General features: G+C 57.9%; 9 protein-coding genes across 16 annotated transcripts in view; 5 read left to right on the top strand and 4 right to left on the bottom strand.

Moving 5' to 3' along the window:
• The window catches only part of AGFG2 (ArfGAP with FG repeats 2), a 22,052-nt gene extending 20,464 nt beyond the window's left edge, over window positions 1-1,588 (top strand). Inside the window, exons 12-13 of one of the 2 annotated variants that reach the window (XM_021680081.2) lie at window positions 6-91; window positions 402-1,588. In XM_021680081.2, the coding sequence (XP_021535756.1) occupies window positions 6-91; window positions 402-461 (146 nt within the window). In that variant the 3' untranslated portion in view covers window positions 462-1,588. The remainder of the gene's footprint in view (window positions 1-5; window positions 92-401) is intronic. The other variant, XM_044915160.1, reaches the window with a different exon arrangement.
• A 4,132-nt stretch (window positions 1,589-5,720) lies between these two features.
• On the top strand, window positions 5,721-7,142 carry LOC110571849 (insulin receptor substrate 1-like; the record flags this gene model as incomplete). Its single annotated transcript, XM_021680031.1, has 2 exons — window positions 5,721-6,135; window positions 6,346-7,142. Coding segments are annotated over exons 1-2 (1,212 nt in total), but the record flags the coding sequence as incomplete, so codon positions are not given.
• A 1,325-nt stretch (window positions 7,143-8,467) lies between these two features.
• SAP25 (Sin3A associated protein 25) lies at window positions 8,468-10,018 on the bottom strand. Its single transcript, XM_021680029.1, has 6 exons — window positions 9,837-10,018; window positions 9,562-9,662; window positions 9,346-9,452; window positions 9,095-9,248; window positions 8,838-8,935; window positions 8,468-8,755 (listed from the first exon to the last, which is right to left on the bottom strand). The coding sequence occupies exons 1-6, from the start codon at window positions 9,980-9,982 to the stop codon at window positions 8,468-8,470; spliced, it is 894 nt and encodes a 297-aa protein (XP_021535704.1). The 5' UTR covers window positions 9,983-10,018.
• Window positions 10,019-10,531: 513 nt separating this feature from the next.
• Window positions 10,532-21,333, bottom strand: LRCH4 (leucine rich repeats and calponin homology domain containing 4). Of its 4 annotated transcripts, none has more exons than XM_021680078.2 (18): window positions 21,073-21,333; window positions 17,419-17,563; window positions 17,154-17,280; window positions 16,884-16,989; window positions 14,963-15,099; window positions 14,702-14,817; window positions 14,461-14,560; window positions 14,128-14,218; window positions 13,961-14,037; window positions 13,781-13,842; window positions 13,548-13,670; window positions 13,355-13,417; window positions 13,159-13,262; window positions 12,945-13,028; window positions 12,671-12,756; window positions 12,358-12,495; window positions 12,181-12,258; window positions 10,532-10,858 (listed from the first exon to the last, which is right to left on the bottom strand). In XM_021680078.2, exons 1-18 carry the CDS (start codon window positions 21,290-21,292, stop codon window positions 10,754-10,756), a joined length of 1,962 nt encoding a protein of 653 aa, XP_021535753.1. In that variant the 5' UTR covers window positions 21,293-21,333; the 3' UTR covers window positions 10,532-10,753. The 4 variants fall into 4 exon arrangements, with proteins under 4 accessions (XP_021535753.1, XP_021535750.1, XP_021535751.1 ...); XM_021680075.2 differs by lacking the exon at window positions 10,532-10,858 and adding an exon at window positions 11,235-11,863; XM_021680076.2 differs by lacking the exon at window positions 10,532-10,858 and adding an exon at window positions 11,241-11,863 and having other exon boundaries at window positions 13,781-13,836.
• Window positions 21,334-21,815: 482 nt separating this feature from the next.
• On the top strand, window positions 21,816-31,125 carry FBXO24 (F-box protein 24). Its single transcript, XM_021680073.1, is given in 11 exon segments — window positions 21,816-21,854; window positions 24,047-24,145; window positions 24,242-24,425; window positions 25,378-25,616; window positions 25,867-26,101; window positions 26,922-27,080; window positions 27,349-27,470; window positions 27,749-27,880; window positions 30,257-30,427; window positions 30,762-30,920; window positions 30,922-31,125. Coding segments are annotated over 11 exon segments (1,743 nt in total).
• A 1,249-nt stretch (window positions 31,126-32,374) lies between these two features.
• PCOLCE (procollagen C-endopeptidase enhancer) lies at window positions 32,375-37,568 on the top strand. Its single transcript, XM_021680072.2, is given in 10 exon segments — window positions 32,375-32,546; window positions 33,391-33,466; window positions 33,468-33,500; window positions 33,932-34,190; window positions 35,097-35,221; window positions 35,730-35,866; window positions 36,172-36,401; window positions 36,655-36,732; window positions 36,852-37,022; window positions 37,154-37,568. Coding segments are annotated over 10 exon segments (1,368 nt in total). The 5' UTR covers window positions 32,375-32,454; the 3' UTR covers window positions 37,321-37,568.
• A 2,288-nt stretch (window positions 37,569-39,856) lies between these two features.
• Window positions 39,857-42,823, top strand: MOSPD3 (motile sperm domain containing 3). Of its 4 annotated transcripts, none has more exons than XM_044915159.1 (6): window positions 39,857-39,959; window positions 40,454-40,717; window positions 40,944-41,019; window positions 41,234-41,463; window positions 42,228-42,392; window positions 42,494-42,823. In XM_044915159.1, the coding sequence occupies exons 2-6, from the start codon at window positions 40,516-40,518 to the stop codon at window positions 42,523-42,525; spliced, it is 705 nt and encodes a 234-aa protein (XP_044771094.1). In that variant the 5' UTR covers window positions 39,857-39,959; window positions 40,454-40,515; the 3' UTR covers window positions 42,526-42,823. The 4 variants fall into 4 exon arrangements, with proteins under 4 accessions (XP_044771094.1, XP_021535745.1, XP_021535744.1 ...); XM_021680070.1 differs by having other exon boundaries at window positions 39,892-40,114; XM_021680069.1 differs by having other exon boundaries at window positions 39,893-39,975.
• A 1,683-nt stretch (window positions 42,824-44,506) lies between these two features.
• Window positions 44,507-59,204, bottom strand: TFR2 (transferrin receptor 2). Its single transcript, XM_021680068.1, has 18 exons — window positions 58,918-59,204; window positions 58,427-58,676; window positions 58,139-58,325; window positions 53,535-53,675; window positions 53,349-53,460; window positions 53,120-53,242; window positions 52,607-52,723; window positions 52,335-52,474; window positions 51,892-52,055; window positions 50,960-51,079; window positions 50,351-50,433; window positions 50,211-50,274; window positions 50,046-50,113; window positions 49,886-49,962; window positions 49,713-49,797; window positions 49,397-49,624; window positions 48,951-49,091; window positions 44,507-46,097 (listed from the first exon to the last, which is right to left on the bottom strand). The coding sequence occupies exons 1-18, from the start codon at window positions 58,948-58,950 to the stop codon at window positions 45,813-45,815; spliced, it is 2,418 nt and encodes an 805-aa protein (XP_021535743.1). The 5' UTR covers window positions 58,951-59,204; the 3' UTR covers window positions 44,507-45,812.
• A 1,357-nt stretch (window positions 59,205-60,561) lies between these two features.
• Window positions 60,562-65,174, bottom strand: part of ACTL6B (actin like 6B) — an 11,907-nt gene continuing 7,294 nt past the window's right edge. The window contains exons 7-14 of the mRNA XM_021680067.1: window positions 65,135-65,174; window positions 64,397-64,486; window positions 64,180-64,241; window positions 63,953-64,067; window positions 63,730-63,810; window positions 63,538-63,633; window positions 63,260-63,346; window positions 60,562-60,759 (exon numbers count right to left, since the gene is read on the bottom strand). The exon at window positions 65,135-65,174 is cut by the window's right edge and continues 67 nt beyond it. Of these exons, the coding sequence (XP_021535742.1) occupies window positions 60,679-60,759; window positions 63,260-63,346; window positions 63,538-63,633; window positions 63,730-63,810; window positions 63,953-64,067; window positions 64,180-64,241; window positions 64,397-64,486; window positions 65,135-65,174 (652 nt within the window). The 3' untranslated portion in view covers window positions 60,562-60,678. The remainder of the gene's footprint in view (window positions 60,760-63,259; window positions 63,347-63,537; window positions 63,634-63,729; window positions 63,811-63,952; window positions 64,068-64,179; window positions 64,242-64,396; window positions 64,487-65,134) is intronic.

Raw genomic sequence — 65,174 nt, 5'->3', positions numbered from 1 at the left:
CCCAGGTTCTTCCTTCAGCGACTTAGGATCAGCCAAGCTGGGACAGAGGCAACTGAGCCAGCCAGCTGGGACCTCTACCAACCCTTTCATGGTGAGTGCGGGTATGGCCTCTCTCTGGGGGTCGGGGACAGAATCCTTCGAGGAGAACAGGACAGTGTGGGCTGGAAGCTGTGCCCCTCCCTCGTGAAGCCCTGCCTTGGCCACGCAGGGGTGAGTGGGTTAGTCAGTGGGCCCTGTTGTCTCCCACACTCCCCTGCCCCCTACTTGCCTCAGCCCACTGACCTTCCCACACCCTCAGCACAGTAATTCTGGGGGAGAAAGGAATCCTGGGCTGCATCTTTTCTCTGGTCTCCAGCTCTTCTCCCCTAATCCCCTAATTTGTGGTTGTTGTTTCTTTCCAGACTGGATCCTCATCAAGCCCGTTTGCCTCCAAACCTCCAACCACCAACCCATTTTTGTAGCACTTTGTCCTGGGGGGGGGCTCTTCCCTGTCCTGTGGGGCCCCTCTACTCCCAGGAGCTCTGGTGACCATTTGCCTGTGGCATTTCTGTGGGTCTGAGACCAGAATGGGCCTTGTTTTGTAGGGAAGGGGTCTTGGGGATGGTGGAGGTGCTAATGCTTTGCTTGGGGCTTGCAGATAAAAGGGCAGCTTCCCGGGTCAGCTGTCCCCAAGGCTTCCTCCCATCCTCCCTCCAGCCCCTACCCAGGCAGGAGGCCCAAGAGGAGAGAAGGCAGGGCCTGGCCTAGAGGAGTGATGGTGTTTGATTTCTCAAGTTATTAATTATAACGACAATAATCCTCCTCTCCTGCCCTCAGCATACATAGTGGTCCCTTTACTTCCAACCGTGTGGGCAGAGGAAGCTGTGGGCACAGACTGACCCGCATTCCCCTGTGGGAGCAAGCCTTCCCCCATCCCCAACTTTCCAACACTGGTCTCCTTGTGGACAGAAGCACAGTGGGAAAAGCAGGGTCAAGGTGGAGTTGAGGCATGGTGTTGACCTGGGACAGTGATCAGACAGGCTGAGAAGGCTGAGGGGCGCTGGGGAGGGGCGCTTGGGCCAGCATCCCCCTTTTCTCCCCACCCCTACCAGGGCAGAAGGCCCTCCATGGTTTTGCTTCCCCAGCTCTCTCCCTCATCCTGGGTACTCAGGATGAATAATAGTTTTACCTACATACTTAGACATGCCCAACTCCTGTCAAGCACTTTAGTTTGCTGTGGTGTCATGTTTGGATACCAGTGTTTTATATTTATACATAGAGAATTTTCTAATATAGCCTATTATATATATATACGCACACGCGCACACACATAGAGATATATATACACATGCCGCCATTCTCCTGTTCCCAGACAGCTCTTCCACATGGGGAATGGAATGGATCCCCATCTGTGCCTCGACCAGCAGAGCGGGAGCTCCAGAGGGTGGTGGGGAGGGCAGTCACAAGTCCTGACCACCCCCAGAGCCTGGGCTTTTCCAGGGAAAGGCTTTGTGCAATTGGCTGGTTTTCTCCTTTCTTTTTCCCCATGTGCCTCCCCCACCCCCCAAAATCTCTGCACCAAAGCTGTCGCAGGCAATGTTGGAAAAGAACTGCATTTGAAAGAAAAGGGAAATGGCTCTCATGGTCTCACTTTGGGTTAGTTCCAGGGGCCCCAGCGTGACTGCTGAGTCAGTGAAGATGATGATGCTGTTGGCCAAGGACAGGAATTCCTTGCCGGCCATGTTAGCAGTGGGAGTTAGGTGGCTGCAGTGAGGGGGTGACTCCCCCGGGGGTGCCAGTGACACTCCAAGATGGACATGGTGGGACCTGAGTACAGGAGAAGACCGCTCACAGGCCGGTGCATCCACGGCCCCTCCCCAGACTGTTTTTACCTGAGGATGTTGTGTCAACAGCCATGGTGTCCGGGCTGTTTGTGTGGTGACAAGGTGGCCAGTGTGGGTTAAATACCTCACGTGGCAGCGGAGAGGCCCAGCGTTCAGCCTTGCTATCAAGAGACGTTCCTCCCTTTTCCGCATTGCGCAGGGACTCTGGCCCTTCAGCTGTTCATTCCTGGGATTCTCTGGGTCTTTCCACCCAATGACCTTTAACGGCAGAACAGCAAGGAGAGGTGGGGACTGTGTTATCACTTTATTTACTTTGAGGACTTCTCTAGAAATATTTCTAGCTGCTGCTGTTTGCCCAGCCAGGCGTGGCCTCCCCACCTTTGCAAGGCTCAGAACCCATCCTGTCTTGGGTCTGTGTTTCCATGCTCCAGACCCTTCCCTCCTTCCATCACCTGGTGGATCTCCTAGGGTGGACTACCATCCCTGGGTTTTTCACATTCTGTCCCCTTCTCCCAGTATTTGTCTCTGTCACACTTGATTACCTCTCTGTCCCTGTCCCTGTCTGTGTTTCCCATTTTCTCTGCTTGGAACCAGGAAGGGGAGGAAGCTGGCCTGTTGTGGAGGAGGAGGAGGAGCCTTTTCTTATTTTTCCCCAGCCACCCCCAACTCCCTTCCCTAACCAAAAGCACTGAGGTTTGGAGGTGAAATTGAAAGGGCCCTTGCTGCGAGTTTCAGTCACACTCCTGCTGTTTCCCAAGGATCTCCTTACTGCTCGGTGAGGTCCCCTTCCCTGCGCCCTGGAGCACTCTGTCCAACATGGACTCCCGCCAGCTTGCTGGCCAGGGCAGAATGACCAATCAGAGAAGTTACACTGGGTCGGCCTCCAACTCCAGGACAGAAAACCCGAGTTCCCTGGGCACAGGCCAAGGCGAGGACTGCAGCTGCCTATCCCAGCATGGAGCAGCCAAAGGGCCGCCTCCATGGGGCCTTCTGTATCCAGGCGAGCAGCAAAGAATGGGAAAATCCCTGGCCTGCTAGAAAATGTCTAAATGACTGGGCTGTGTTCCCCTTACCTCGCCCCCAGCATGTCCTTGCACGGCCCTGTCCGGTGGTTACACATCCAACCCCAGCTGCAGACAAACCGTGGGGCCACAGGCATGCTATGGAGCTCACCCAGGCTCCCACTGGGCTTCCGACCAAGCGGCCGATGCTGTGGCCATGCTCTGCAGACGGAGAGTCCTCTGGCTTGGCCCCAGCCTTCAGCAGGTCACCTGCCCCCGTGGGTGAGAATGCAGGAGCCAGTCCCCAGGATGGCTGTGAAGAACTCCATTCCCTCCACATTGGAGCCTGGGAGCCATGGCGGGGGGGGGGGGGGGTTGTGGAGGAAAGAGATGGAGGCTGTCCCTGCATCCCCCTCGACAGAGTGGGGAGAACTCCAGATGGAGGAGGGAGGGGCTGACAGGAACAGCCTTAGTACCCCAGCCTCCTCCCCGTAGGCTCCTGTCACTGGTAACAAGGTTCTTCCATAGGGATTTAGAATGTGGAGATTCCATCCCACGGCTACCCTGCACCCAGCAGAGGGATGCACAGGGAGACCCCTCGGATTGGGGGAGGTGTTCTCACCCAGCAGAGCTGAGGTTCTGCCACTTCCTGTCCCTGGGGAGCAGCTGGAGTTACCAGGGCAACAGGCTAAAATAGATCTCATCTGGGTAGGGCCAAGGGCAACGTTGTTGCTAGGGCAACTGATTAGGCCAGTTGTTTGGCTCCAGCTTTTTCCTGGTACCCGGCACGGCACGCTAAATCACCTGGCGCTGAGTGCCAACCCACTGTGCTGCTGCTGCTTGCCCAGAGCCCAGGTACTCAGATCCCGGCTCCTTCCTGCTCCGTCGGTACCCAGCTCTTCGGGGTTCAGTGACACAAGGTCTCTGAGGCAGGAGCCGGTCTCTCTGAGGCAGCCGTGATTTCACGAGGACTGGGGTGCCGCACGGTGGCCCGGTTGATGGGGAGTGGGAAGGAGTAAGGATGAAGAGCCCCTCCTGTGGGTAGCTTCAAATCAAGCCTGGAGAGGAAGGCTCCAGGCCAGGAGCACAGCGGAGCAGCACCAAGCCTGGGAAGGGGAGGGGCCTGCAGCTCTCTTGCTCCCTCCTTTGCACGCAGTACATCTGTCGAGACCACACTGGAGGCAGTGGCCTTGAACATACTTCTGTTTTGGTGGCCGCTTATAGATCTATCACATACCTGCCTCTCCCTGGCCAATACCCACCAAGAGCAGAGGCTGCCACTGGCCCCGGGGCACGCATGAGCTGCCAACACCTCCCCTGCACCTTGGGAAGCTATGGCTGACCCGGATGCACCTGGTGGGGGCCCTGGGCACCACCTGCCTACTAACCAGACACCCATCCTCACCATGCTGGTTGGTTCCATGCATCTCACTCTCAACATGACCCTTGAAAAGATGTTCGAGGACCCTAGCTTGCACGCACACTACACCACTGGCTTCCCCAGTATGCCAGAAGAGTCCCTTCCTCACAGGCCTGGGAAATGGAGAAGCGTGGGTGGGAAGGTCAGCCCTCCCGGCTCCGGCTGTCGTGGCCTTTGGACGGGTCTGAGGCAGAGAACAGGCTTCCCTGGCTTCAATACTCTTGTTATATCTCCTCCCCCCACTCCCCCATATATCATCTTTAACAGGGTCCTCGGTTGCCCACTTCCCCTCCTCAACCCTTGCCCCCCTCCCCCTGCTTTAGCTCTTACTTGCCACGACATTGATAGCACAAGGTCCTCTAAGGCTCCCACCCATGCGTCAACGCCTGGTGTGTCTTGCAGTGTGCGGTGACCAGCAACATCCCCCCCCCCGCCCAGCAGGAGTCTGTGGTCCTTGAAAGGATCAGAAGAGGGGTGTAAAATGTCTGAATCCCAAACCTATCTCAAAATCTTAGGATGTAAGAGGCAAGGGGTACATCCGCCAGAGAGTCTGCACCTCTAATAGCCTTTTTGGACAGTGGTGGTGAGAAGGGGCTGAGGGCAGTGAGAGGGAAGTGCCCCTGAGAGATGGTTTTGTCACAGGTTCTCCTTCAGTGGTCTCTTGACGATTTCTGGTGGCTAACTTACCTGAAGACCCCTCCTATCACCCTCAACCCAGAGAGAACCTGAACCTCCAGCTCTTCTGAAATCAGCACAGCCCAATGCTTGGTGGCCCTGGCAACTAGGCTGGCTTGGGAAGGAAGAGTATAGAACCACTGGGGGGGGGGGGGGGGCTGGGAACACAGGGGCTGGACGCCTAGAGTGGGAAGTGGCGGCGCCGCGGTAAGGGCCGTCCCATAATCGCCAGGACTGCGGACTCCCGACCCAGTTCCACTCACGTTGGCCTCACTTCGCTGCTCCCTTAGCAGTCAGCTCAGATCCGTGGAGACGCCCACACACTCCCCGCCCCTGCGATCCCAGCCCAGGGGTGTTTGGGGTGGGGAGGAGGCCGCCTCTCCCAGACTTTCCCAATCAGACTTCACTCCCACGGCCCGATGTCCAGCGGCCCGGGGCGCGCGAGGGTTAACCCCGCGGGGTGGGGACTCTGGAACAGTCGGCAGAGGCAGAGGGAGGGAGGGGTCAGGAGGCGACCAGAGGCGCGGGGAGCCGGCTGGGGTCGAGCCTTGGAGAAGGCCGCTGGAGCCCCGCGTGTCGCCAGCCACCGGGCAGTCACTGGGGCACACGCTGCGCGCAGCGAGGGGCCACCGCAGACCCTCTGCCCCAAACTTCAAGTCCGGAGCAGGGGTGAGACGCTGGGCATCAAGACGGGTGGCAACCTGTCAGGACGCTGTCCCCCTCCCCGGAGACCGCCACCTCCACCCCACCTCTGCTGAGTCTCAGCCCCTACTCTGGCCACTACATTGCCTTTGGCCCGGGATGAAGCCCGGAGGCGGTGGCCCCCCGGCGGCCCCGGAGTCCGAGCCGGCCGGCGTGCCCCTGGTTCTGCCGCGGCCCTGGGGCTGTCCCGCTGACGTGCGGCTCTGCGGCCACCTGCGGAAGCAGAAGTCCCAGCGCCGCCGCTTCTTCGTGCTCCGCGCCGACCCGCCGCGCCTCGAGTGCTACGAGAGCGAGAAGAAGTTCCGCGCCGGCCGAGCGCCGCCCAAGCTCACCGTGAGCCTGGCGGGTGCGTGCACCATCAGCAAGCGCGTGGACGCGCGCCAGCGCCACCTGATCGTCCTGTACACGCGCGACCGCAGCCTGGGCGTGGCGGCGGCCTGCGAGGCGGAGCAGCAGGCGTGGTACAGCGCCCTGCTCGAGGCGCGCGCGGCCGCCGGTGAGGCCCGAGCCCCGGGCGGGCGGAGCCGGAGCCGGGGCGGCGGAAGGGGGGGCGGGAGCCGGGGCTTGGGTGATCGCGAGTTTAGTTTATTGTGGGTCGTCCCTCCCCCTAAGTCTCCGAAATCAAGTTCAAACATGAGGCGTTTACACGTGTTTAGTTCCCGCGGCACAGTGACTCCAACCCCCCGGCCCAGGAGCCCCTGTGACCAGCCCCCTGTCTCCTCAGGTCCCAGCTTCCACGAGGACCCCGGCGCCTGGATTCTCGCTCCATTGCAGGACGTCTGGCCCGTGACACTGCGGCCCAAGGGATTGGGGCGAACACGAGGCCTGGGCAGCGGCGGCTACCGCCTGTGCCTGGGTTCGGGGGTGCTGAGCCTGCTGCGGAAGCCCAAGGGCACAGGCTCTGGGGACACCCAGGCTTCGCCGCCGCCCGCCCTGCGCCTGTCCCTGCTCAGTGTGCGCCGCTGCGGCCACGCAGACTCTTTCTTCTTCCTGGAGCTCGGCCGCTCGGCGCCCACGGGTCCCGGGGAGCTGTGGCTACAGGCGCCCGACGCCGAGGTGGCCCAAAGCATTCACGAGACCGTACTGGCCGCCATGAAGCGACTCGGGGATGGCGGTGCCGGTGGCAAGGCTAAGCCACTGCCAAGGGATCCCCCGCCAAGCGCTTACAGAGCCTCCGCCTCCCAACCTTATGCAACCCTGGCCTCGGCAGCCCAGTCAAGCGGCCAGAGCCATTGCAGGGGCCTGGCGGAGAGAAGGGGGAAAGCAGCCCTCCGGATGCGGGCGACCGCAGCCTCGCAGCCCGAGGGCTTGGAGCGGGGAGGGGGCTACGTAGCCATGGGAGCCCGGAGCGACTACGAGCCCATGGGGGGTGGCGAAGCAGGTGGCTACATGGTGATGGCACCCCCTCGCCTTGCGGCCTCTGCCCCCGCAGCTCCCCACTACCCGCTCCAAGGTTGCGGGGGCACCGAATACGTGCCCATGAGCCGCTTTCCGCCAGGGTCCTTGTCCTCGAGCTCCCTGCCCTGTTTCTATAAGCTCGGGGCTGGGGAGCCTGGACCTTCCTTCCAAGGCCCCCGCCGCAGCATCGGGGAACGTTGGGGACCAGCAGGGGCTCATTCCTCCTTGCAGCCGCCCTCAGAGGTAGCAGGGGAGTACGTGTGCATCAAGTACGTGGCCCCGGACTACTTAGGAATGGGCACTGCCATACAAGAACCCCCCAACGGCCACCTCAACTACGTGGACCTGGACCTGATCCCTCCGCTGGAGGCTCCAGGCGACGCCCCCGGGGCCAGCAGGAACCGCCAGCACAGCTATGCCTGCATCGAGTTCCAGAACCTCAGAGAGGCTCCGGTGAGATGTGGGCAGCCCCGCCCTGTCTAGCTGAGGGATGGATGGGGAGGAGGGGAGAAAACAGGGCAAAGTTATGAATGCCTTCCCGCGACCTGTTCCCAAAGTAGAGGGGCTCGAAGGCCCCCTAGGACCTGCAACTTGCAGAAGCTCTGAGTTGCCCCCTTAGGGCCTGCTGCCCACTCCACCCCTTCCAGATGTGTACCTGGAGATTCTTCAGGAAAGGCTCCCCAAGAAACTCGATTCTTTTAAGGGAGAAAGTTCTAGAACCACCCTCCCCCCTTCCCATCCACAAACCCCTACGAACTCCAGGCTTCCTCAGCCAAAGCCCCGATCCTTTCTTTCCTGGCAGAGTTCCTGCAGCATCACTCCAGAGCCTCAGGTCAGCCTTGGCCCCTGACCCCGCCTCCAACGACTTGTCCCACATGGACCTGCTCCTCCCCACCCCGCACCTGCAGGGCCTTGCCTTATGTCTCCTCGAGGCCTAAGAACCAGTCCCCGCCCCAGGGCGCCAGAGCAAGAAGGCTGAAGTACCAGGTATCTTACCTCTACTGCTTCCCCAAAGTGCTGTGCCGCTCCCTTCCTCCCTAATTTCCCTCTTCCAGTGCCAGCCATGTGTTCACACAATCCTCCCTTCTCTGGAGCCTGGTGGAGTTGATGGACTTCTTGCTTCCATATACTTGTCTTCCACATACTGTACTGTGGACCCCCACCCCCACCCTATGCCCTATTAAAGTGGTCCTGCTTGGTCTGCATGGAAAGGTCTTAGGTCCATGGGTTCCCCTGCCCCGCTGCAAGGGTGACCAATGAGTAACGAGAATTTGAGGGGAGGACAGCCTAAGCCATGTAGAAGAAGAGACCCCATCCCTGTCTCCATGCCCCACTCTGCTACTCACTTGCTACAAGGAGCCTGTTTGCAAACCAAAACACTGCTTTATTGTCAACAGAACCTGCCTGGGGGAGTAGGGGACCCCACTCTGCCCACAGAAGAGCTATGTTCAGTGGGCATCTGGGGTTCGTGGGACAGATGGGTCAGTGCAATGAGAACAGCTGGGGCTGCCACTGGGGCCTGGGTGGTCAGATACAGGGTCTGGGGGGCCAGCAGGGGGCGTGGGAGCCCCGGGGGAGGCAGGTCTCGGAGCCCCCTGGCTCATCTGCAGGAGGCCAGTGAGGGCGATCAGCTCAGGCCCACTGAGCCAGGCAGTGGAGCAGCCCGGGGATGGGGTGCGGAGGACCCAGGGAGACATGATAGGAGGTGGGAGCAGCAGCTTCAGAGAGCCCATGACCTGAGAAGAGAGAAGGGAGAAGTGTCTCCTCCAAAGCCCTGCAGGAGGACTAGCGTGAGGCCAGGGCAGGAACTGCACTCACCTGCTGAGAGGCCTCTGACAGGTACAGGGGGACACGCTGCCCAGACGGCAGCAGCGGGTCTGACAGAAAGACATCTTCGTGGCACATCACTGGGAACCCTGGAGAAGACAAGCTGGTAGGGCAGCAGGCTGCGGTTCCCACACCAGCGAGGGCTGCACTGGTTCCCCGGCGAGCTCATGCAGGGCACCTCCAGAGCCGGGGTGGGGGTGAGGGGTGGGGGGGCGTGTGGGGAGGTGGGGGGTGGCCAAGCAAAGTACCTGCATTCCTGGGCGCATGCTCTCCCTTCTGATGCCCTGTGGCTGGGGCCAGGGGCCTGAGGTCCCGGCCTGGGGCTGCCTCATACAGCGGCCAGAATGAGGGATGACACAAGGTCCGGCCGGAGAAGGAGGCGCCTGACGCACAGCTGGGCCCCTGTGGAAGGGGCAGGAAAGATCACTGGAGCTTCGGTCCCCTCCCAGGGCACCCCTGCCCCATCCCAAGGCCAGAGCCGGAGATACTCCCGACTCACCCACACCAGCCGAGGTCCTGCTCTAGCCTTGTAGTGGGGGTCCCATGGGGCTAGCACAGTCATCCTTGAGGGAGCCACCTCCCAGGCCATCTGGGGGAGAAGAGCAACTGGGGGGGAACACTTGAAGAGATTAAAACAGGCTCAGGAGTCGGTGGAAAGGTGTCTAGGTGGGGGGCGGGGGGGGGGGCGGGTAGAGGCAGCAAGGCCTGTGCCTACCTGGGGCTCCCGGGGACCGCTCGGCAGCCAGGCCTGGGGGGGCCCGGGGCAGCAGCTGCTCTCTCCGACTCCAGGAAGGCCTTCGGGACCGGGGCTGCGGGCTGGGAGGGGGAGGTACTGAGGTGCACCCCTCACAGCCTCCCGGGCTATCTCTGAGGCAGAGCCCAGGGGGCCTGGGGCAGGGAGTTTAGCACACCCGTTCCTCAACGTGGGCGACGGAGACCTCCTCACACGGTGGGCCCCCTGTCGGACTTCCCTGCGGCGGAGTCCCTCACCTGTCCTGTGGGGGAGTTCCTGGCTCCCCCAGGGCTTCCTCTCCAGAGGTCCAGGCCTCGCCGGGGTCACTGCCCGCCGAGGGGCCTTGTTCCTCGGGCGCCTGCTCTTTGCCCGCGTCCCACAGCCGAGGCGGCCGGGGCAACATGCCGCGTCTGGGGGAGGGGAGGGCCGCGCGGGGCAGCAGCTCTGTGCCCCGCGTCCACGCCGTCCGCGCCGTCCGCGCCGCCCGCGCCGCCCGCACCTCCCACCTCCTCCTCCCGGCCCCACGCGGCCCCTCGCGGCCCCTCGCGGCCCCCACCTCCCGCAGCGGCCCGCCCTCTCGCCCCACGAGCCCACGTCGCCGGCCCACCTCTCAGGGCCTCGCGACCACGCCGGCGCCCAGCGCGTTTCCGGGCCACGTGGCGCGCGCTCCCGCCGGGGTCTCGCGGGCGCCCCCTGGCGGCGGGGTTGGCGGGGTCCGCGCGCCGCCGCCGTCCCACACGGAAGAGTGGCGCCCCGCCGCGGCCAGCTGCAGAACCCCGGCGCGGACGAGGCGGAGGCGCCTCCTTGCCCGCGGCGCACCGCATTCATCCGCAGACGGACACACACACACACACACACACACACACACAAACACACACACACACCCCCCGAGGGGCAGCCTGGAGGGTCCGGCTTCTTCTTTATTGCACTTGACACAACATCCGCCGCCCGTCTTCTATCCCAGACCCTCGGCCACACCCAGATGCGGCCAGGCGCCTCGCTGGGCCGGCCGGCTTCCAACCCCTCGGGCGGGCGGAGGGGCGCCCAAGGAACAGGGCCAAGCCGGAGGCCGCCCTCACCAGAGTCATTGCTAGGGAGCAGAGGCGGGGCGCGGCTGTCTTCTCTGTTCCTGGGTTCCCGGCGGGGTCGGAGCCCTGCGCCCCCACCTCGACCCCTATGGCCGTTCCAGCAGTGCGTGGATGACAGCAGCGATGTAGGGGAGGCCCCTTCCCGGGGCCCCCTCCTCTTCCAAGATGTGATGGGGCTGGCACAGGGACTCCTGGGGGGAGGGGCCCGGGTTAAGTTCCCCATGTCACCTTGTTCTCTGGCTTCCCTGCCCTTCTCAGAGGGCAGGGTGGGAGAAACCCTGAAGAAGCCTGGGCAAACAGGGCTGACAGGATGGCCCTTCGGGTGGAGGTGGCAAAGGTCAGGGGCACCCTGGACACGGCTTGGGGGCAAACGAGATGCAAGGAAGCTGCCAGTAGGTAACAGAAGGGCGATGACACAGGGGGCCAAGGCTCAGGGTAGGAGAGACCTGTCATTTCCAGAGGGAAATGCTGGAACAGGCAGGCTGACAAACAGAGCCCCAGGGGCACGGCCAGGGCTGGGCCTGGCCACGGCAGGAGCAGACGCAAACACACACACACAGAGGCGGCCACGGTCTGTACAATTTATACACAGAGACAGGGACCCAGCCTGGGCCCCTGTATCCCCTACAAATATAGAGTTCTCTCTACAAAATATAGATAATTTAGCTCCCCATAACAGTGGGGGGACGGTAGGGGGACAGCACAAGGAGGAAGGTTGAGATCTGCCCTCCGAGGGAGCAGGGCCTGGAGGGAATGAAGGCACCATCAGCACTGAGAAGTGAGGGAAGGGAAGGGGCTACAGGAGGGTGGCCAGAGGCTGGGGGCCCAGGGTCTGGGTGCACCAGAGTGGGGCCTCTGAGGTCAGTGTTTGTGCGGGGAGGGGGTTCACTAGTGTCTTTGGTAGGGGCTGAAGGCACCACTGGTAGGGACCGGGGTCGCAAAGGAGTCATAAATAGAAATAGGGCAATGGGGGCGGGGAGAAAGGGTGACTTCAGGTCCTAGGAACCCAGGAGCCGAGTGTAGACTACATAGAGCAGCAGCATGAGGACCACGTAGAAGAGGATGAAGCCGCCCAGACCAGAGGGGGGCCAGAGGGGCGGGGGGACCCTGCCCCCCACCCGCTTCACAGCCTCCAGGGTGGTCCACAGCCCCTGGGCGGTGCCCTGGAGGAGATCCGAGGGCGAGCACAGGTCAGCCTGGGAAGGGAGAGTAGGGACAGATGGACAAGGACAAAGAGCAGACGTCAGCAGCAGCAGCAAGACAATCCTTCCCACCCCCTGCCCTCACGTGCCAGGGCCTGAGCCACGCCAACATGCGGAGTGCAGGGAAGGGAGGCATGCAGGGCAGGGAGACGTGCAGGACAGGGACTTGAGGACATGCTTCCTTCTGGGGAGCAGATACCCCTGTGAATGGAACCCTGCCACCCACGCGGAGTGCTCAGCTGAGCCCAGAACGTCGCCACTCTTTATAGTAGGGACCAGCCCTGGGCTCCCGAGAACATACCCCCCCATACCTCAGGCACCCCCATTTTTCGACAGGCTTCTAAGAAACTCTCCACATTTTTCCGAGACTTGAGAGCACTAAGTTTTGGCTGGGGGAGGGCGAGAAAGGAAAAAGAGAAGAGAGTAAGGGCGAGGCCCCAGCAGTCCTCTGTCCCATCCCCTACCTCCCGCCCTGGGACCCAACTGACCACAGCAGGTGACGGCACGTGGATGAAGGGCACGGAGCGGGGCCGCAGCTGGTTGGCCAGCTGACAAAGGATGACCCCATTGGCCAGAGCCTCTGCCAGGTCCTCAGGCAGGGGCCGCTGCAGCTTTGACTCGAGAACCTGGGAGGCAGGAGGGTGGGGGGAGGGGTCGGGGTCAGTGGGGACTCCTGCCCGCCCCTTGTGTCCTCAGTGGAAGCACCCACGGGGTGCGGCGGGAAGCCAGGAAACTTGAGGAGGCCGAGCGCAGCCCCCAACCCCCCACCCCGCCCTGCCCCCCAGATCCCACCTCTCTTACCGGGCGCAGCTGTGCCATCACCTCCTTCTCATCGAGAAGCTGGGGGGATCGCCGAGGTCTCAAGACAGAGTCTGGTGAGGAAGGGCCTGGAGAAGGAAGAGGAATGTGGGCCGTCTCTTAGCACCTGCCGTGTCTGGCACCCACATCTCCTGCCTTTGTGCTTATGGGAGTTTCAACACAAAGGGACAATAGACTAGAGAACTCCCAGGCCAGAAGGGGTGTCCACAGCCCAGGGGTGAGGGCTGGGTTAGCACTGGGGACAGGGGAAACCCACCTGAACCACTCTGAGAGGAAGAACGGAAGAGGAAGCTGTTTGGTCTCTGAATGGAGCCAAGTGGCCGGGAAGCAGGCACCATTGCTGGGGGCCAGAGCCAGGGACAGGTGAGAAAAGACACCCCTCAGAGTCCCACCTTCCCTCAGGCCAGCAGGCCCCAGCCACCCCCTCACCTACACAGTCCCCCCTCCCCTTCCCCCAGTCCCTGTCCCACCTGGTCCAGCTGCAGGAAGGGGCTCCTGGGGGGCGGGGGCGGGGGCAGGGGCTCCCTGCCCTCCTGAAGCGCCCAGCTGGGTGGCACTGGACTTAGGCATGCCGCTGAGGAGCGACAGAGAGCGAATCAGAGGGGAGGGGCAGGGGACGGTGTGCGGGGACAGCGCTCGGGGAGGTGGGTCTGGGGGGACACATACTTGTAGGCGGCCTGAATGGACGCAGCACCTCCACCAGCAGCCCTGACCCCCAGCTTCAGAACACTGGAAAATGAAGGCCGTGTGGGGCCAGAGCGCAGGCAGGGGACCCGCCAACCCCGAGGGGCAGAGGAGCTTACGAGGGCTCATTCCCACTCATTTCCAGGCCCCCCCCACCCTGCCCCTTTGCCCACACCTGTCTTTCCTGGGGGCCCCCCACACCCCACTGTGCTGCTGCTGCTGCTGCCGCCGCTCCCGCTCCTGCCACAGCTGCAAGGTGTCGGGGCGCCGCCGCTCCTCCCCCGCCGGCTCCTCCCGCCTGAGGGGAGAGGCAGGACTGTGAGGCAGAGCCAGGTCAGGGGAGAGGAGGGAGGGTCCAGGGGGATGGCGTAGCGGGAGGAGGTGCTGGCTCAGGGCGCTCTGGGGTACCTGCTGCTGGGTGCCTTCTCGGCGTCCCCTGCCGCAGGGCTTAACTCTGGCGGCCGCTGCTCCTAAGGGAAGAGCAGCAGAGGGGTCGAGGGAGGGTTCCCCCCCCCCCCCCCGCCCCCAAGCCTGCGCCGGCTCCCTCCCTCCCCCCCAGGGCACGTGCACCAGCCCTGGGACCCTCACCTCAGCAGCGCCTCGCTCCTCGTCCTCCGCAGGCACGTGGCTGTCAATGAAGTCAATCTGCTCAGGGTCTCCGTCAGCTGGGGAGGCCAGGGCATGTCAGCAAGCACTGGGGGCCTCCAGGCACTCGTCCATGACCCCAGCCCCCTTACCCTGACCCCACCACTCACCAGAGCCATCCTCCCTCCGCTCCCTGGGCCCCCGAGGCTCCCGGGCCAGCTCCGAGATCCGGAAGGACAACTCCGAAAATTCATCTGTTGACTAGAAATGCAAAAATGGGAGAGCGCTGCTCTGTGGTGCTGGGGGTTCATGGGGTTCATGCCCTTGGGGTCTGCTGTTGAGCCAGCCCCTCCCTGAGATACCCGGGCAAGGGAAGAAGACCACTCCAGACACCAACTGTCACTCTGATATTCAGGGGCACCAAGCAAAGGGTCCTGACTCAGAGGTTCTCCCCCCCCGGGGGGCTGAGACCCCCCAATGTCTCATGGCAAGGAGGCCCTTACCTCATTTCCAGACCACCTCTTGCTGCCACTGTCAACGCTGTGGAAGCCCGAGTCTAGCCCGCCGTCGTACCGACGTCCCGGAAATAAGTCCTCAGCAGGGCTGGTGCCGCCAGGGAGAGCTAGTCAGTCCAGTACCGGGCAGCAACCCCTCTCATCTTCCCACCGAAAACCATGGAGTCCGTGCTGCCAGGAAGGGGCAGTCAGTAACCAGGGGCTTCCTTCCTTCCCACTTGGGACTTACCAGGGACTGAAACTCGGGGGGCGGGAAGGGGCCAGGTCCCCCAGTGCAGACGCCCCACGCCGCCCAGCTGCTGTTGACAAGTACTTGAAGATGTGAAGTTTCCCCTTCAGGCAGATCTAGGTATAAGGAGGCACATGGTAGGGGTTAAGGGAAGCGAAGGGGGCTCCCCCAGATCCTGCTTGGCTACTAAAGGGACTCATCTCCCAACTCCTACCCATTCTCAGCCCTGTCCCCATGGTCCAGCCCAAATCCACCCCTCACCTGAGCCGGTGGGCTCTGCAGGGGGTTGCTGTCCAGCAGAATGACCTGCAGGTGCCTGAGGCGGCAGAAGGAGACCGGGATGCGGGAGACACGGTTACAGGAGAAATCCAGGCGGACAAGAGGAAGATCCCCCAGCTCTGGGGGTGGGTGAGGGAAGAGTCAGGAGCCTGCCCAAGGGTGGGGCCTTGTGCTCACTTCCTCTGCCCTCTGCTCTAGCCCACTTGCCACCCTTGGGTCCACCACGTCCTCTGGCCTAGCTGGCTGTGGGCACTCCCCAGGAACAACCTCCCTCTTCCCTTCCGCTCAAATCGGGCCCACCTCCAGGCCTCCCCTCCCTGAGCTCCTGCCCATGTCATGTGCTTCTCTCCTCTGCCCCACCCTGCCCACTCCGTACTTCAACCGTTCCTTCATCCCCAAGTGACCATCACAAGACCCAAACCAAACTGCGACATTTCACGGCTCAAACACCTTCCGTGACTTGCAGCCGAGGCTGCTGAGGGTGAGCGGACTGTGCCCTGCACAAATGCACCTAGGCAGGAGGGGCCTGCAATCCCACCCGAACTTTACTGGCTAAGCCCTTCCCACCCCAGGCAAGGTTGTGCCCACCCACAGGAAAGGGTGCCTTTTTCTACTTCTCAAACTTGCACAGTTGGATGAGTGATGACTAGAGACACAGAATAACACTCACCACTCCCTGGCCCAGCATGGTCAAGGTGTTCATGATCTGGCTTGGTCCACATTTCCCATCTCACTACCCACCCTCACACCACATCAGACAACCCTCCAACCCCTCGGCTTCTGGACCTTTCCACATGCTGTTTGCTCAGCTGGGACACTCATTTTTGTGACCATCTTTCAAAGTTCAGCTCAAGTGTTGCCTCCTCCATGAAATCTTTCCAGACACTCAGGTTAGAATTCACTGCTCCTTCCTCTGTGTCCCCAGGGCATTTTGCTAGGGTCTCTCTTATGGCCCAGAGAGCACCCTGATTAAATGCTTGTTTACACTGCTACCGACTTCAAAGGCAAAAGGGCCAGAGTAGGACTAGGGGGAGCCCAGAGAAAATGGGTGACCACCTGACTCCCCTCTCTTGTTCTCTAAAACCAAGATGAGCAGGGCTCCGGTCCTTCCCACCTGGCCCTGGCTCCCACCCACATGCTTTGCACATGGGTTTCCTCTGCCTGGGATGCAGAAGGAAGGAGAACTTTCCTTCACAGGTCAGCTCCTGCCACGCCTCTGGGGAGAAGTCTTCCTCAAGCTCCCTGAGCAGATGCTCCCTCTAGCTCCCGCAGCTCTTGCCGTGTCCTGTTCTAGCACATCCCTCCACTTGTCTCTCCCCATGAAGCCCATACATTTTCAGAGTTGGCCCCAGGTGTAAGTGACATCATTCACATCTGCCTGACCCCCACCTAAAACACAGGATGCACACAACAATGCTGGCTGAATAAGGGAAGGGGGGGCCTACTTTGGAGCAGAGACTATCAAATGTCAGAGTGGATCACAATTGCCTCGTTAAAATGGGGTTGGGGGCTGCTTGGGCTCCAGCTCATGGCTCCACTGACTCAGAATCTTTGGGGGAGGAGGCACAGGGCATCATCTGACTCAGGTGCCTGAGAGCTCCCACTGGGTGAGTGATGACCCTGGGTGACCCCAAAGGCCCCTTCCAACCTTGGGATTTTACAGGGTGCCAACACACCCACTCTCCTTTCTGTGCCTCCTCATTTGTGAAAATAGAGCTAATAACCCATGACTTGCCAGCCTCAGAGGGTTGCTGGTCAAGCACAAATAATTTAGTTTGCTTTATACACGGCAAAACCCTGGGCACCTAGACAGTGATGTTCTGTGAAGAGTCTTTGTGACTTCTCCAGTGTAGACATACACACGCCTCCCCCCCCGCCCCGCCCAGATCTTCATTCTCCTCACCATCGGGCAGGGTGCTGAGCTGGTTCCTGCGCACACTGAGGTCCCGCAGGGAAGGGAGGCTACATAGCTCTGCCGGGAGGGCCTGCAACTCATTGCCGCTCACATCCTGCAATGAGGAAAGAAGTAGGGCAGGAGCCACAAGACCAGGGGCATCAGAAACTGCCTCTGGTCTCTGGCAACCTGCTTTGGTCCCCCCCGTCCCCAAACTCCCCAAAGGCCCCTGGTGCCTGGCTCAACAGCCCCTCTTCTTGCTCTGCTCCCTGTGCTCACAAGCTGCCGCAGGCTTCCCAAGGCGTTGATGTCGGGAGGCAGGGCTCCCAGTTTGTTGTTGCTGACAATGAGCACCCTCAGGGGCAGCTGGCAGATGTAGGGTGGCAGCGATGACAGCTGGTTTCGGCTATGGAAGGGAGAAAAGCATGGGGCTCAGTCCCCAGGGCACTCCTCTTTTCAGGGCTCTGGGAGGAGCACTCAGGGTACCGTGTGCTGGGACTTGGGGCTCCCCCCTCCCTGCCCCTGGCCGGCCGTGCCTCCCTACCTGAGGTTGAGGTAGGTAAGGGCTGTGAGATTCCCCAAGGCTGGGTTCAGGCATCTCAGGCAATTGTGATAGAGGCTCAGGCCCTCCAGGGACACCAGCTGGCATGCTGCCTCCGGCACCTCAGGGAACCGGTTCCGGGACAGGTCTAGGAGCAAGTGTCAGGGGAGAGCTGTGGACAGGCCCAGTCCCGGACAGGAGGGCCCGGAACTTTCCCAGAGCCAGCTGCCAGCCACCCGCCTCCCCATTGGACCTAAAGAGTCAGGCCTATAAACCTGGGCTCTTGGAGAGAACAAAGCTTTCTGCAAAACCGAGCACATTCCAAGCATTAACAGGACAGCAAAGGCCGTAGGGTCACTGGGCTGGAGAAGTTCAGACTTAGGAGGACAAACCATGACCATCACCTTCAAATACACAAATGAAGGACTACCCTGGAAAGGGTGACTGGCTTCTAGAACTCTTGTGGTTCCTGCTGTTCTATGGAGAAGGCTGGTGCTCCAAAGAAAACAGCAAAGTAATGGGCCGGGAGGCTCGAGATAAGAATATGGTAAGCCCCCCGGGGAGACCACTGAGAAAGCTCATCCCTCTTCCGTCCCTCCTTGGGGGCCTTGTCCCCAGCCTCAACCTCTTTTCAAAACAGGGAAGAAGCCAAGGGTCATTAGAGTCTGGCTCTAGAGAATAAGTAAGGCTCCTGACACACTGGACAACGGTTCTTCATCAGCCCCTGGGATCAGCAAGCCAGGTCCAAGGGTCTGTGAAGGAATAGACTCCCAAGGACCAGGAGGGGAAGGCGAGCTGACCAAGCTGGAGGTGGGAGCTGGAGTCCTCAGGTCCCTCCCATCCGGATACACCTTCTTCAGGACTGGCCTCCTTCCCACCCTCTTCCAGCCCCACTGGCCTTCCTCTACTTCCTCTCTTACTGACCCAGGCTTTAGGTGCTCAGCTCTTTTGCCTGTGTCTTGGTGTGGGTGAGAAACGGGGAGGGAAGTAGGGAGGGTAAAGCCTATGACCACCCCTTATCTCAAGTGGTCGCTTGCTACTCCAATGAAAGGAGTCAGGCCTGGGGTTTCTGCCAGTCTGGGGACACTAACCGTTCAGAGCTCTGCAAGCCTGGGTTTCTGTTTTCTCTCCTCACCTGCACTGGGAGGGGCCCAGGGCCTGCAGGGGGATGTCCCTGGCAATAGAACTTGGGTGAGCTTCTTAGGCAGCCCTCCCCAGGAAGGGGTGAGCAAAAGCTGATGGGAGGGAAGCTGGGGTATATCCCCAAAGGAAATGAGTCTCATGACAGGAAATGGAGTAGAAACAATCTGTCAGGTTCTGTCTCTGGTGGGCCCTATGTTTACCAGGGCGGATGACAGCCTGATGTACCAGGCCTCCCTTTTTCTCCCTCTCTGCTCACAGCCCTGGTATGCAAAGAGAGAACACCCGTCAAGGGAGAAGACCAAGTTCCGGAGAGGGTGAGACGGCCAGATGCAGTCCTCCTACGTTGGCCCTCCACCCGCCTGCTCTCCCTGCATCTACAAATGTGCGTGTGTGTGCACGCATGCTGTGGATGAAGGGGGTGGAGGACAAGATGGGCTAAGCAGTGGTGGGGGCAAAAGCTAGGAGCGGAAGGGAGCCCAGGCTGGAGGAGGCAGGGCACAGGAGGCACAGGATGTGGTCTGTAAGAGAATGAGCTGCACTTCTCCTTTGCGAGAGCCGCCCCTCCCCGCCATCTCAGGATTCATCCTACTTTCAGGGGCCCCAAGGAACAGAGTCCAGGGGATATCAGAGACCTGTGCAATAAGAAATATGCAGAGCAAAAGAGTTGGGAAAGCAGGATAGGGCTCAAAATAATTTGGCAGAGTGTTCAAGTGTTTAGTCTGGGTTGGAGGGCAAGGAGGTATAGAGGACAGGGTATGGTCAACACTGACTGTCACTTCCCTTTTCCACCCCAAACTATAAGCATTCTGCTTGGGGAGAGGGGTCAGAGGAGAATGTTCTGGATGAGACAGATTCCACCTGGCCTACAACCTGGACTCAGGATTTCTGCGTGGAGAGCAGGACAGGAAGAGGTCCTCCGGAAGCTGGGATTTTCCCGCTTCAACACACTAGCTCACTCAGAACTGCCTGCACCCTGAGCCGGAATGCTGGCGGTGGAGGGTGGGAGGGGGTAGGAGCTGGGAGGGGCCAGGGAGTTCTTGGTAGTTTTCCCCAGGAGTCCACTCACAGAGGCAGAGCCCTAAGGAAGTAAAGAATAACATTTGGTCTTTGTCAAAAAACAAGCAAGGGGGAGGGGAAAGGGAACAGACGGGCGAGTGTCACACAGCTGCTGAGGTCAATCTGGAGCTTGGGGTTAGGCGGCTGGGGGAGACTGAGAGGGAGAGGAATGGCTCCTGGGGCTCATCCATTCCCTGAACTCACTCACTGCATGGTGGGCAAGTGCGTTTACCCAGCAACCCAAGAAAAGTGGAGAGGTTTAAACTGGTCCTCCCCAGAACAGGGGAGGAAAGCGAGTGCCTGTGCCCACTTGAGTGTTTGCAGGTGAGGAGGCACCTGCTGGAGAATTACATGCTGTCGCAGAGCAGTGTCATCCGGAGGATGGGAGGACGCTCACCCAGCCCCAAGTCCCACCCTGGGCTAGGCTAGGGTGGGGCTTCGGGAATGCAGTCCTCCTCCCCACTCCCAATCTCCACCCCCCAGCTGCCAGCCCAAGGTCATAGGTTGTTGCCTCCTGAGCAGCTGAGGCCTGACTCACCTGTCATGGTAGAGTCCCCCACACCCTGGCAGCAAGAGACACCAGGAAGGAGGGAGCATGATTGGAGGGATCTGTGGGTGGGGGAGTGGACGGGCAGTGGGACAGTCTCTAGCTTCCCAACACTCCTAGTCAGGAGATAAGATTTCCTTCCTTTCAGCAACTGCCTCAAGCCCCTCCCCCTAGGGAAAACAGAAGCTCAAATGGGAATTCTAGGGTCCCTATGAGGTCACAGGCTCCATAGTGACCTCACACACGCAAGAAGGAGGAGTCTTGGATACCGGGGTCAGGGATAATAGGTGGAAGAGCTTGAGGAGAACAGCGTTAGGGGAGGTGGAAGATTTGCTTCTTTCCCATAGGCTAGCTGAGTGAAGAGTGGAGAAGGCCAGCGACCTTAGGGGGCGGGACAACAAGCACAGTAAACAGAAACACCAGGTTGTTAGGGGCAAATCCTAGGGAAGAGGGGGGCCTAAGGCTGCTCGGATCTCGGTGGAATGGGGAGGAAAGAGCTGGGAGACGAAGTGGAGGAAGAGAAAGGAGTCCTCAGAGGGGATCGTGGGGGCTGCTTTAAAGAACGATCAGAACTGAGGTTGAAGAGGTCATGCAAATGAGTCAACCAGGTGAGGGGCGGGACCATTCTACAGGTGCGCAGATACGCAAATAAAGAGAAGCAGAAGACGGGGAATTCTCACAACGCTCGGCCGGGGCGCTGGGCATTCCGTGCAAACGAGAAATGTGTTCATTGTCTGGTAGTTCTCAAAGTGGGGAGGGGGAGGTAGCAGGCTTATGCAAATCGGCGGGGTCGAGAACCCCGACGGTCAGGTGAAGGGGCGGGCTAGACTCTCGAGCCCGGTGAGAAACGAGCCAGGGGCGGGGCTATGCAAATGAGGGTCCCTGCCGGGTACGGGGCCGGGTGCACTCACCAGCCTGGGTGATGTCTGACAGGTCGTAGCTGCGGGCCGCGCCCCGGGGGAAGTGCTTCAAGCGCCGGTTAGATAGGTTCAGGGTCCCGGTGGCCACGGCCTCCTCCAGGGCCCTCTCTGCACTGCGGCTCCCGGGCAGACCCGGAGACCCTGGAACAGAGGTCGTGGCCGCCGCCTCCTCACCCCCGGCGGCGAGTGGGGCCGCTACCGCCGCCGCCATCCGCTCCCGGCGGCTCCCGCTGCCTGACTGACGGGACCGGCCGTCCCTCCTACCCCCTCCCCCTCCTTGGAGCCGCCGTAGTCGCTTCAAGGGGAGGGGAACGGGCTCAGGGACCCGGCGGACCAATCGCGGCCCCGAGACGCGTCGGAAGTGGCTAATCAGAACCCGCCGGGGGGGTGGAGACTCCAGCGCCGGAGTGAGGCGACAGAAGGGAGGGGGCTAGAATGGAGCGCTCGCCAACGGCCGACGCTCCAGGCCGGCCCGCCCCGCGCAGCCGCATCCAATCGCAATGCTTAGGGCTGGGGATGGAGCCAATCAGGTCTAACCAGGAGACGGGGACGCCGGCCCTCCACTAGAAGGGATAGAGGCCGAGTGACCGCAAGCCGGGGCTCCTGGTTTTCTTCCAACGGAGGCCAATCGCAAGCCAGATACAGGCGAGTGACTGTCAAGAAGGCCAATTCGATCCTCCGGAGGGAACCTGGCCCGGCCTCTTCTCTGAGGGACGGCTGTACCTACCAATAGCATGGGCGAGAAGGCGGTCCCTTCGCCTAGGAGGAGGCGGGTGAGCTAGAACTTTGTGACTGAGGTAAAGAATGTGATCGCTGCGCGCCGGACCGGCCGGCAACAGTGCAGGGGCTGGAGTGGCGCGTGCGACCTGGAAATGTTACGGAGCGAGCCCGCTTTGAGGGCGCGGGGGAGGCCGGCGTGGGGGCCAGGCGACGCCTGAGGCCAGTGCGCAGCGGGTCGTTGCATCCGAAGGGACCATGGAGGCCTTTCCGGCCGCGGAGGCTGAGGCCCTGCGTAGGTGTCCGGAGCCCCGGCGGGCGGGGGGCTTCCCAGAGACCGGAGATGCCCAGCTCAGCTCCTGGAGGAAGGGTTACGGGAGACCGGAGAGCCTTCAGAGCTGCCGCCCGGCTGGCCAGCCCGCCCCGAAGAGCGCGCCTGGACGGGAACTGTGATGACGAGCCCGGGGCGGGGGGGGGGGGGGGGGGTAGTCCAGAAGGGACCGTGCCCCCTAGAAGAAGCCCCCCGTTTTACAAATGAGGAAACTGAGGCGGAGGGAAGTTGATGGGTTGGCAAGAGCAATCCGCAAGTTACTGACCGCTCGCTCTAGAAGCCCGGTTTCCCACCGTTTCCCAGCAGCTTCTATGGTGGGCTTTTTCTATCTGCACCCTCTTCTTTGCCTCCTGAGCTGAAATGGAGTGGATCAAAGGGGACCCAGACACCAGAGGAAGCCGACGACCATTTTTCTGTCTGCTGAGAGATCTTAGCATCCTCTTAGGTGGCATAACATAGTCCATTTAATATGGTCAGAGTTGCCTGACTGCAAACCACTGAAAGTTTCTTGTAAATCACATCTCAAATGTTGAAATTCCTAAACATTTATTGAATGATTAAAATTCCATCCACGGTGTCTCAAACTAGTTGTTTACTACTCACCATGAATAAGGGAGTTTGGGTGGTTGACGATCAGCTAGCGCAATGAATTCTGTAATACTAGGCAGCTGAGGGCTGGTTGTCCAGGACTGGATAGCTTTGAGTTCCTGGAAGACCCGGTTACTCCTTGGATTTATTGGTGTAGATCCTTTGGTCCTACCTAGACAGACACACCCCCAAATCCTGCTGTTTCTCATACATGGCACCCCTGTCCCCCTGTAAGACTACATTAAAAGCTTAGACTCTGGGAGATACCCCAAGGTTCAGTATCCCTTTCTTCCACCTTGATAGGTTGTCCTTCATACATGCATTGATGTTACTATCCAGGAAATCTGCTTTTGGGTGTGTTTTTATGAGCCTAAAGAATTTGTGCTGAATTATTCCCACTTTAATCTGGTGCATTCTCTCCTCTAGGAGAGTCTAGCAGGGTCACCAATCCCCCTCATCTGTCAAAATGAGTTTATACTTTTTTTTTTTTTTTTAGTTTATACTCGTGGGCTACAAATCCCCTGGAGGCCCTGGCCTGCTGAGATAGGAGAATTCACCAGTGTTTCTCTACGGAGCAGAGTTAGTGCTAAAAGGGCCTCAATTGGAGGAACCTCACAACTACTCCCCAAAAGTAAAGGCCTCATCTGCCAGTAGTTCACACTTTCTCTCTCCTGTAAAATGCATATCCCACGAGCCACTGGGTGGCTAGAGCTGAGCTAGAACCCAGGAGCTGTCTAAGAGAAAATCCCGGGCCAGGTTGGGGAAAATAGGTCACAGTAGCTGGGCAGTGAGGTCACAGAGAGGTTTGTCTTCCCAGACTCCATGGGGGAGGGGCTTAGGAGGCAGAGGGGCCCCAGAGGTCCCCCAAGCCCAGGCGGGGGACATGGTGTGGGAAAGGCAGCAGGGACGGGGGCCAGGGAGCTGACTACGGGGGGGCCAAGGGGCCCGGAGAGATGAGGGCAGGAGCAGGGAGGGGGCAGTCAGGATGGTGAGGAGAAGCCGGAGACGAAAGCTGCAAAAAGTCACCGGGCTGTGCGGACGGGAGGAGGGGCTCCGGGTGAGGGGGGAGCGAGCCAAGGGAAGGACAAGAAGATGGCAGCCAGAGATCGGGGGAGGGGTTCTTTGGAGCCGGTGGACCAAGGAACATGGCAGACAGGGAGGGGTGACCCATGGACCTAGAGAGAAAGATGGGAGGATTTGAGAACACAGAGCTGGAAGACAGAGCTGTGAGCCCCCAAGAAAGTAGCTAATGAAAGACAGGCTGAGAGAAGGGAGCAAAAGAGGCCTGACTCTCATGGAACCCCTGTGCTCCCCATTCTCCTTGGGTAGGTGAAGCGGAGCTGCCCTTCATGTGGCCCAGAGCCTGGGGGTGAAGAGAAGAAAGGGAGAGGGAACCCAATTTCTGTTCAGCTGTTCCCCCCAGAGCTGGTGAGTCCTCCGCAGGGAGGTATTAAGAATAAAGGACAGGGGGCCAGACCGCTGAGGGGCCCCGGTGATCCCTGCTTCCTCCCTCCTGCCCCCCAGGTGGAGCATATCATCTCATTCCTCCCAGTCAGAGATGTAGTCGCTCTGGGCCAGACCTGCCGCTACTTCCGCGAAGTGTGCGACGCCGAGGGCGTGTGGAGACGCATCTGTCGCAGGCTCAGTCCTCGCCTACGAGAGCAGGGCTCTGGGGTCCGGCCCTGGAAGAGAGCTGCCATTCTTAACTGTACACCTCCCCAGAAACTCCCGTTCTCTTTGCCTCTGTCCTACCTTATTCTGGGGTCTCTCCTGTTCCATAGAGTTGCCTCAGCATTCTCGGCCAAACTTCCGGGGCCCCTTTCTGTGGAAGAGATTCAAAACATACGCCCTCCAGCGCTGCAAGCTTCTAGCTCCACCCTCTGATGGACCCCCGTTACTGGCATCCGTGACAAACCTCCCTACGTATTCAAAATCTCTGTCCAAATCCCGGACACCTCCTCCACCCCCCAAACCTGGAGTTTTTCCTCCTCTAAACCAGGGTTTCTTAACCTCATCACTGTTGCCATTTGGGGCCAAATAGTTGTTTGGAGTGGGGGGGCTGTCCTGTGCATTGCAGGATATTTAGCAGCATCCCCGGCCTCCACCCACCAGATGCCAGGAGCAAACCTCCCCCCAGTTGTGACAGTGTTACCTGAGAGACAGAATCACCCCAGGCTGAGAAACATGCTCTAAACCATTCCCAGGGAGTCCCTATCCAAGTACTTGAGATAAAGGGAGATCCAGATCTGATCCAGACAGCAGATCCAGAGCTAGGGGTGAGGGGGGTTACTGGCCTTTCTCGGTCATTCTTTTTCACTCCTCTTGCTGCTTTTCTGTGTATTTTCCCCTTGATGTCTCTGATGCAAGGTTGGACCGAAGAAGCGCTCACTTAGAAGCATGTGTAGTGCCCTGGGCTGAGGGGCAGAGGGGGACAGAGAACTCAAGCTCAGGCATGGGGGATTATTAAAGATATCCTCTATAGGGGATTATTAAAGATGTCCTCTGAGCTTTCCAGTGTCCTTTAGAAGGGGTCTGTTCCCCAGTCTTGGGTGTAGGAGCTGCTACCACGCTACCCAAGAAATCTAGTCTGCCCAAGCTCTGATTCCTCTCCCTTGTGCCATCCTGACCCCTTGAGCCTTCCATCTCCTTCCCTTCTCCAGACACGAAGGGCCTGTATTTCCAGGCATTTGGGGGCCGCCGCCGCTGTCTCAGCAAGAGTGTAGCCCCTCTGCTAGCCCATGGCTACCGCCGCTTCTTGCCCACCAAGGACCACGTCTTCATTCTTGACTACGCGGGGACCCTCTTCTTTCTCAAAAATGCCCTGGTCTCCTCTACCCTTGGCCAGATCCAGTGGAAGCGAGCCTGCCGCTATGTTGTGTTGTGTCGCGGAGCCAAGGATGTGAGTAGCAGAGCCCTGGCAGCTGAGACCCCACCCCTCCTGCAGTGGGTGGGTGGGGGGACCCAGGGCCCACACCAGCCCTGAGATAATCTCCTCGGGACAGTTGCCCTCCTGTCCCAGGAACTGAGAAACAAGTCCTCGTTTCCCAGCCCTGAACCCAAGTACCTCATCGCTCATCCCAGGATCCCGTTGTCCCAGCCTCATTCCACTCCGAGGCCTAGATCCCAGACACCTTCATTTCTTCCTACAGTTTGCCTCGGACCCAAGATGTGACACAGTTTACCGTAAATACCTCTATGTATTGGCCACTCGAGAGCAGCCAGGTGTGGTAGGCACAACTGGCAGCCGGGCCTGTGACTGTGTCGAGGTCTATCTGCAGTCCAGTGGGCAGCGGGTCTTCAAGATGACCTTCCACCACTCCATGAGCTTCAAACAGATCGTGCTGGTCGGTCAGGAGACCCAGCGGTCTCTGTTACTTCTCACAGGTATGGCCCAGAGTAGTGGTTTGCAAACTGCTTTCTACAGATTCTTCAGGACCTGCTGCAGGGGAAGGGGAGGCCTCTCACATGGGTTTCTGCAAGTCACCTCATCCTGCTCTCAAACCCAAGAGCTTCGCTTTTTTGTCTGTCTCCTCATCTAAGATTCTGTGTGTCTCATATGAGTAAAGGGCGCTGCTGCAAAAAGTAGTTTAAAAACCACTGTTCTAGTGGAAGTCCAATTTTCCAAAATTCTAACCTTTGTAATGTCCCTGTTATACACTACACTTAATTCCCCAAACTTCCCCCACCCACTTGCTCACTGTCGCATATATATATATATATTTAAGTTTTTGTTTTATTTATTTAAGCAATCTCTACACCGATTGTGGGGCTCAAACTCACAACCCCGAGATCAAGAGTCACAAACTCTTCTGACTGAGCCAGACTCGTGCCCCTGTCCCCTTTATTTGACCACACTCCCAAGCTTGAGACCCTCTGGACTTCTTCATGCCAGGCAGGGCCCCAGTTCTCAGCATAATTCTTCCTAACACTCCAGTTGGATTCTGCCAAATCTATTAGGTGTTCCCTCCACTCGTCTTTTACACCCAAGGACTTCCCTGATTTATTTTTGGTGGTAAAGGGCTAGAGTCTGGACAACTCAAGGTCACTCTTCCCTTATTCCATTTCTACCCTTTTTCTTCCAGCCCCACTCTAGGGCAGGAAATGTTTTATCCGTATGGCTTAGAGGGTCTACTGGGAACTTAATGTGGATATTGGGGGGGGTTCCCCGCCCTCACATAATCATCTGCCTCTCCCCATCTCCCAGAGGAAGGAAAGATCTACTCTTTGGTAGTGAATGAAACCCAGCTGGACCAGCCGCGCTCCTACACAGTTCAGCTGGCCCTGAGGAAGGTGTCCCGTTGCCTGCCTCACCTTCGTGTGGCCTGCATGGCTTCCAACCAGAGCAGTACTCTCTACATCACGGGTAAGGACCACCGTCCTTCTTCTCTAGACCCTGGTCTTAAACTCACCTTCCAGAAATGGACAGCGCCCCCTGATACTTACTCCAGCCTGCGGTGCACCCTCTCAGGCATCCTAATGAAAAGATGAGTTTAGGTCCCCAGACATCATAGCTGGTATATTGCTAGTGGGTATGAGATGCCCCAGATCTTGCAGCTTTTATCCCAGGTGGGGCCTTAGCTCTAGGAAATAGGTGCCCAAAGCTGCTGAGCTGAGGGCTCCTGACCCCCCAGACCAGGGGGGAGTGTATTTTGAGGTGCATACCCCAGGGGTGTATCGTGATCTCTTTGGGACCCTTCAAGCCTTTGACCCCCTGGACCAGCAGATGCCGCTTGCTCTCTCACTGCCTGCCAAGGTAGGATCCTGGAGGAATGGGGCAGACCAGGGGGTGGGCAGAGGAGGGGGGTTAGGGTTTGAAAGGTACCAGAGGTCTGAAATATGAGCAGGCATCAAATGATTGCTCAGGGAGGGACAGGGGACCCAGAGAGAGGGGCGAGGCAGTGGGCAAGGCCAGCGGGCAAGGCCAAAAGAAGTCAGCTGGGAATGGCAGGTTAGCAGCTGGGAGATTCCGGAGCTCAGGGTTCCTCTGGAGGGAACTGAATGCCCACCTCCTCTTTCTGTCTTACTTCCTAGATCCTATTTTGCACTCTTGGCTACAATCACCTTGGCCTGGTGGATGAATTTGGCCGAATCTTCATGCAGGGAAATAACAGATACGGGCAGCTGGGAACAGGGGACAAAATGGACCGAGGGGAACCCACACAGGTGAGACTGTTTCTCAGTTACTCTCCTCCTGACCCCCTTCCTCCAATTCCCTAACCCCCGGATCTCTCCGATTCTCCACTCTCTTTAGAACCCACTCCTTACTCCCTGGGGAAGTTAAGCCAATCAGTGCGTCACGCCTGTGTGCGACTGGTGCATGTCTTTCCCAGGGTTGGCACTGTGAGGTCCGTTCTGTGCGGTGTTTGCTGTAAGTGCACTAGGAATTCAGTGAAGCACGGAGACCGGGGTGGGGAGGGGTGGGATGGCCTAACCAGAAGAGGTGAGAGGTGATCAGGTCCTGGCGGCTTAGATCGGATTTGGGTGGGCACACGGAGAGGCATTCTGCATACTGGGGACGACATCGCGGCTTGCACATACCTGAAGCAGAGACGGTGTTTCGGAAACCAGTAGATATGAGGCGGTGCAGGTGGGGGTGAGCCCGGAGAAGCATAACTTTGGGAAAGAGTCACTGCAGGTTTCGGGAGCAGAAGGTAACCCCCACGGATAACTGAGAACAGGAGGCTGCGGAATGAGAAGCCCACTGGGAGACTGTGGAGACCCAACAGCACTTGAGACAAGAGCCAGGGGCAGTGAGGACCCAAAAGAATGGATCCCGGAGATGTTTTGGAAGGAAATGAACAGGCCCTGGAAACTGCTGAGATGCGAGGAGAAGGCCCCGAGGACAAAAGGGGCTCTGGCGCAAGACCCCTTGAAGAAAGATGGCGTGCCTACAAACGTGGGAAGGGAGGCTGGCTTGAGGAAAGAGGCAGAGTGTGAATTTGGACTTTTTCCAAAGTGGAAATGTCTCTCTGCCATTAGATTCCATGTCGGAACAAGGCTGACACGGACAGAAGTAGGGATGGAGGAGCAAAGCCCAGGCAGGAACCGATGCCGTAGACAGAGGGAATGAAAAGGCCGTCTCTGAGACCAGAGGGGCACACCCTCGGATGCCAATCCCAGAAGCCGTGGACTCAGAGGGTTTCAAACAGGAGGGGGTGACTCATGGTGACAGATAATGCAGCACTATACTTACTGACACGGAAAGATGGTCAGGCCATATTTTTCGGTGAAAAAAAGTGTGAAATTATTTTACATAATACAATCCCATTTTTGTTTAAAAATATACAATTTATACATACACACACACACAGTAGTGAAGAAGAATATCCAGCAAGATATTCACAGTAGGTGGTGGGATTCCCAGTGATTTTTTTTTTTTAGTAGGTTCCATACCCAGTGTGGAGCCCAACACGGGGCTCGAACTCACGACCCTGAGATTAACACCTGAGCCAATATTAAGAGTCTGGGTGCTTAATCGACTGAGCCACCCAGGCGCCCCTTGCCAGTAATTTTTTTCTTTTTAAAGATTTTATTTATTTATTTGACAGAGAGAGACACAGCGAGAGAGGGAACACAAGCAGAGGGAGTGGGAGAGGGAGAAGCAGGCTTCCTGCAGAGCAGGGAGCCCGATGCGGGGCTCAATCCCAGGACCCTGGGATCATGAGCCGAAGGCAGATGCTTAACGACTGAGCCACCCAGGTGCCCCTTGCCAGTGATTTTTAAATTAATCTTTGCTCGCCAATATTTTATAATTTTTCTATAATGACCATAAATTACTTAACCTGTATCTTCAAAATTAAAGCCCTCATGATCTCAGGAAGAAGCGTGCAGGAGAGGCCCTGGGATTTGGCAGCTGGGAGGTCAAGTGCGTTTGGAAAGAACATGTCAGTAGCTTAGTAAGCAGAGAAAGCCTGGCTGTGGTGAGAACAAGAATGGGGTTGGCCCCAGACTGGTCATGTAACCAGTTCTGCTGCCTAAAAGACAGCCGTCAGAAGCCGCAGGAATCAGGTGGCAATGTTGTTTTCCAAAATAGGGTCTCCAGTTTGAAAGAGAGGGATAGGACAAGTTGAACATGCTGGAGAGAAAAGGGAGGAGTAAGTGGAAGGAAAGTCCTTCCTGGGGGCTGACCTGGAATTGCACAGGGAGGGAGTCTTTCTTTGGGAAGAGGAAGGATAGCCCTCCTCCTGGGGCTGGAAGGCAGGATGAGAGGCTGGCCTGGCACAGGCCTGGGGTGACAATGAGGGAGCAGATAGCCGACCCTGGACTCAGACCAGTAGCATGTTTTCTGGGGAGCAAAGATGAGGAACGAGCAGAAGTGCTAGACCCCGTGCAGTCCGACTGGGGCTGCAGGAGAACCAAGGAGGGCGAGATTGCTGCTGGTCTGCCTCCTGGCTGGGTGGCGGGTGGGGTGGGGGGATGCTGAGTCCCTTCACTTTCCTCTCCTCATTTTCCTAGATTCTTCCCTGAGCCTTCCTGTCCTATCTGGGCCCCCAAATCCTTGGCGTTCCCACCTTAGGGATCCTGGCCCTGTGTCCTCAGGTGCATTATCTGCAACGCCCCATTGCCCTGTGGTGTGGCCTCAACCACTCCCTGGTGCTGAGCCAGGGCTCGGACTTCAGCAAGGAGCTTCTGGGCTGCGGCTGTGGGGCTGGAGGCCGCCTCCCTGGCTGGCCTAAGGGGAGTGCCTCCTTCGTGAAGCTCCACGTCAAGGTCAGAGCACTGTCAGACAAGCAGGCAACCAGGGAGGGCAGGAGCAATAGAGCGAGGTGGGACAGCGACGTAGCCGGGGCTCCTGCAGGAACCTGGGGGCCCCATCGTCCCAGCATCACCTGCCTCCCTTCCCGGCCCCACACCACGGCTCCTGGCTCTCTCCCTTAGCAGACCCTGCTGGCCCTCTCTGACCTCACACAACCTTGGGGCTTGGCCAGTCCGAGCTCGCTTGCTGGCTCGGGGCTGGTCTGAGAGGGAAGAACACAACAGCTCGGGCTTCCTGGGAACCCCTCAGTAAAGGCCCCTCTCAGCCACGCCCCTTCTCTCCTCCAAGGTCCCTTTGTGTGCCTGTTCCCTCTGCTCGACCAGAGAGTGCCTCTACATGCTGTCCAGCCATGACATCGAGCAGCACCCCACCTATCGGGACCTTCCAGCCAGCAGGGTGGTGGCGACCCCTGAGCCCAGCCTGGGGGCCGGAGCATCCCAGGACCCTGGGGGGGGTGGCCCGGGCCTGTGAGGAGTACCTCAGCCAGATCCACAGTTGCCCCACATTGCAGGATCGCATGGAAAAGATGAAGGAGATCGTGGGCTGGATGCCCTTGATGGCCGCACAGAAGGATTTCTTTTGGGAGGCCTTGGACATGCTGCAGAGGGCTGCTGCAGGGGTTGGCCCAGGCCCCCCAACCCCTGAGAGCTGACCCCCCTCTCATAATCTCACCCCTGGAGGGAGAGTCTGGCCCTGGGCCAGGAGCTAAGGAGAAATGGGGTGGTAGCAGTAAATACTGCACGTGCACACGTTGGGGGGGGTGGGGAATTGCTAGACATGCCAGGGTGAACCGGGAACTGTTTTGTAAGATGTTCGGGGGGCTGCCCAGGAGGGGCCCCCAATCTATCATGGACAAGAGATTTGATGGACAAATAGAATAAAAGGCTGAAGTGAGGCCCGGTTTGGAGCCCTGGGGCCTGGGAGGAAAATGGGGCAGGGAACGGGGGCCCAAAGCCTGGCTTGGTGGGCAACAGAGGGCAGGAGCGTGGCCGGGGATGGGCAGAGCAGAAGCGGCTCAAGCATTCAGGTGGTGCAGACCTGACCACCTAAATCTCTCAGTTTGCTTTCCCCTCCCACTCCCAAGACTGGCCCAGGCTTCTGGACTTGGAAGTCCAAGCCCCACCTTCTGGAACAATGCAGTCAACATATGCTACTCGGTTCTCTTACTCAGATCCTCTGTCCCTCAGACTTACTCCCATCCTGAGGAGGCCACTTGCTTCTGACCTCACAGAGCTTCCTACCCATTTCCCTCAGTCCCCGTGAAGTCAGTGCCCTCTTCCCCTCCTCCCATTTACCTTCCAGGTCCAGTCTCACGTGCTGTCCCTTTCCCTCACTTTCTACTACATCCTCTTCTTCCTTAATGAGGGGGAGGCTCCCTTTATCCACATACCATGTCTCCCTAGCCCACTCCCATACCTCCAAATATTGGGAGAGAAAAATGGGTGAGCAGAAAGAATTTTCTCCTTGGCCTAGTCTGGCCCAGGGATGGGGAGAAGACAGTAGAAATTTGAAGTGGAAAATAAGCTGGAGCGGTGTGTGGGGGGGGTCAGGAAGGGGGTGACTGGATGTCGGGGGTCAAGGGAAGGACTTCCTGTGGATGCTGAGGAGGCAGGCGTGGGGATGATCATGAGGAAGGACCAGAGGCTGTGTTCGCAGGATGTTCGGGCACCCGGCAGAGTGGGCTTCCAGATGACAGTACTTGATGCCTGCATTACGGCTGAGGGTCGATGCTCCCTCTGCCCTTTGTTGCTCCACCCCCTCCTTAGGTCAATATTTATGTGTCCTGGATGTAGAGAGGCCCCTGGACTCACCACTGTCCCGACTAAACTCTCCCTGTCCCGCCTTCTCCACCGCCCGCCCCACTGGCCAGTCCCCACGCCCACACACCCGAGGCCGCCTCATCTGGCACTGATTATCCCGGCTGCTGCCGCCGCTAAACTCAGCTGCCGCCTCAAGGACCCCAGCGCCTCTCCCCCCGGCCATGCTGCCTGCTGCCACAGCCTCCCTCTTGGGGGTCCTCACTGCCTGGGCCCTGCTACCTTTCGCCCAGGGCCAGACCCCCAACTATACCAGGTAGGTCTCTTGGCACCTTCCAGATAGCTTGAGTGAGCGTCAAAAGCCCTGATTCCTGGGGGTTTTGCCTGTGGATCCTGTGGATTCCTTCACTAACACACCACCCCCCGGATCTCCTGCAGCCCCAACTCTTCCCTAGCCCCCAAGTTCTCCCTCCCTACTGCAAGACCACAGTCTTCTGCGGGTCACCACTGCCCCCCCGTTCCTCCACCCTTTGTCCCCTGTCCTCTAAGTCTCCCCATCCACCCAGACCCTTGGCCCCCCGTGGAACCTGAGAGCACCAAGACCCTGAACTTGCCTGGTAGCTGGACATCTGGATTCCAGGAGGGAATTAGAGGTGGGGGGGAGGGGGGTAGAAAGTGGGAGACTTGGGAGACAGATACTCAAGTAGTTAGCAGGAACAGGAGCAGGGCAAAGGTTGGGAGCTGGGGAAATCTGGTCTCCAGGTTCAACGTGAGGGCCATCATTGCTGCTGCTCATCTCTCCGCCCCCTCCCCCCCCCATGGCCTCGTGGCTGTGTCCACATCTGGAAGTAGTTAGGCGGCTCCTGTCCCCGACTGCCAGGCAGGGCGAGGGGGGAGAGTGAGGAACAGCCTGGGGAGGATTCCGGGAATTCCTGTTGGGGTGGGGGTGGGGATTGGGGGGTGTTGGAGAGACAGCCAAGTTGCTGGCCCCACTTGTTCCTAATCCTCTCAATCCCGGTCGGGCTGGCTGAGGCTGCCCCAGATCCCCTAGGCCTTTCTCCTCCATCCCCCTGGCTTCCCTCCCTGCCCCCCCAATCCTCATTACCCTATCCTTCCCAAGCTCTCCTCCACTCATGGCTGACCCCTCTTCTGTTCTCCAGACCCGTGTTCCTGTGTGGAGGGGATGTGACCGGGGAGTCAGGTTACGTGGCAAGTGAGGGTTTCCCCAACCTCTACCCCCCCCAATAAGGAGTGCATCTGGACAATAACGGTGAGAAGGCCCTTCTGATCACTACCCCCTTGCTGAAGTCTCCCAGACCTGACTGCTAAGGGAACCCCAGTCTGCCGACCCCCTGCTCCCCGCTCCGGTCCCTGCACCACCCCTTCTCCCAGGGAAGTCCAAGCCCGTCCCCTCTGGTCACTGAGGGCGGCAGGGCCCACAATAACACGTGGCAAAGTGTCCTCACACCTTCCTTAACTCAGGGCCCGCTCGTCCATTCCCAACTCCATTCCCGCCCTCAGGTCTTGTCCCCTGAGCAAGCCACAAGCTGCTGCAGGGCCCAGGCCCTCTGCTCTGCACCCTGATGGGGTCCCTTCCTGTTCAGGCCCGGTTTCTGAGATGCTTGGGGAAAGAGAAGTACCCTCCGCCTGGGTTTTGTGTGGCCTGACTTTGCAGGTCCTCTTCCCTGTCCCCGCCTTCAGGTCCCTGAGGGCCAGACTGTGTCCCTTTCCTTCCGCGTCTTCGACTTGGAGCAGCACTCGGCCTGCCGTTATGATGCCCTGGAGGTCTTTGCCGGGTCTGGAACCTCGGGCCAGCGGCTTGGACGCTTCTGCGGGACCTTCCGGCCTGCGCCCTTAGTCGCCCCCGGCAACCAGGTGACCCTGAGAATGACGGCGGACGAGGGCACGGGAGGACGAGGCTTCCTGCTCTGGTACAGCGGGAGGGCCACCTCAGGCACTGGTGAGACCTCCCTCACCTCCGCCTTCCCCCTCTCCTGGCCCCGCCCCCGGCGCAGGCCCCGCCCTCAGCCTTAACATCCACCCCGAGCCAAACCCCGCGCCCGAGAGCCTAGGGCCCCCATTACCTCCCTTACCCTTTTTCCTCACTAACTGCCCCTTCAGTCCCTCCTCCCCGTCTTCTCTCCCCCCTCCCGCTCCCACCCCCCCCCCTTCCAGGCCCCCCCCCCAGGCGCGAGGCGGAAATGGGTCACCGACCCGCGGGTGGAATGGGCGGCCTGGGGTTACTGGGACGGTGAGTAACTGCCCGCCCCCGTCCGCAATCGGGCTCCCTCAGACGGGCGTGAGGGGGCACCCCTGGGCTGGGGGACTAGGTTCCCCCGACCCGGAGCCCCCTACACCCAGCCCGGGGCTCCCGATTGCGGTCCCATCACCCCCTCCTGGCGGCCGAAGTTTCCCCATTAAACATTTTAATGTTTAAGGCAGAGACCTACCCAAAGAGGCCTCTGGGGCTGTGCCCCAATTTGAGGGCACCCTCACAACGTGAGGACTCCCCAGCCTGCAAAGGGGACTCTTCCGCCGGACCGGGGAGATGGGATCTCCCACGGGAAGAGGAGCGGTGTGGTCGCGGGTCAGGGGGAGGGGCGAGAAGGGAGCGTGTCCAGCCAATGCCTCCTCCCCCTTCCACCGCCTGCCTGGGCGCCCGGAGGTCCAAGACTCCCCTGAGCCCTGCTCCTCCAAGCCCCCTCTCTGCTAACCACACCCCCCCCTTTCCTACCCCTCTTCTCGTCCCCTCATGCTGAGACCCAGACGTCCGAGCTTCCAGCACAGGCTTCCAGCCTAGAGCTCTCTTCGAGCTGACCGAGGGTCTCCACCGCCTCCCACCCCCACTCCTTTCTCCCCTCCCCAGAGCACCAATTTTGCGGGGGGCGGCTGGAGAAGGCCCAGGGAACCCTGACCACGCCCAACTGGCCCGAGTCCGATTACCCCCCGGGCATCAGCTGTTCCTGGCACATCATCGCGCCCCCGGACCAGGTACCGACCCCCTGCCGGGCCGCCCTCGGGGACCCAGGCGGCGTTCTCCAGCATGCAGCCAGCAAAGATTTACTGACCATCTGCTATGTCCCGACCACTGAGCTCGCGCTAGGGAGCAAAAACAGACCCAGAACTGCTTGCACTCAAACAAAAAATGTAAAATCACACCTGTGACGAGTCTTACGAGAGCGAGGTACACAATGCTGATCTATAAACGGTGTTTTGTGTGGTATGTGGTGGCGCTGGAGGTGATGCTGGGTCTGTTCCTTGAGCGTGAGCCTGGACTAGACCTTGCCCAAGATGGAAGACGCCGCCTAAGGGTTCCCCTGGGTGTGTGACCCTCGGAGCGGTGGTGTGAATGCTTTAAGAGGGGGCTCCGGGGGACACGGGAAGGGGGAGAGGAGGCTGCCGCGAGCTTCCGGGCTTCCGGAGGAGGCCAGGGGTGCAGGGCTTCCGCGCCCTGGAGCCGCCCGGGTCCCGCCGCGCAGCCTCCTCTCCCGGCGGACAGGTGATCTCGCTGACCTTCGGGAAGTTTGACCTGGAGCCCGACACCTACTGCCGCTACGACTCGGTCAGCGTGTTCAACGGAGCCGTGAGCGATGACGCCAAAAGGCTGGGGAAGTTCTGCGGCGACACGGCCCCGGGGTGAGGGGACGGGCCTGGGTGGGTTGGTGGGTCCGGGCGTCTCCACCTTTCTAGGGAAGGGAGTGGGGGTGGGGGTGGTGGTGAGAGGCCAGGCTTAGCTGAAGAGGCGGGATCTGAACCCGTGAACCCCAAACGGGCGGGCGGAACTAGTAGGGAACCAGGCAAGAGACCTGGCTTGGCACCAGGACGGGTCCACGGATGGAGAGGCGAGTAGGTCCTGCGAAGTCAGGAAGCTGGTGCAGCCAAGCCAGGGCGGAGATGACAAGGCCCCCCTGACGCTTCCCCCGGTGCCCCGCCACCCGCAGTCCCATCTCCTCCGAAGGGAACGAGCTCCTCGTCCAGTTCGTCTCTGACCTCAGTGTCACGGCGGATGGCTTCTCCGCCTCCTACAAGACCCTGCCGCGAGGTGCTGAAGGGCGGGCCCAGAGCCCAGGGGAGGATGCCCGGTCGGGTACCGCGCTCCCCAAGCCCGGACTCCCATCTGCGGAAAAACCAAAGGCCTCCTCTGAGGCCCAGGCAACTCCGGGGGCCCCAAGTGAGTCTGGGAAGGGGAAGGAAGGGGACACAGACTGAAGAGAGCATTTCAAAGACCTCCTTTCCAAACTCATTCATTCATTCATACATCACTCACTGGTGCTCTGTACTGAGGTCTGGTACTGGGTGCTGGGGCCCAACGCTGGATAGAGCTCTGAATGAATTCAAATCAGTGAGGCTGTTATGAGGAAAGTGGCCCTTCCTACCTGCTGGGTGGGTCCCCCTCCACAAACAGCACCCTCTCTCCCTCCTAGACGTGCCCGCTGTGTCCTGCCCAAAGCAATGCCGCCGGACGGGCACCTTGCAGAGCAACTTCTGTTCCAGCAGCCTGGGTAAGAAGCCCCCCTGCCAACAGCTCTAACCTCCCCTCCTGTCCTCCAAGTTCCCCCTCCTGGCTCCAGCCCTGAGCTGGCCTCCTGTCTCCTCACCTCTCACCCCCACTCTCTCACAGTGGTGACCGCAACAGTGAAGTCCATGGTTCGGGGCCCAGGAGAGGGCCTCACTGTCACTGTCAGTCTCATTGGTGCTTATAAAACCGGAGGCCTGGACCTGCCCTCTCCACTCACTGCCACCCTCCTGAAGTTTTATGTGCCCTGCAAGCAGTGCCCCCCCATGAAGAAAGGTAACGGATGTGGCAAAATGGGGAAGAGGACGTAGCCTCACAAAAATGATAGAATCTGAAGGACTCTGACAAGGAGGTACATCTCCAAGGTCTCAATAACACGCTCTCGCTCCCTCCCTCTCCTCCCCCAGGAGCCAGTTATCTGATGATGGGCCAGGTGGAAGAGAACAGAGGTCCTGTCCTTCCTGCAGAGAGCTTTGTGGTTCTCTACCGGTCCAACCAGGACCAGATCCTCACCAACCTCAGCAAGAGGAAGTGCCCCTCCCAGCCTGTTCGGGCTGCTGGGTCCCAGGACTGAAACCCAGGCTACCTTCCCAGCCCAGAGCCCTAGAGACTCCTTTCTTATCCAAATAAATGTTTCTTGACTGAGGAAGGGGTCACATCTCCATTTCTATGGTCTGGGGAGCCCATCTAGGAGATTTCATTCATTCGTTAAACTCAACAGATGTTTAGTATACAGAGCAATCTTTTAAGAATGTAAGACCTTGTCACCCCTTTGCTCAAAACTCTCCCTTATTCTCAGCACACACACACACACACACACACACACACACACACACAATCGAACTATGTAGAGGTGTCGGATGTGTTAATTAGCTTGATTGTGGTGATCTTTTCACAATGTGTACATAAATCCAAATATCGTACACCTTTTGTTTTTTTAAAGATTTTCTTTGAGGGGTGCCTGGGTGGCTCAGTCGTTAAGCGTCTGCCTTCGGCTCAGGTCATGATCTCAGGGTCCTGGGATCGAGCCCCGCATCGGGCTCCCTGCTCAGCGGGAAGCCTGCTTCTCCCTCTCCCACTCCCCCTGCTTGTGTTCCCTCTCTCGCTGTGTCTCTCTGTCAAATAAATAAATAAAATCTTTAAAAAAAAAAAAAAAAGATTTTCTTTGAGAAAGAGAGCACAAGCAGGGGGAGGGGCAGAGGGAGAAGGACAAGCAAACCGCCTGCCCCCCTCCATGTGGGGACCCTGATGCAGGGCTAGATCCCAGGACCCTGAGATCACCACCTGCGCCGAAGTCAAACACTTAACCGACTGAGCCACCCAGATGCCCCTCAAGTTGTACACCTTAAATATATACAATTTTTATATGTCTAAGATATCTCAATAAAGCTGTTAAAAAAAAGAAATAAAGAAAACCTCTCCCATAGTTTCACATTAGTCTCAGAATAAAATCCAAAGTCCTACTGCAGACTCTGAGGCTCTAGGTGACCTGCATCCAACCCTCCCACCTTATGTCATCTCTCACTGTTGTCTCCCATGCAAGTGCCGTTCCATCCAGTCTCGGTGGCTCCTTGACATTTCTAGTACCCTCCTGCTTTGCCTTAGCTATCCCCTCTATCCAGGATGCTCTCCACTGATTTTTAATGGCTTGCATCCTAACTTCAATCGGATCTCAGCTCAAAGTTCATTCCTAGTCACTCACTTGTTCATTCCAAATGGCAGGCACTTTGGAATGAACCAGAAAACAAAGCAAAGTTTCTGCTCTTGTGGGGAGGAAAGTACATTCTACTGGAGCAGGTAAATAATAAAATAAACACGGTGAAAATGAAGCTATGCTATCAAGAAAACAAAAGACTAGAAGGATAAAGGGGTTTCTACATTTGCTGGGGGGCTTTGGGATAAGATGAACTTTGTTTTTGCTCTACTGCTAATCAATCGCGTGGCCTGGGTGAGATCCTTCACCTTGCCGAGGCCACTTCTTTTGTGAAAGGAGTTGAAGATTCAGTGGGATGATGCAAGTGGCAGGGTTGGTAAATACTACTTCCTTGTGCAAATGTGAGTGATTTCTGAGTCCCATGCAGGAAAGGGAGACTCAGGAGAGGAGCCGTGGGCTGAGATCCTGATGCAGGCAGGTTGGGTGCGGAGAGCCAATAGATATATATATATATATCTACGAGAGAGAGAGAGAGATGGACTGAGCGTTCCGGAGACTTGGAAAGGAAAAGAGCATGAGTCTCGTCTTTTCTTGGGGTCTGGTGCACGTGTCTTCTCAGGCATCCAGGAAATAGTCAGAACAAGGATAGGGTCCAGGTGTCCTTCATAAGTCACTCATTCCCTGAAGCCAGGGGGTCTTGGCCTGGAGATACCCAGTGCCAGTGGTCTGGAATAGGCACATGATGGTTCTGTCAGGTCATTCCCTAGGTATCACCTACTGTACTGGAAGCCTCCAAAGAGGCTTACCTCTTTGTCCCTTACAAGGAGGACATATGCTTTTTGTATCAGGAGGCATGTGTAGAGTGGGGTGGGGGTGCAGGTCCTAGCAAGAATAGAAGCCGGAAAAGAAGCCAAGGGGGAAAAATGGCTTTGGGGGCGCCTGATTTTGATTTTGGCTCAGGTCATGATCTCAGAGTCCTGGGATAGAGCCCCGCCTCACCCAGCAACAGGCTCCCCGCTCAGCGGGGAGTCCGCTTCAGGAGTCTCTCTCCCTTTGCCCCTCCCGCTCGTGCTGTCTCTCTACTAAATCTTAAAAACATACAAACAAAAACAAAACAAAAAACCCGGCTCTTTTTCATGGGGTCCCTGCAGTTTCCCTGCCTCAATCCTAGTCCAACTGGAAGCAACCTCCCAACTAGTACTATGGAAAACTGCTATGATCGCTGCTTCTAGGAGAGCCTGGGATTAAAAGAGAGAGAGGTCTTCCCTTTGGGATGTGATTCTAGTGACTTGGAGGTCTCAGTGGGGAGGAACAACGCCCAGCTCCCAGCCTCCGCCGGTCCCCCTGAGTTACTCAGGGCAGAGCTTTCTGGCCGGAGTCGCCCGTAAAGTTTTACGTCACTGGGATCAAGCCAATCACGTCTTTAAACTCACCAATCGGCGTATACTGACGGCGGAAACGAGGCCGCCCTAGCCAATGACAGAGGCCGTACGGCGGAAGTGTAGAAATGGTCTCTCGGGAAGATGGCAGCCTCGGTCCGGCCAAAAATTGATGGGCAGGTGCAGTGACCAGAAGGTAAGTCTCACAGCACGAGCGGCCGTTCGGAGGCTGAGGCACGAAGGAGCTGCTCGCCGAGCTCAGGGAGAGGTCGGAGGCACAGATAAAGGTCTCTGGAGAGATTGGAGAAAGGGCGGTTTCGGAGGGGGACGCTGAGGTAGGCGGGGTCTGGCCGGAGAGCGGGGACGCCCGGAAGGGGCGGGGCCTGCGGTGGGGCGGGCGGGGCTTTTGGAGATCGGGAGCCGGGCCTGGAGACAAGGCCCGGGTTGGGAGCAGCTAGGGGCAGGGTTTATGGGGTGGGCGTGACCATGAGGTCGGGCTTGGGGCGGGGCCTAAAGGGACCCCGGGCAGAGCTGGAGAAGGGAAGGGTTTGGGGGGCTTGGGCCTGGTCTGCGGGAGCCTCATCTAGAGGGGTTCCGACGCGGCGGCGGCAGCATCAGACCAGGCCCTGCCCCCCGATCTCATTCCGATCCCTTTCTCCCCTGTCGTCCCCCAGCTCTAGACTCCAGGCCCTGTCCCCTGAGCTCTGCCCTCCTATGTCCACCGTCCACAGCCTGCATGCGCCGTGGGGCGCCCCAGGACCAGGAGCTGGTGGGCCCGGGGGCTCCTGGGCGGGGGTCCCGGGGCGCCCCTCCTCCCTCGGGACTTGTCCCGGTCCTCGTCTTTCCCCCGGACCTAGTATTCAGGGCGGACCAGCGGAGCGGACCCCGGCAGCTGCTGACCCTCTATAACCCCACGGGAGCTGCGCTTCGCTTCCGAGGTGAAGGGATGGGTGCCTCATGCCAGGGATCTGGGTCTGGCGGCGGGACACTGCGGGGCTGTGTGGGCTGGAGGAGTGAGATGAGTGGGGTCAGATAGCCAACCTTGGCGGACTGGAAGAGTCATGTCCAGCCCTGGGGTAGAAGGGAAGGGGGACTCTAATGTCCCTCCACCGGTAAGCTTGTCTCTGAAGCAATAGTCGGTCTGTGTGTGCCTTTATCCCTCAGTCCTGTGCACAGCACCTGCCAAATACACGGTGTTTGACGCAGAAGGATATGTGAAACCTCAATCCTGCATTGACATGTGAGTGAGGAGGGTAGCCAGGGGTCGCTGCCACCTTTGTCTGAATTACCGTGCTGGAGTCAATAGGGCTCAGACCTGGTTCTTGGCAACCTTTTTCCCCACCTCTGTCTACATCCCTAAGGGAAAGGCTCCTGGGAGGTGGGGCCTGGATCCACTTGGATCACTGCCTGTTACTCACTTCCTCTCAATGGGTCTCTCTCCTATTTTGGGACAGTGTGATTCGCCACGTGGCCCCCATTCCCAGCCACTATGACATCCAGGACCGCTTCCGCATTGAGCTGTCTGAGGAGGGAGCTGAGGGTCGAGTGGTGGGGCGCAAGGACATCACCTCAGTTCTGAGGGCCCCAGCCTACCCCCTTGAGCTTCAGGGACAGCCTGACCCAACACCCCACCCAGGGCCTCCTTCCTGGACAGCACCACCCACGGCCAGACACTTCCCAGAGAGTGAGTTGGGGGATGGGAATTCTTTTTTTTTTTTTTTTAAGATTTATTTATTCATTTGAGAGAGCGAGAATGAGAGAGAGTACATGAGAGGGGGGAGGGTCAGAGGGAGAAGCAGGCTCCTCGCCGAGCAGGGAGCCCAATGCGGGACTCGATCCCGGGACTCCAGGATCATGACCTAAGCCGAAGGCAGTTGCTTAACCAGCTGAGCCACCCAGGCGCCCATGGGGGATGGGAATTCTTGAGTTCTTGAGCATTACCCTAGAGATGCGCTCAGTTGGAGTTGAGGGGGTCTTCTGGTTCCGTCTTTTGCTTTTTGGTAGAAGCATTCCTAGGAGTTCAGATTTTATATCAGGTTAGGCAAAAAAGCAGACTTTGTAGTTTCCTTGGTTTCTGGCTTCTACCTAGAGGGAAAAGTTCTTCCTTAGCTCTAACTTCAGTACTTCCCATCATGTGCCAGCTCAGCTCAGTTCCATAAGAAACCCGTACCAAGTTGTGGGCTGCATATGGGAGAGAGAGTCCCTTGCCTGATGGACATGTACATAGGAGCCAATACTGAAGGCAGGGTGAAGAGAAAAAGTGCTGAGGGACCGGAGGGGAGAGGGTCTCTCGTGGCCTTGGGGACAGAGGCTCCAGGGAGGAGGGGACACTTGCAGTATGCCCCCTGGATGGCAATAAAAATACACCTCCCATCTTCAGCGTCCTCCCTGGAGGACCCTGGGCTGGGCAGGAGGGGGGTGGAGCTCCTGATGAGCCTTGTTTCCCAGACCGCCCCCCACAAGTGGCCACCAGCTCCTTCCTCCTCTTCTTGCTGACGGGCATAGTCTCTGTGGCCTTCCTGCTGCTCCCGCTCCAGGACGAGCTTGGCAGCCAGCTGCCCCAAATCCTGCACGTCTCCCTGGGACAGAAGTTGGTGGCAGCGTACATCTTGGGTGAGCACAGTAGTGGCCAGGGGCGTGGGGGCCTAGGAGGAAGGCTAGCAGAGCCCCAGCGCTGCTCACCACCAGCTTGCTGTCCTCTCTCCCCTCTCCAGGACTCCTCACCATGGTGTTCCTTCGGACCTGAGCTCCCTGCTCAACCTCCCCCCACCTCCTGGGGCAGGGACTTGGACGTGCACATGAGATAGCCACTCTGATGCTCATGCCTCGCCTCAATTCCTCCTCCTCTTCTTCCTGCCCATCCGCCCTCCCCCAGGCACCCAGGGATTTGTATTAATTTTCCAAATTGAATAAAATAAATTTTTAAAATTAAACTGAGAAATGGAGGGAGCAGCCCCTTTCTTCCCACTTCTTTCCTCCAGTTCCTCCTCCCAGCTGCAGGGGACCCAGGAATGAGGGGGCAGTCAAGGGGCCCAGTGAGGATACAGAAGACCTGGGTTCCAGTCCTGGTGCCACACCAGGAAAACCGTGTGACCTTGAGCAAGTCATTGAACTTCTCTGAGGTTCTATTTCCACCTCTAAAATGAGGGAATTGGGCAAGCAGATTTTTAAGGGCCCCTTTAGCCCCCCCAAATAGGGTCCTATCCCTAAGCTGATATACTTAAACTACAAAGTTTAAGTATAAATCCTGCTTGATCCGCCTACTGCAGACATCATCTCATAGTCTTGAGCCATCAGAGCCTCTTGCCAGGGTTGCCTAGATGCTTCCAATACCCAGAATCCTTTTCTGCTTCTTGACCCTTTATCTGCCTTATTTTGTCTCTCCCTTTAAGACTTCAGCTCGGGCACCTGGGTGGCTCAGTTGGTTAAGCGACTGCCTTCGGCTCAGGTCATGATCCTGGAGTCCCAGGATGGAGTCCCGCATCGGGCTCCTTGCTCAGCCGGGAGTCTACTTCTCCCTCTGACCCTCCCCCATCTCATGCTCTCTCTATCTCATTCTCTCTCTCAAATAAATAAATAAAGTCTTTAAAAAAAAAAAAAAGACTTCAGCTCCAGTGGATCAGAAACACCAAGGTCCCCTGCCAAGATTGGGGGAAATGGCATTGCCTGACATTACCTCAACTTAACCAGGCAGGAGAAACTAAGGCACAGGAAAAGATTAGGATCCTCGAAAGGTATGTGTCCAGCCCTTTTTCAGATTCAGGGCAAGGGAGAAGAAAGGAAGGGGGGCAGCCAGTGACACTGGCAGTTTGTTGATTGGGGACAAAAATCAGCAGGATAAGACAGTCTGTTCTCTGCTTCTGCTGTCACATCTCCATTATCCACCTCTGTTCCTCTTGCCTCCTTTTAAAAGGACCCTAGTGATTACACGTCCCCCCTCCCCCAGTCCAGGATAATCTCCCTATTAGTTTGCTAGGGCTGCACAGAAGCGGGGAGGCTTAAATGGCCAAAATTAATTTTCTCACAGTTCTAGAAGCTAGATGTTCAAGATTAAGGTGTCAACAGATTGGATTTCCCCTAAAGCCTCTTTGGCTCCCCTGTGCATACACATCCCTGGTGTCTGTGTCCTTTTTTTTTTTTTTTAAGATTTTATTTATTTGCGAGAGAGAGAGAATGAGAGACAGAGAGCATGAGAGGGAGGAGGGTCAGAGGGAGAAGCAGACTCCCTGCCGAGCAGGGAGCCCGATGCGGGACTCGATCCCGGGACTCCAGGATCATGACCTGAGTCGAAGGCAGTCGCTTAACCAACTGAGCCACCCAGGCACCCTGTCCTTTTTTTTTTAAGATTTTATTTATTTACTTAGAGAGAGCACAAGCAGAGAGAGGCAGGTAGAGAGAGAAGCAGGCCCCCCGCCGAGCAGGGAGCCTGATGTGGGGCTCAAACCTAGGACCCGGAGATCATAACTCAAGCTGAAGGCAGACGCTCAACTGACTGAGCCACCCAGGCGCCCCCATCTATTTATTTATTTATTTATTTTATTATTTTTTAAAGATTTTATTTATTTATTTGACAGAGACATAGTGAGAGCAAGAATACAAGCCGGGAGAGTGGGAGAGGGAGAAGCAGGCTTCCCACCGGGAAGCTCAATCCCAGGACCCTGGGATCATGACCTGAGCCGAAGGCAGACGCTTAACGACTGAGCCACCCAGGCACCCCTATTTATTTATTTTTTAAGTAGGCTCCACACCCAGTGCGGAGCCCAGCGTAGGGCTTGAACTCACGATCCTGTGATCAAGACCTGGGCTGAGGTCAAGAGTCCGACATCTAACTGACTGAGCCATCCAGACTCCCTTGTGTCAATTTTTCTTAGAAGGACACTAATCAGATTGGATTAGGCTCACCCTAATGGCCTCCTCTGAACTTAAGGCCTGATCTCCAGATACAGACTGAGGTACTGAGGGTCAGGCTTCAACATATGGATTTGGGGGGGGGGGGCGGTATATTTCAACTCAAAACACTCCCCATCTCAAGATCCTCAATTTAATCACATCCACAAAGTCCTTTTTGTTGTGTAAGGTAACATTCACTGACAGGTTTCGGGGATTAGGACGTGAACATCTTTTTCCAGACCATTAGTCTGTGTGCTACAAGGACCAAATGGACAAAGTGAAGGGCTGAGAAACCACTTTGGGACATTTGTTCTGAACAGTATGTCAGAGAAGCAAATAGTTGAGGAGGTTTCTGACCCTGGTCCAGGCTCCTGAGAACCCAGTCAGGCTCAGATGGGGCTCAAGGAGGGGGCAGGGGGAGAGGCAGAGTTTCATCCTGGAACCAGGGTAGGACCTGTCATGCCATATTGGGAGCAAAAGAGGACTGAGTAGCCCAAAGCCCAGCCCTAGGATTTATGCAGTTGCCCTGGGAGTGAGAGCCAGGGCTGCAGCCTCCTCAGATGTGGAGAGACAGCATTCCTACTTGTATCTTCTCTGGCCCTCTGCCCGTCTCAAGGGAGGAATGACTCCAAGGGTGGAGTGAGGGTGAGGAAAAAGCATAAAGGTGTTTATAAACAACAGATGCCACCAGGTGGTTTATTAAGGTCCAAACCCCAGCCCCTCCCGCCACAGACCACCTGTTGGGGCTATAGGCTGTGGTTCCAGCCATTCTCCCACCAAGGGGGCTGGCCACGTCCCAGGGCCAAGGAAACCTTCCAGAGACATCACTAGGTGTGGGGGACCCCTTTCCCGAAGGGGAAGGGGCTGTGTGATGAGGAAGCGGGTGCTCTCAGATTGGCTGACAGTCTGGCGGGCCCATTGTGGAAGGCACCGCTCACCTACTCCTACACTGCAGAGCCCAGGTGTGGGTGTCTGCGCTGGCATCTTGGCTGGGCCCCTTGCAGAGACGGGAAGGGCTTATGAGAGATCGGTCAGCAACGACAGGTTGGTACTAGGCACCTGCATCACCCAGAAATCACTCTAACGGGAGAGCAGGAGCTCCGGGCATATGCCAACCCCCACCCCCACCCCGCCCCGCGGACCTCAGAAGTTGTTATCGATGTTCCAGACATCCCCGCTAAGTGCGTTGGCGGCCCCCTGCAGCGTCCAGGTGAGAAGGGCCAGCTGGCGTCGGAAGCGGCTCTCCTGGAAGCCCAGGCCCGGAGCCACCCCGGAGGAGGCGGCCCCTGGGTCTCCGGAGCCGCCCGAGCGCAGCAGCCGCACGTGGTCGAGCAGCGCGCCCAGCGTGTGGTCTCCGCGGCCCAGGAAAATGTGGCGGAACGGGGAGTCGGCCGGCGACACGTACTGGGACAGGAAGTAGAACTCCACCTGCACCAAGAAGGGAATCAGGTCGGGGTGCGGGGCTCTGCCGGGAGCGCGGGCCGGAACAGCAATTCCTAATCTAGTCCGCGCCTAGCGTCCATTGCAGAGCAGCTGCCTTAAGCCCCACCTCCCTTCGGCTACCCAATCGGGAGCGGCCATTCTTTGACGTCACCAGCAGCTGGGTAGGATGCGTCCTCCTGCTGTGTTTTGGGTTCTATCCCGTTCTTTCTAAGCTTTGAGCCTCCAAGCCTGCAACCACGTCTCCCCAGTCTTCCCTCTTCGCCTAGTCACTTACCCGGCTGAAGCCTCAAAGGACAGTCTATGGTCCTGCTGTTCCTCACTTTCCTACACCCCACGCATTCCCCCTCACCACCACCAATGTCCACAGCCCAGAGTCAAAGGTCAAAGGGACCAGTCAGTCCTAATGAAGTGCCTGACTCTCTGTCCTCCCTGCATAACTCAGATGCTGTTCATCTTTCCTGAGATGGCAACTCTACTAGCCCGATTCTCCCACCTTTCTTCCACCCTCTGTGGTTCCTTCTGCTCCCACCTTTGGGCAGGCCCAAGGCTCAACCTCCACCCTCTGTTCTCCTCACCTACACTCCAGTTGTTTTCAAGCCTGGCTGCGTATTAGAATCACTTGGGGAACTTTTTAATGACCCTTGTGTGGGTGCCTCCCCAGCAACATCGGAATCTCTCCATCTTTCACTCCAAGGGCTCATCCATGTCCCTGGCTGCAGTCAGGACCTCGTGGGGATAACTGCCAAGCCTACTTGACAAATCATCCACTGGAATCCTGCCCTCCACCCTTCTGACCTCCCCACTGGGTAAGAGGGCACCTTACCAGCCTCACACACAGCCCTTGGTAAATGGCAGCTGCTATGGTTTTCCTCCACCTCTTCCCTCAACACCCTGTCTGTCCATTTTCCTTCATTCCAGTCCCCTCACCCACAGGTGGCTTCTACTACCACCTGCCACTCTCATCCAGAGCTCGGTCTTCGCTAACTTCAATTCCCTCTTCACCATTTACAGTCTGGCCAAATCCTTCCTAAAACTCCACTTTGCTCACATCACCACCCTGCTCAACCACCTTCCTAATTTCCTTGATGCCCAGACTCTAAAAATCCAAACTTCTCATCCTGGCATTCAGGGCTCCCCATAGGTGATCTCTAGCCCACTGTGTGGTGCCCCTCTCCCCTCTGCTTCTCCCCAGGCTTCTGCTCTGGCTCTTCTGGTCCACACCCTACTCCCAAGGACAGCCAGGCCTACTTCCCCACCACACCCTTACTCTGGGTCTCTCCACTCTGAAATGTCTTTTCTTTGCACCAACCCAAGTTCTGTCCGTTCTTCAAGACCAACATCATAGTCTAAAGCTGGGGTTAGCAAACTTTTTCTGCAAAAAGCCAAGTAGTAAATATTTTTGTCTTTGTGGGCCATATTGTTTCTGTTGCAAACACAACTTGGCCGCCGTAGCTGGCCCAAAAGCAGCCATAGACAATATGAAAATCAATGAGCATGGCTGTGTTTCCATAAAACTTCATTCGCAGAAGCAGGCAGCAGGCCAAGTTTGGCCCACTGGCAATCGTTTACCAACCCCTGGTCTAGAGCCACAAAGTTCCCTGGGTCTGGCCCAGCTCTATGCGGCTGGTTCTGAAGTCTGGAATCTTTTACTCTCCAGCCCTGAGTCTGAATCATGCCCCTTATGCACAGATGCCCTTTATTCCCTGGGGGCAGGGGAGGGGGGGGAGGGAGGCATGTGGCAACTTAGGGGGTTGGGTGAGGGGAGTATATTTTTGTGTTCCTGGAGTCTGGGACAGCAGGGGTTAAAGCAAGATCTGTGAATGAGAATGAACCAGGCCCAACCTCTTGTCTCACCTGCAGGATCACTGATGTCTCAGTGGAGGGGACAAAGGGAAGGAGAGGTGGAGAGATCAGGAAGTGGGGGAGGAAGAGGAAACTGCAGAGAGAGGAGAATGAGGGGGATCAGGAGAAAGGAGCAAGGATGAAAGAGCAAGAGGGGTGGGTTTGTGAACAGAAAGAAGGAATGAGCGATGCCAAGGGAAAGAGGCAGGGACTCAAAGAGGGAAAAAAAGGGGGCAGACATGTTCCAAAACCATGGTCGTGCATACGCTATGGGTTCCCTGTCCACCCTACACTCACAGAGGATGATCCTGTTTCTAATTTCGCCCTGTAGACTTATCCCCACGCCCACAGTCCCTACTTATCCCATTTCCCAAAATCAGTGGCCAGGTTGAGTTCTTGGAGTAAAGAAATGGAAGGAAGTGGAGGGGTTGGAACAGGAGATGGAGTGTGGGTTGCAAAGTATTCAAAACTAAGCAGGAGGAATGGGCCAAGGACTAAGGTCTTGTATAACTTTATGTGACACCTCCCTCAGGCAGCTTCTCTGGGTTTCACCCACCTTATTACCACAAGGAAGAGAGCTCTCCTTGCTCTGAATTTCTTAAGCCTTTGCCCCTCCTGAGCCATAAGCTTGGGCCTCTTGTACTGTGGACAATCGTGTACATGCTTTTTCCCTCCAGATGGGTGAGTAGGCAGTGGAGGGCTGTGTGTGTGTTTGGAGGGCGGGGGGGGGGGGTTCCCAGTTCTGCCACGTGGTCTGCCAAACGGACGGCCCAGCAGCCAGCCCTCCCTGTCAGTTTTATCACTTTGCGGGGCCTGTCTCAGTGGTCGCTCCAGCCTGGCCGGTGTGTGAGCGCTGAGCCCAGGACTGGGAGCCGGAGGACAGGGACGAAGTAAAGGCGGAGACCGGGGACAGCGCGCAGGACAGGCCTGTGGGCTCCAGCCACCGGGAGACGCGGGGTAGGGGGCGCGGGGGGCGGGGCGGGGGCGGGGCCTCACCCGCATGATGCGCACGTTGTACATGCGCATCAGCCTCTCATCGCTCTCCTCCGAGCTGTAGATCTCCTTTCGCAGCTTCTCCGCCGCCCGGATATAGTCCCCCCGCGCCGAGTACACCCACTGGAGGGTCAGCCCGCGGGCCTGGGGGTGGAGATGCAGGCTGGGGCCGGACACAGGGGCCAGGACCCCGGCCTAGGCTGGGACCCCAGGGCTGGCAGGAGGAGGGGCTATAGGGGGACGGGATGCTGGGAGAGGGGAGAAGACCTGGGCGGTTGGGAGGGTACCAGCTGGGTCCTAAGGCAGGAGTCGAGGGGCCAGGTTGCCAGAGGGGACTAGACCCTAAGGACTGTGGGGAGGAGGGGCCAGACCTCTGGACTGGGCAACACTTTGAGGGGATATAGCTCCCCCCACCCCCAGGAGCCAGGAGCAGGGTTGGTATCTTGGACCTTCAGGTCCCCAGAGAACTCGTTGAGGCTGCCGATGTGCCTGAGGACCACGTCCCCGTAGCGGCCGAAGTCCAGAGGCAGCAGGTGATCGTGGCTGAGCCGGATGAGGAGCTGCCCAGCGAGCTGGGCCACAGCCTGGGCCACGGCGGGCAGGCGGCCCCGCAGCACCCTGTGTAGGTTCTCGTATGTGTCGTCCTTCGTGTGCAGGAACGGGTACGCCTGGCCATCCTGCCGGGACAGGGCGTGGGCTGGCGCAGGGGCACAGTGCAGACAGGCAGAGGGGCTGCTGCTCTGGGGCAGGGCCAGGAAGTCTCACCTCCAAGAAGGAGAACTCAACGGCAGGGACCCCCGCAAAGGCTGTGAAGGAGTAGGCACTGCTGTCCATGGGCAGTGGCCGGATCCTGGGAGTGGGCAGGTGGGAGGGCTCTGTGGGTTCGGCTCCCCCCACAGCTGTCCTCCCTCCCTCCCTCCCTCCTGGCCCCAACTTACACTTCAGCATCCCAGCTGTGATTGTTGACCACCACCTGCTCATAGAGGGTCTGCCCACTGCGGTTAGGAGAGTCCACCTGAGGGGCAGGGTAGGGGGCACCGGTCAGGCTCTGGCCGCCACCAGCTTCCCTTCATCCCCGGCTCCTGGCCAGCCTCTTGCCTGCTTCAGGATGTTCTCTATGAGGCTGATCAGAAGGGGGCTGGTCTTGGCATGGAACTTGTCGTCTCCTGCAGAGGGGGAGGAGAAGGGATGCCAGACTCAAGGCTGGGCCCCGCGGCCAGGTGCACCAGAGGGGCCCCAGCGGGTGGCCCCGCCCCCACTCACCCAGCACTGCATTGTCCAGGCTCACGTAGACCACGGCTTTGAGGTGCAGCACGCTGAGGTAACCCTGGGGGTGAGGGGCGTGGAGTTTAACCCCCCACCTCTTCCCACTGCCTGACTCCCTGCCCTGGACCCCACATTACCTCCAGCCACTCTGTGGAGCCCACACTCCCAAAGTCACCTCCGTCCCAGCTGATGAAGAGAAGACTCCTTCGGGGCTGGAAGCCTGGAAGCAGAGCGGGTCAGGAGGATGGGCCCCTCTGGAGGCCAAGCAAAGACCCATCTTTGTCTTCTCCTGTCCTGCGGCCCTGGGCTCCCTCCATCCTTCCCGCCAAGCCCCCTGCCCAGCCCGCCTCAGCCGGTCTGCCCCGACTCCACTATCACAGTGTGGAGCTTGCTTTCACATGGAGTCTCCTGCTTAATGCTTCACTCAGACCAAGGACTATGACTGCAGCTGACCCTTGAACATGAGTTTGAACTGCTTGGGTCCACTTACATGCAGATTTTCAACCGAGCGGAGAAGTCGGCTCCCCTAACCCTGGCGCTGCCCGAGGGCCAACTCTACTCTCGTATTTGGATGAGGAAACGGAGGTAAAGCGACCTGCCCGGGGCCATGCGGCTGGGACATGAGGAAGCCGGGTTTGGAGCCCAGGTCTGCGTGGCTGCCCTCTAGCCTGTGCTCTTGACTGCCTCTCTGCCCTGTGCTGCCTTGGTCCACAGCCCCAGCTGCCCGGCCCAGGCCCTGACCTTACCATTGCTCACCATGGAGGAAAAGGTCCGCGCCAGCTCCAGCAGTATGGCCGTCCCCACAGCGGACTTGGCCGCTCCTGGGCCCCACGCATCCCTCTGGGCCCCGATGACAACATAGTGATCTGCGGGAGGGGAGGCTCTTGGGGTCCATGTTCGTACACTGGCAATACCCAGAGACTACCTGGGAGGCTGCGTGCTCGAGGGGCCTTGCCTCCATTTCCCAGCCCCGCCCCCACCACTCTCCACCTTCCAGCCCCTCACATCTCTGCAGCCCCAGCCCTGCGATCCTTGGCTGTCCTTCAGGAGAGTGCCCCTCTTCCCCTCGGCCCTGCCTGGATGGCCTGCTCCTTCAGCGGGGTGCCTGGCCTCATGCTGGATTCCATCACCTCCCTGGTCAGCCATGTCCCTCACAAGTCCTGACAGGCTTTCCTCCTTCATGCTTCTCTCTAATCCACCCCCACCCCTTCTCCAGCATTCTCCTCTGAGCTGCATCAGGGCCCCCCCTGCATCTCTCCCTCAGGGCTTGTAGGTACAACACTCTTCGGCTCAAGAACCCACTTTGATTGCCCACTGCTATCCGTGTCTACTTAGGCTTGAAAGGTTCATCTATCTCATCAGAACTCCTGTTCATGCTATATCACCCAACTCATGCTTGCTCACCTCCAGTGCTAGGGAACTCACTACTGTGCCAAACTACCCATCCTGTCTCTGGACAGATTTGACCATGGGATCTACTCACTGCCATCCCCCCTCAGTCCCAGATCAGCCTCAACTTGCCAGCCTCCCTCCCTGCTCAGCCCTGCCACCCCCTCCACTGGGCACCACTCTTGCCCACTCCCCCGGGCCTCCTGCTCCAGCCCCATCTCTAGCCAGGGTTCATGAGTGGCAGCTCCCCTCCTGCCGGCTGCGGGTGACGCTGGGCAAGCTGGCACACCTGGCTCTGAGCGGCCCTCGATGCAGCCAAAGATGTTGCTGATGGGGGTGGAGACCCTGTGGTTGTTGACCCCGAGGTGCAAGCCTGGCCCAGGGCCCAGGCGATAAGGGGAGCCTGGGAGGCGCCCCTGCCATTCCTGGGGAGCCACAGGGCCTTGGAGCTTCCTGGAGAGAGGTGGGGCAGAAAGGGTCGGAAGTGGCACAGAGGCCCAGGCTATAGAAGAGCCCAGAGATCCCTCTTTGCTCTTTCCCTCCCACCTTCTGGCTCCAGCACTACTTCTGCACTCTGCCTGCTGCCTTGGACAGTTGTGCAGGTTGTGTCCTGCTCAAAGTGAGGCTGGGCCCACTCAGAAGATCCATCTTTTTCTAGTTCACCCAAAAGCACTTTACAGGCTAGCTACACCTCCCTTCCTCCTCCCCTCCTGGCCCCCACAGGCCCCTCACCTCAGCAGGAGGGAGGCAATGTCCGCACTGATGGGCTGGGCGGGGATGTTAGGGAGGCCGGAGGACTGGACTGGAGGGAACTGGGTTTGATTAAAGGAAGGGAAGCCAGGCGTGTAGGGGTCCCCAGTTCCCAGGTGCACCTGTGAGGAAACGGGTGTCCACACCGAAGCTGTGAGCTGGGCTCCGAAGACTAGCCTACCGGCCCCCTCCCAGACAAGGAGGTCCAGTTCTGGGGACCCCAAGAATCTACTGCTGGCTGCCCCCAGACTCACATGTCCATACACAGCTCTGTGGCTGGAGAGGCCGAGCTTGTGTGGATCCTGGGAGAAGTCTGCTGGATCAGGGTATATGAGCACTCCTCGGGCCCCAAAGTCCTGGGCACTGGCCACCTGGGGAAGGGAAGTGGCTAACGGACTCCTTCTCCCAGAGAAAACCGATTTGTAAGGGCAGGAGAAGCAAGGAAAAGTGAAGTCGCACTGCTTCCGCTCCGCTTTCATGGAGCCACAGCGAGGCTATGGGCACCACCTGACCCCCATCTTCCCGCCTTCCCCCAGTGCCTTGGCATCCCTCAAACCCCACTGGCCTCTGCATTCCTCCGTGTTCGTCCCCCATGCCAACCTCCCGATTTTGTTTCCCGCCAGCATTTTCTTACGACCCGCTTGGTTCTTTCTTTTCTCTCTCCGACAGCCTCCTAGACGCTTCCCATCTGCCGCTATCCTATCTTCGCGTTCCCCGGCCCCGCACCCTCCCGGTTCCACGCCACCCCCCCATCCAGGGACCCTCACCTTTTGGGCGAAGCTGATCTCCCCCAAGCGCACCAGCAGGAGGCGCCCCGCCGGCTCCACGCCTCGGGCCCGCAGGTCCTGCAGGTCCTCCGGCCGCCCGTAGTGGGCGTACACCAGCTCTCCCTGGGGATGGGGAGGACGGTGAGGCGTGCTCTCCGGGCCCCTCCTCCGCCACCCGGGAAAGGGCGCTCGCTGCCCCTGTCCTGGGGGCGGGACAGGGGGCGCTCACCGTGGCGTTGCCCGTGGCACTGTAGGGACAGTAGACGTCGTGGTCCTCCAGCGGCAGGGGCTCCCCGAGCTTCCCAGCCTCACCGACCCAGTGCAGGGTATTGGGATGAGCCCTGAGGAGCAGAGGTGGTGAGCGCCCCCCGCGCGCCCCCCGCGCGCCCCCCGAGCGCGCCCCCCGCTCACTCACGGGTCCGGAAACTGCAGCCCCACGTAGTGCGTGTCCATCCACACGTGGTCCAGCTTTTGGCTCGAGAGCGCCCCCCGGACGTCCTGAGCCAGAGCGGCCATCCCGGCTGAGCCAGCCATCCTTTTCCGAAGGCTGGTTTGCCTGAACGGGAAGAGGTGGGATTGGGGCGCGGAAGGGGAGAGGGACTTCTGGGCGCCTGGAGGAAAGGGGGGGTCGCCCTGGGCCCTGGACGGTGAGGGGCTCCTAAGTCTCTCCCTGACCCCTGCCATCACATCCATCCAGTCACCACCCGGGCTGTCACTAAGGCCGCCTCCTTCTGCTTAAAGCCTTAGTTTCCGATAGCGTGGTGTCCTGCCCACCATCCCTTAGGTTTTTCCTGGCCCAGGCCAAACTCACCAATCTATCGACTGCCCGTGCACACATACACACACACACACACACACATATGCACACAGGCCTGTGCTCTGCCCCACGCATGGAAACGCTTTTCTTCCAAAGGACTAAGTGGACAGAGGCGGCCCTCCATCTCCCCTGTCCTCACGGAGGACAGCTGCGCCTCACGGAGACATCTTACACTATGGTTACTGATATGATCGCGGGGTCCCTTGTCTTGGAGACCTCACCCTGTCTTCTTCCATAGTCACCACCTAACTGAGCCTGTTGTACCCTGAGCTCCCCCTGTTCTTCCATCTCACTCCGCCACAGGCTGCCCCCACATGACCTCCCTGCCAATAGGCTTCACTTGTCCCCTCTCCAAGGCAGACTCCTCCCTCCTCCACAGCCTCATTGAATACCCCTCCACCTTTTGCCTTGGCGGAAACCCAAGCTGTCCCTTGAGAGGCCTGGTCTCCTATGGGGTCTCGAGCTCAGGAGAGAACTCAGGTTCTCATACTACCTGGGCTTGGAGCAGAGGCAGGCTCCCGGCTCCACTGTTGGAATTTCTGCCCATTTCTCCTCCAGTAAACCTTGCTTCCGCTGAAGCCTTTGCCATCCAGCTCTCCCCTCCTCTACCCCTCTTCCAGCCAGTTTGTCACTTGTCCACTTTCATCAAGGACTTTGGCATCTGGCTTAGCATTTTCCTCTCCACACCATGGTCCCCTCACTCTGTGCTGCCACTTCAAAATCCACGTGCAGGGTGCGCCTTAGTCTCAGCCTCCACCCCTCAGCTCTCAAGAAGACCCCTGCACCCAGGACTCCATGGTCACTGTGGCTTTCTCAGTACCGTTCCTGCAGTCCTCTCCCATCCCGATCCAGGAAAGCGAGCATTTGTTTGAAACCGCACCTGTCTGGGCGCCTGGGTGGCTCAGTCCGTTAAGCTGCTGCCTTTGGCTCAGGTCATGATCCTGGGGTCCTGGGGTCCTGGGATTGAGCCTCCCCTCGAGCTCCCTGCTCAGCGGGGAGTCTGCTTTTCCCTCTCCCTCTGCCCATGCCCATGCTCATGCTCTCTCTCTCTCTCTCAAATAAATAAATAAATAAAATCTTTAAAAATAAATAAATAAAATCTTAAAAAAAAAAAAGAAACTGCATCTGTCAGGGTGTTCGTAAAATGGATGATGCACACTGTGGATTCCTGTGCCTGACAATAAATTTGATGTACACACTGCAATACAGACAGACCTTGAAAACATTGTGTTAAGTTAAAAAAAAAGTTTATCAAAATTAAAAACACACACTAAAGATAGCTATATCTGAGTGATACATCTTGGATTTCTTTTTTTTTTTTTTTATACTTTCCACTTTATATTTTTCCATATGGCTTAACTTTTAAAATAATGAACAGAGGATTTTATACAAACATTAATGTTTTTGAAAAATCTGCATATGCACATAAAACATATATATGGCAAAGCCACGTGTGAATTTAAAGGCACACATCAAACATCAGATGAGGTGCTTCTGGGGGAGGGGATGGAAAAGAGTGCTCAGGGCTAGGGAGGGAAATTAAATAAAAAAGCCCTTGGGGGGGGGGTGGCCTGGCTGGCTCAGTCAGTGGAGCATGTGACTCCTGATCTCAGGGTTGTAAGTTTGAGCCCCACTTTGGGTGTGGAGATAACTTAAAAACAAAATCTTTAAAAAACAAAACCAAACCAAAAAAAGCCCTTCACTGAGACACTGAACTACTGCGTCAGGAGTATCATAAACTCTGTTCTTTGCACCGACCTTAAAAAACAAAACAAAACAAAACAAAACAAAACCCTCCCCCTACATCTGATCATGATTCTCTAGTGTTTTAAATTCTTCATTTCTCTCTTCCCTCTTAGAATAAAATCCAAAGCAGTTTGTGTAGCCATTAAGCCCTTTTATGGCCCCGGCCATATCCACCTTGACACTGCAGCTCCCCAGGGTCATGGGTCAAAATCCAAGCTCCATCATGTGGCATTCAAGACTTCTCTGGGTCTGTTCCACTGCCTGTCTGGATACTGGACCCCTCTGCTCTCCTTCAGACAACCACATGGACCTTCCTTCACTTCCTCCAATAGGCCACCATTTCCCACCCCAGACCATTTGCCCTTGCAGTTCTCTGACCTGAAATGCTTTTCCACCTTCTCTTTGCCTGGTGAATGACTCACCCCTAGGGCTTCAGCTCATCACTTCCTCAAGGAAGCCTTCCCTGGCCCCCATTCTAAGTCAGGTCCCCCTCGTTATACTCATTCCCCACATCCTTTACTTTTCCTTCAAAACAGTGATCCTAGTAATAAATGTGTCGTGAATGTGACACATTAGTTCAGTATTGATTTCCCCCCAGAGACTGTAAGCTCCATAAGGACAAGGCCCAGACTTTTGTTCTCTGCCCTATCGCCCCCACCTACTTAGCCAAGCACCTGCCACATAGTAGGTGCTCAAAGGTATTTGGTGGATAAATGAATGAATGACCTCATCAGTGTCACTGAGTCCAGCTGCTCACTTCCCTCACCACACCCCCACTGGTCTTGGCATTACCCAGAATTCCATCTCCGGAATCTTTATCCACTGGGGATTTACTGAACACCAGCTAAGTGCCAGGCACTGTGCTAGGTACTGGACACATCCAGATAAATAGGACACAGTTGATCAGATAAATCTTAAAAGTCCCAATATCCCACTCTCTGACCAGATCTTTCCAGGTTCCAGCTTGCTTCTTGACCCCCCCCCTACGCCTGCTCTTCAACCACACTGGGTGCTCCAGACAGTTCCATTCCTTCCTTCTCCATCCACCCTGGAGTCGTGCATCACTTCACTGCTCACTCCCCTTCACCCTCTTGCCCCCCTGCCCTCTGATGGCATCCCCAGTGCCACACCTCATCGTGGGACCTGACAAACCATCCACCTGCTCAGCCTGTACCCAGACGACTGAGTGTTGCTCAAGAAAATAAGAAGGCCTGCATGCTGTTGATGCCACAGATGTAAGGTCTTTGGGCAAGGTGGACCCAGCAGTGTAGCCAAAGAGTAATAATACGCCTCGATCAAGTTTCAAATTGATCCCATGAAGACAAGAAAATCTATCAATACCAATTACTACAGAAACATAAACTAAAAACATACAGACACAAATTAAAGCAGAAAAATCATTTCAGTATATTCTGGAAAAATATTTGAAAAAAAAAATCCAAACCTGTCCCTCCTTTCCTGATCATTAAAAGAAGAAGAAGGAGGAGGAGGAGGAGGGGAGGAAGAGGAGGTGGAGGAGAAGGAAACTTCCTTGATTCATTTATAAAAAGCTATCCAGTCTATAGCAAAGTTCACATTCAATAACAAAGCTGCATAAAAACATTCCTACGCAAGTCAGGAGATAGGCCTATCTGCTGTCATCATTACCTTTTACATTTTTTAAAAATTCATGTCCTCTCTAATAAAATAAAGCAATGAAAATGACATAAGGTGTCTAAGCATTGAGAAAAAAAGCTACGTATCTCTCACTGTCTATAGCTTATGTGACCTTCTACTTAGAAAACCCAGGAGAATCCACTGAAACACTATTCCTGACCCAAGAGAGGGCTACTGGTGGCCCCACCTCTTCTCTGGACCTACCTGGGCAGCTCCTTCCCAATGGGGAAAGTGACCTCAGCAAAACAGGAGAAACCCCGACCTGCTTGTGCTGTGCTCCAGGCTCCGGGCCTGCAGGTCTGTGTCTGGCTGGCATCTCTCATAATGCAGATGGAGGGGGATGGTCTGTGCTCACAAGTGCATTTGCTTGCTTGTTTTTTTTCTGATTCCTTAAAATGTCCCTTCTCAGTGCCTCCCCACCCCCCCCAAGCTCACCACAGTCGCAGGTCAAAATCCAAGCTCCGTGATGTGGCATTCAGGACTTTTCTGGATCCATCCCGCCTCCTATCTGGATACTGGACCCCTCTGCTCTCACTCAGACAGTCAGCTCCCGCATCTCCCAAGTGCCACGTTCAGACCCCAAGCCCTCTGCTGTCTTATCTCTGGAACACCCTCCCTCCCCTCAGCTCCAAATGCCTGACATCCTTCCCAGGACCATCAAACAGGGAGGCCAGGGAGGCAAGTGGAAGGACTCAGAAGGGACCCCACATCAGGTTCCTGGGAGGAGAGGAAAGGACTCTGAGTCCAAGTGAGTGGATGACAATTTGCAAGGGCCGGGAAGGGGGCAGGCTGATCCTTACCTGATGGTGTCCTCCAGGTGCCCCTCCCCCAGGAGCCGCAGGAACATGGCCTGGAGGTCGCTCCAGTACAATGTGCCCTGGTGGGAGTCCGGGCCCGGCTCATAGTTTATGTCCTCACTGACCACCAACACATCATCCCCACATGCCTGGCAGGACCCTCGGAAGGCCACATAGCCCAGAAGGAAAGCTGAGGGATGGCAAGATGGAGATTCTCCTTGTGCTCCGCTCTGGACTCCATAAATCCCCCCAACCCAGGCCTTTCACTGGTGGGGGCGGGAAGACTCTCACCCCCAGTGAAGATCAGCAGGGCTGTCAGGACCAGGTAGGGGGCAGCCCTTCGTCCTGTTGTTGCCCAGAGTCCGAGGTTTGGCCTCCCTGCTCGAGAGCCCAGGTCAGGGCCCCTCAGCTCCATGGGGCAGAAGTGGGCTGCTGGCTCAGCCCCCTCCTCCCTGTCTTCCTCTTCCTCCTCCAGGTGCCACTGCTGGGTGCCCTCCACATGCTTGTAGATGGTCTGAGAGGGTCGTGGGGACAACCTTTGCTGCGGGGGGCACGGTGGGCGTGAGACTGGGGAAAGAGGCATGGGGGATGGGGCAGGATCTGGGCACAACAGTGACTCTGGAGTGCCAGAGGAGGACCAGGCAAGAGACAGGGTCCTGAGAGGCAAGCTGGAGGGGAGCGACGGAGGTGGGAAGGGGAGGCACCAGCCTTGGGGTTTGGTAGGGGGTGGAAGGACCCAGAGAGAAGGCCTAAAGGGTCCCCCCAACCCCACTTGGTCTTACCGTTCTCTGAAGTAGACCCCAAAGTCGCTCCATGCTCGTGCCCCCTCCTGAGCCCTGCAGGCTGTTCCCCCCACAGTGATAAACCGTTTGTGGGAACCCCAAGAGGGCCCCTTATCAGCCCTGGCAGGCAGCCTGAGCCCAAGCCGTTCTTCTCCCTCTGAAAGGGTGGGGGCACAGTCCTGGCCTCAGTCCAGCCTTCCCGATAGGAACCCCCAGCCCAGGCTAGAGGACGAGGGGCTGTGCCCTCCTCTGCAAATCCCTCCACAGTCTCACTCCTGTCCCCTCCCTGCAAAACAATCAATTTTTTGACCTTGGCGCAGACTTTGGACTCCTAGTTCCCGTCATGGGTGGGGGAGGGGGACTGATGGCTGGGGAGGGCAAAAAGATAAGGATGCCCTCTCCTGCTTCCACCCCTCCCAGTGTCCTCGGGGACCCCTTCCTAAGCTCCCCACCACGAAAACCTCGCTCCCCCTCAAGTCGTCTGGCTTGCAGGCCCACCAGTGAGTGCCCAGCCAGGTCTTATAACACATTAGTTCCCAGTTCCGACACCTGCCCCCAAGCGATCCTAAACTGAAGTTGCCACAGTGGTGTGACCTGGGGGGTGGGGTGGGGGTGGGGGTGGTCTGGCCACGTAGATGCCTCTCTCATTGCAATCAGGCTGAAAAGTGGGCCTCAGGCTCCTATTAACTTCTGGGGAGGGAGGGGCATTGGGTGGGAGCATATGGTCAAGCGGGACCAGTGAGTGCTCCATGTTGGGGTTCTCCTGGAGCTGCGGGGTCGAGGCCCACAAGGCATTGACGGAAAGAGTCCTGGTCAAGGCCTGGGCAGAGTTGGATGACCTTCAACAACTCATGGTCTTCTCTGGGCACCTGCGTCTCTTTGGTGACGGGACGACTTGATGTCTACCTCTGTTGGGTCTGGGCACCCCAGGAACACATCACAGGCACAAACTGCTAAGTTTTACCCAAAATTTCACGGGGGCGTGCAGGTCCCCAAGCCCTACCGAGGCCCCCCAGACAAGTAGCTCTGGAATAGAAGGGCTCAGGGGCCCCATGTCGGGGTCTCCCTTGGGAAACCTCAGCTCCTACCCAAATTGGGAGAGAAACTCAGAGCTGCTGGGGCGCACCAGTGCCCCCGTCCCCGCCCCATTCTTGCCAGTGCCAAGAACCCGAAGACGGAAGACGCCGCGCAGCCGGGCTCACCTGAGAGCAGTTTCGCTGAGACTTAGGCCCCGCCTCCCACCCGAGGCCCCGCCCACCAAGGCCCCGCCCACCCCTGCCAGGGGGTCGGGTCTCCAGCACCCCCTTCCCGCCCCAACTCCGCTCCTAGCTGGGGCCTTCTCGCGGGCCTCTGCCGGATCCTCGCTGCGTGATCCTCCCTGGGTCGCCGCCCCTTTGAAACCTGAGGCTTCTGTGGCTCTGCCCTGGCCCGCAGACTTTGTCCCGGCGTCCACCGTGGGATCACCAAGGGACGTAGGTGTGGCCCTCCCCTCGCCTCCCCCCAGGCCCCTGCCCCACTCCCGCCCCCCACCAAGGAGGCCAAACTTTTTTTTTCTTAAAACATTTTTACTCCTTTCAACCCAGAAACATCACAATCTAAGCGGACGAGAGGGGAGGGGGAGAGACGAGGGCATGGGGGTGGGGGCTTCGATCTGCGCTGGCGGAGGCCGAGCCGAGGCCGAGCCGGGAAACCCTTTCCCTGCCTTTTGGCGTCCCCTACCCCACCGCGGCGGGCTGGCGTGTGGGTGTTGAGGGGGCGCCCTCAGGGGCACTTCCGCTCCACGCACTGCTTCCCTCCCTCCTCATATTCCTGCTTGGAGATCCACATCTGCTGGAAAGTGCCCTGGGGGCGGGGGCACGACAGAGGCCATCAGAATGGTCCTGGAGGAAGGGGGGTGGTCGCGCCTCCCCACATTCCACCCGTCCAGGCCCAGCCCCTCGGAAAACCTCCTCCTCGCCCAATCCCTTCCGCAGCGACCTCCCCAAGCCTCCTAGCCCTCCTTTATATTCAGAGGGTGAATACCCCTGCTCCTGTCGTTCAGTCACGACGTTGATTCATTCATTCAACAAGTATTTATTGCACATCTGTCTGCCCTGGGCCAGGCGCTGGGCTAGAGCTGGGTAGTGGAGCTTACAGCCTCAGGCCAGCCAGCCTGGCCTCCCAACCTCCCTCCCCCAATTCCTCCTGCACCTATCACTCCATCAGGCCTTACAAACTTGTCCAGTCTCCCACATTCCCAGAAAGAATCTTTCCTCCACCCTCACCTTTCCTGTACCACCTAACTTCTGGATGGAGTTGTCTTCACTCCGCACGCCACTCCCCACGTTGAACCTTGGCCCTTGAGGGTCTCTTGTGCTGGGCATCTCAGACTTTCCCTTTTCTCTGATGGTTGCTTAATCTCTGCCTGAAAGCTAGTGCCTGTGTCCCTGGTACTGTCCCTGCTTCTCTCCTGGGCTCACAGTTCAAGGCTTCCTGAACCAGCTCCTCCACTCCTGGGACTTTTGCTCATGCACTGAAACCCTACTCCTCCCTCAATCTCCCGTTTCTGAAGCTGAATACTAGACCCAAATACTCAGCTGTCTTTTGGACACAGCCTTCGGAGCCCCTCAGGACCGCAAACTCAGCATGTCCACCACTGAGCTCCCCCAGGCCTGGCCCAAACCTGCCTCGGTGGTCTTTCCTACCTTCTATATAGCGTGGCCAATATAGTGGTCCTAGAGCACTTGAAGTGCGGCTAGTCGGAACTGAGATGTGCTCTACAGTTATAGAACACACAACGGATACTGAAGACTAAGTCCAGGAAAGAGAATGTAAAAATCTCATTTTTATATTGATCACACATTGAAATGATAATATTTTGGATATATTGAATTAAAGTGCATTCTTTTTTTTAATGATTTTATTTTTAAGTAGGGGAATCTGGCTGACTCAGTTTTTAGGTAATCTCTACACCCACATGGGGCTCGAACTCACAACCCCTAGATCAAGAATCGCATGCCCTACCAACTGAGCCAGCCAGGCGCCCCAAATAAAGTATACTCTTTAAACTTAATTTCACCTGATTTTTGGTGCTCTTTTAAAATACAGCTACTAGAAAATTTAAAGTTGTATATGTGGTTCGCATTACATTCCTCTTGGACATAGCTGCCAGGAGCTAGCAGCCTGGGCATTGTCCTGGACACCTTCTCGCTAACTTCTTGTATCCAAATGCTGTCCACATTCTGTCCGTTGGACCCCAGATGAGCTCCCGGTTCCACAGCCTGATACCCACTCCTCTGTCAAGCCCCAGTCACAGTGGAGACCACAGCAGCCCCGGTCAAGCCACTCTCCACTCTACTGCCCCGGTGAGCTTCCTGACCTCGGGTCCGCCCACGTCTGCCCATTGCCTTTGGTCTTGCCTGCCTCTCTCCATGGCCCAGGCACCCTCTCTCCCTCTTTGCCTCAAGAGTTCTTACTCAGTCTTCCATCTCAGCTTGAATGCTCCTTAGGAGGCCCTTCGTGACCCTTGAACTAGATCAGGTCCTCCCTTGAAGGAACACCCCCACACTTTGTGGTGACTTCCTGTTTAATGCTCTCAGCCTCTGGACTGGGCCTGCTCCTGGAGCGGGGACTAGGTCGGGCATGCAGGTGGGCCCACAGGAACTGGATGGCTGACAGGGTCCCAGCCCCCAGCTAACTTCACACTGTCAGCTTCCTGTATTTCTGACCCTTGTTTCTGTCTCCTTGGGGGCTGCCCCTCTAGGAGATGTCCTTCCTGCTCTGTCATAGCCCCACTGTCCCCTCCGTGTGACCTACACCCGTGAGATAGTTTGCATCTCCAGCTCCCTGCTCAGCGTCTTGCCTGTGCCCAGCAGCAGGCCCAGACAGGACTCCTCACCTACTGCTCCAGAACCAGCCTGCCTGTCTCCTTCTCTATCTGCCTCTTGCCCACCACCCCATCCTCACTGCTACTCACTCTGTGACTCTGGGACAATGGAAGGAGCCCCTCCCAAGGTCCCCCCGTGTCCAGCTCACACCCTGATCTCCAAAGACTCATTCCTGACATAGGCTTTCCACACATGCCCGGGACTGTCACATCGCGTCCTCGGCCCAAACCTTCAGTGTCTCCCCTCTGCTAAGTACAGTGGGTGCCTCATCCAACCAATCTCTCCAGCTTCCTGTCCTTCTGCTCCCTGATTTGTGCCGATGGCTTATTCACCCTTCTGGAAGCACTGACTGGTCTTTCTCAAAAAGAAATGTTTGTTGAATGAATGAATAAGGAGGCGGCAGGCAAGGGGATGGGGCTGTGTGGGTCTGCCCCTTTCCCACAGTCAGTGCCAGGCCAAGGCCCCTTCCCTCTCACCAGTGAGGCCAGGATGGAGCCCCCGATCCAGGGGCTGAACTTGCGCTCCATGGTGCTGTTGCTGGCGATGAGCTTCAGCCGCATGCTCTGGGGGGAAAGAGGAGCTGGGGGAAGCAGACACCTGGGTTCTGGGAAGGGACAGGGCTGGAAGTGGGGAAGACTGGGAAGCCACAGGGGGAGGGGTCTGCTCTGGTGGCCTGAAGGCTCGCCGTTGGGGAAGGAGGAGGGACTGGGTCCTGAAGAGCCAAGCCAGGACCCTGGTCGGGGTGGGCTCCTACCGGCGGGGTCTTCTGGGAAAGCTCTCGATTGAGCCTGTCCGTGAAGCCCTGGAGCAGCGTGTTCCCCCCCGTGACAATGACACTGCCGTACAAGCCCTGAGAGCAGAGAGGAGTGTGCCGTCAGGGCACAGCCCCTGCCCGTCTCCCCACCGCTCCTGGGCCCCTTTGCCCAGACACAGGCTCGGGCCTCACCGGGCGGATGTCGATGTCACACATGCCGATGCTGGTGGTCACCACGTGGCCCACACCAAGCATGGTGTTCCCCGACAGGCCCTGCCGAGAAAGGTGACCTGGGTTGTGGGCCTCTGCCCTCTCTCCCCAGACCCCAGGGATCCTTCCCAGCCCCCCACCCCTACACGCTGGCATCTGGGGAATCCAACGAGCCCCCACCTCGATACCCTCCACCAGGGCCAACCTTGACGTTGGAGGGGTCAAACAGGCCCTCAGGAATGCGGAGCCGCTCAGCCCCGTAGTCTGTGTTGTAGCCGTTGGGCATTTCATAGTGCACTGTGGGCATTTGCGCGGCCACCCTGCCCAGGAGAGAGAGAGACTCTGCCTGGGGGTGCTCACAGAGGGCCAGAGGTACCCCCAGAGTCCCAGGCCTGCCCTCTTTCCCACCCCTGGGCCGTGGGCTTCACTTACTGCTCATCATAGGGAGAGTCTGAGACCTGCAGCACCGAGGCCTGGAAGTCCTGAATCACCTCCTGAGGACCCAGGGAGCTGGTGAGGGCCTGGGCTCCCTCCGCAGCACCCCCAAGCCGCCCGCCTGCAGGGCCTCTCTGTCCCTTCCCCTCTACTCATGGCAGGGGACTAGGAGCTGGGGAGGGGCCGGGGCTGTTTTGGGGGACTCTCTCCTCACATTGCACATGTAGTTATGCCAAGACTTGGAAACCTGGGGTAGCTTCTCCTTCTTCTTCCAGTTTGGAGGGGCGCCCTCCCGTACGGGTTCCTGTGGGGCACAAAGCCTATGAGCACCCTTCCCCACTCCACCCCTGCCCAGCCTACCCTGACCACACTTGTGCTCCTGCAGCTAACAGGCACTGGGTTCTTTGCTCTGTTGCCCACAAGAGGGGTCTCTCCTTCCCTGTCAAAGGAGAGAATGGGGAGAGCCTGTCCCCATGTCCACCACTCATGCAGCAGGTAGAGCTGATCTGAAAGGCCCCAGCCAGAGAAAGCGGAGGGCATGGGGAATACACTGGGAGACGAGAACCTTAAAGAAGCAGCCATGTTCCATGTGAGGGTCCAGGGTGGACCCTTGCATGCAGTGTCTCAACACTCACAGCAACCCTGTATGCTGTTTTTCCACTTCGCAGGGGAATAAACTGAGGTGCGGGGAGCTTCGATCTCCTGCTCTAGGTCACGCAGCTCTCACATGGCAGAGGCAGACCTTGAACCTGGATCTATCGCACTGGCCCCCATACGTCCTGCTACCAGCTGGCCATATGACCTTGGCCACGTCCTTCAGCCTGTCCGATTGTAAATTAAGAAACTGGACCGAGGGTCCTCTGGGGACCCTGCTGCTCCCCTCTCTGATATCTAGTGGGTCCATGGGTCAATAGTCATAGGGTGAGTGCCCAAGACTCCCCTGAGGCCCCACCTTGGCTGCAATCATGTAAGGCGGGATGATGTCAATGGCC

Source organism: Neomonachus schauinslandi, chromosome 5 (assembly GCF_002201575.2).
Source record: "Neomonachus schauinslandi chromosome 5, ASM220157v2, whole genome shotgun sequence".
NCBI lineage: Eukaryota > Metazoa > Chordata > Mammalia > Carnivora > Phocidae > Neomonachus > Neomonachus schauinslandi.
The sequence above is the reverse complement of the archived record's forward strand: the minus strand, read 5'-3'. Positions and strand labels throughout refer to the sequence as shown.

What these genes read in the sequence shown, in the direction of transcription:
- SAP25 (XM_021680029.1), bottom strand. Translation starts at nt 9,982, where the DNA reads ATGTTGCCCCGGCCGCCTCGGCTGTGGGACGCGGGCAAAGAGCAGGCG. An exon ending in GCGGTCCCCGGGAGCCCCAG is followed by an intron (nt 9,453 to 9,561) that starts GTAGGCACAGGC and finishes GTTCCCCCCCAG; the next exon opens with TTGCTCTTCTCCCCCAGATG. An exon ending in GCATGCGCCCAGGAATGCAG is followed by an intron (nt 8,936 to 9,094) that starts GTACTTTGCTTG and finishes TGTCTTCTCCAG; the next exon opens with GGTTCCCAGTGATGTGCCAC.
- LRCH4 (XM_021680075.2), bottom strand. Translation starts at nt 21,292, where the DNA reads ATGGCGGCGGCGGTAGCGGCCCCACTCGCCGCCGGGGGTGAGGAGGCG. An exon ending in GCTCAGCACCCTGCCCGATG is followed by an intron (nt 15,100 to 16,883) that starts GTGAGGAGAATG and finishes ACCCACCCCCAG; the next exon opens with AGCTGGGGGATCTTCCTCTT. An exon ending in ACGTGCCGTCACCTGCTGTG is followed by an intron (nt 12,259 to 12,357) that starts GTCAGTTGGGTC and finishes GCCCTCCCCCAG; the next exon opens with CCAAAACTTAGTGCTCTCAA.
- MOSPD3 (XM_044915159.1), top strand. Translation starts at nt 40,516, where the DNA reads ATGCGCCGTGGGGCGCCCCAGGACCAGGAGCTGGTGGGCCCGGGGGCT. An exon ending in CCTCAATCCTGCATTGACAT is followed by an intron (nt 41,020 to 41,233) that starts GTGAGTGAGGAG and finishes ATTTTGGGACAG; the next exon opens with TGTGATTCGCCACGTGGCCC. An exon ending in GGTGGCAGCGTACATCTTGG is followed by an intron (nt 42,393 to 42,493) that starts GTGAGCACAGTA and finishes TCCCCTCTCCAG; the next exon opens with GACTCCTCACCATGGTGTTC.
- TFR2 (XM_021680068.1), bottom strand. Translation starts at nt 58,950, where the DNA reads ATGGAGCGACTTTGGGGTCTACTTCAGAGAACG. An exon ending in CCTGCTGATCTTCACTGGGG is followed by an intron (nt 58,326 to 58,426) that starts GTGAGAGTCTTC and finishes GCCATCCCTCAG; the next exon opens with CTTTCCTTCTGGGCTATGTG. An exon ending in GGGCTGCAGTTTCCGGACCC is followed by an intron (nt 53,461 to 53,534) that starts GTGAGTGAGCGG and finishes TCTGCTCCTCAG; the next exon opens with GGCTCATCCCAATACCCTGC.